This window comes from Vitis riparia, chromosome 12 (genome assembly GCF_004353265.1).
Source record: "Vitis riparia cultivar Riparia Gloire de Montpellier isolate 1030 chromosome 12, EGFV_Vit.rip_1.0, whole genome shotgun sequence".
Lineage (NCBI taxonomy): Eukaryota > Viridiplantae > Streptophyta > Magnoliopsida > Vitales > Vitaceae > Vitis > Vitis riparia.
This window is the reverse complement of record NC_048442.1, coordinates 15677425-15749104: the sequence shown is the minus strand read 5'-3', so window position 1 is coordinate 15749104 and position 71680 is coordinate 15677425. Positions and strand designations below refer to the sequence as shown.

At 30.7% G+C, this 71680-nt stretch overlaps 5 protein-coding genes and 1 pseudogene across 14 annotated transcripts; 3 read left to right on the top strand and 3 right to left on the bottom strand.

The window, feature by feature from the left end:
- The first annotated feature begins 12355 nt into the window (after positions 1-12355).
- Positions 12356-13778, top strand: LOC117927020 (transcription factor MYB15-like). The gene is made up of 3 exons (XM_034846383.1): positions 12356-12542; positions 12719-12848; positions 13117-13778. Exons 1-3 carry the CDS (start codon positions 12410-12412, stop codon positions 13610-13612), a joined length of 759 nt encoding a protein of 252 aa, XP_034702274.1. The 5' UTR covers positions 12356-12409; the 3' UTR covers positions 13613-13778.
- Positions 13779-23989: 10211 nt separating this feature from the next.
- Positions 23990-25960, bottom strand: LOC117926313 (putative cyclin-D6-1). Of its 2 annotated transcripts, none has more exons than XM_034845401.1 (6): positions 25609-25960; positions 25456-25536; positions 25129-25233; positions 24844-25045; positions 24629-24759; positions 23990-24546 (listed from the first exon to the last, which is right to left on the bottom strand). In XM_034845401.1, exons 1-6 carry the CDS (start codon positions 25783-25785, stop codon positions 24349-24351), a joined length of 894 nt encoding a protein of 297 aa, XP_034701292.1. In that variant the 5' UTR covers positions 25786-25960; the 3' UTR covers positions 23990-24348. The 2 variants fall into 2 exon arrangements, with proteins under 2 accessions (XP_034701292.1, XP_034701293.1); XM_034845402.1 differs by having other exon boundaries at positions 25129-25224.
- Positions 25961-33469: 7509 nt separating this feature from the next.
- LOC117927312 (cytochrome b6-f complex iron-sulfur subunit 2, chloroplastic-like) lies at positions 33470-36782 on the top strand. Of its 2 annotated transcripts, none has more exons than XM_034846792.1 (5): positions 33470-33574; positions 33652-33887; positions 34510-34627; positions 35712-35894; positions 36389-36782. In XM_034846792.1, the coding sequence occupies exons 1-5, from the start codon at positions 33533-33535 to the stop codon at positions 36488-36490; spliced, it is 681 nt and encodes a 226-aa protein (XP_034702683.1). In that variant the 5' UTR covers positions 33470-33532; the 3' UTR covers positions 36491-36782. The 2 variants fall into 2 exon arrangements, with proteins under 2 accessions (XP_034702683.1, XP_034702684.1); XM_034846793.1 differs by lacking the exon at positions 36389-36782 and adding an exon at positions 36270-36378.
- Positions 36783-37433: 651 nt separating this feature from the next.
- LOC117926017 lies at positions 37434-39130 on the bottom strand (annotated as a pseudogene).
- Positions 39131-63257: 24127 nt separating this feature from the next.
- Positions 63258-67814, top strand: LOC117926742 (equilibrative nucleotide transporter 3-like). 4 transcript variants are annotated; one of them, XM_034846011.1, is made up of 11 exons: positions 63265-63363; positions 63430-63516; positions 63958-64025; positions 64123-64227; positions 65238-65393; positions 65534-65677; positions 65805-65910; positions 66638-66804; positions 66893-67053; positions 67154-67412; positions 67494-67814. In XM_034846011.1, exons 3-11 carry the CDS (start codon positions 63978-63980, stop codon positions 67599-67601), a joined length of 1254 nt encoding a protein of 417 aa, XP_034701902.1. In that variant the 5' UTR covers positions 63265-63363; positions 63430-63516; positions 63958-63977; the 3' UTR covers positions 67602-67814. The 4 variants fall into 4 exon arrangements, with proteins under 4 accessions (XP_034701903.1, XP_034701902.1, XP_034701905.1 ...); XM_034846012.1 differs by having other exon boundaries at positions 63258-63516; positions 63955-64025; XM_034846014.1 differs by lacking the exons at positions 63265-63363; positions 63430-63516 and adding an exon at positions 63529-63637.
- A 1150-nt stretch (positions 67815-68964) lies between these two features.
- On the bottom strand, positions 68965-71060 carry LOC117926743 (uncharacterized GPI-anchored protein At4g28100). 5 transcript variants are annotated; one of them, XM_034846017.1, is made up of 3 exons: positions 70828-71060; positions 69920-70741; positions 68965-69509 (listed from the first exon to the last, which is right to left on the bottom strand). In XM_034846017.1, the coding sequence occupies exons 2-3, from the start codon at positions 70544-70546 to the stop codon at positions 69165-69167; spliced, it is 972 nt and encodes a 323-aa protein (XP_034701908.1). In that variant the 5' UTR covers positions 70547-70741; positions 70828-71060; the 3' UTR covers positions 68965-69164. The 5 variants fall into 5 exon arrangements, with proteins under 5 accessions (XP_034701908.1, XP_034701910.1, XP_034701909.1 ...); XM_034846019.1 differs by having other exon boundaries at positions 69920-70598; XM_034846018.1 differs by having other exon boundaries at positions 70869-71060.
- Positions 71061-71680: the final 620 nt, after the last annotated feature.

The following is a 71680-nucleotide window of genomic DNA, read 5'->3' as shown; positions in this document are numbered from 1 at the left end:
CCTTACCTTCCTCTTTGTGTGAAGCCTCTTTTATATAGTGTCAGAAAGCATGGCACCGCTTGGCTAGTGGGTCCCATTGCCATGATTGTGGCCCATAGGCAAAGCAATCATGACATTTTTGGTGTCAGAAGGCGGTTGTCAGGAAGGTATTTAGGCGGTGGACGTCGCCGCACTTTATGACTTTTTAAATATCGGGAGTATGTCAGGAAAACAGAGAAGATTTGGGAATGTCTTGTCGAATGTATCTTGCATTAATGATGAGTGATAGTTCAGTGGGCTTGGTCGTCAGTGTTGTCAGAGTTATCTTCTTGATATGCAGGCGGAAGCGGATCCGGTGATTCTGCGAATATCCAACGAGCTATGCTGGCCGGGTTGTCACAAGAGTAGCCGAACATGTCTATCCGGGGAAGTTGAATCGTCTTCCTTCTCCATCCGGTGGGAGATGCTGGATGTGATATACCTGGAGAAGGTGGAACGTTGCCCAAATCCGAATATGAGATACCCGGCTAAGGTGGAATGTCAGCCGGATATAATGGCGGCTGCGAGACATCCCGGGTGGAACGAGCGATGATTCCCCCGCCCGGGTGGAACTAGCTGTGCTACGTGTCGCAGGGGGATCGTCCGCGTGGCCAAAGGAGAGAGAGACACGTGGCACTTTTTAGTGGGGATCCCACAGTAGTCACCTAATATGCTACTCCATTTGAGATTTGAAAAATAATTTGTTACTAAAATCAATATTGGCAGCCTCCAACTCCGTCAATTGCACACCATTCAATATCGAGTACAGTTTTGTTTTGTTTTAATTATTTTAATGTTTTCTTATTTTCTTTCTGGTAAAAGAAGCTTCCTCGAGATGTAGGAAATGAGTGCATATGCACTGAATATGGCAGTGCTAGTCATAGATGGATTTTTTTTTTTTTTTTAATTTAATGTTCCATAATTCCAAAAAAAAAAAGATTTAATATTATTATTTATTTAAATAAGCCATATTTGTTTAGAAAAGAGAAAAAAAATTGAAATATATATGGCTCAAGTCGATGACTTTTAAAAAAAAATGGTTTTTTTTTTGTTCTTCTTAACTAAAAAAAACCCATATTTTATAACCATAAAATATATTTTTTTTTAGGAAAAAACATATTTTTATTTTTAAAAAATAATAATTATAAAATATGGATAATGATTGAAATAAAATACAATATATAAAAGTTATTTGTAAAGTGATGTTTGTTTTTTGATTGAATTAAAAAAATCAAATATTTTTATTTTTTCTATTGAGTTAAAAGTAATTTATTGATATTGATCAACATAATTAGAGTAAATTTGTTTTCGATAAGTTCAATTTAATTATAATGATTGATATTAATATATTATTTTTAATTTAATAAAAAAAGTAAAATATTTTACCTTTTAAAAGTTTTTTCTATTCAGTTAAAAAATAAATATCATCTAAAACATATTTAAAAATATAAAAAAAAACATCAATAACATTTTAAGTTCCTAAATATAATTTTGTTTTACAAAGAATTTGAAAAAATGTTTTTAAAAATAGTTTTATGAAGCGTTTTCAAAAACTCTTCACAATAGGACCTCACTATAACTATTTTTTTTTTTTTTAGTACATCTTAATTATCTCTTGGAGATATAAAACATGGTTAATTTTGTGAGAGAAAATAAGGTATTTGTTATTTTAGTTTATAATTGGCTACCAAACACCTTGAATATAATTATTTTTTAAAGTGGATAATAAAAATATGATCCTTATTACAAGTATTATGGAAAGTTTGAAACTAGGGAAAAAATAGAAAAAGAAAAGAAAAAAGTGGATAAAAAAATAATAGTTTTTTTTTGTTAGGTTTTATTAATTTTATTCATATTTCATATAAAAATAAAGAATTTAAAATATATAATTTATAAAAATTTTACTATATTTCATCTTTTCAAAATTCTTCGGAGGTTAATAATTTTTATGTTCAACAATCCAAATATCATATGAGTTTAATTTTATCTAAATAAAGTATCACTTCTCATTAAATATTATTTAGTATTTATAAATCTATTATATGAGGTTATTAACCAAACCACATACAAGTAGAAAATAAAGAAAAATATGAGATTTTTAATGTGATTGGACAATCAATATGATCGTAATATTCATGAAGTGTATTAACACTCAATAATTCACTAATAAAAAAAAAATGACATAATGATGAAGTTTTCGAAAAACACCTCTCAATTGAGATTGTACTTTCTTAATAAAATCTTAAAAAACATAATAGGGTTAAATATATAATGAAGATAAACTCGACCCGACATCTTTAATCATAATTATAACAAGTCCCTAAATATAAATATTATGATGAAATATATAATTGTAACTTTTTTATAATATTCTAATAACTTGATGTGAAAAAAGAAGCAATTCTTCTTACACAAAATGCATAACATTTTTTTTCCATAGTACTTTCTAGGACCAAACATAACCCAAGAAAAAAGGGTTAAAAAAAATAAGATCATAATTTGGGAACATTTAAAAAAAATCTTAAAAATTAGTTTTCATAAGAGTTTTTGAGATTTTTTTTTTTAAATAATTCTCATTTAAAAATAAATAGTTTTCAATAATAAAATTATATTTGAGACCCTAATATTAAAAAAAAAAAAAAACTTAACTTATTCTTTTTCATGTAAAAGTTATCAAAACAATATGTTTATTTTAAAATTAAAATCACTTCAAATTTATTATAAAAAATGATATATTTTCAAAACATATTCTTAAAATTTATATATATACATTTTATCAAAAGTTTGTCATAATATTATTTGAATTTTAAAAACAATCTCCAAACGAGTCCTTAATCGAACATAGAGTTTAAGGAAAAAAATAATTTGTTATCTCATATTTGGTTTTAAGAAAGAAATACTATGGAAACAAGAAAACACATTAAAAATATTAATTAATTTTATTTATTTTTTTTGTCTACTTTCTTTTTCTCAAATTTTTCAATAGCCAAACATAGTGTAGGTTAACTATTTAGGCATCTTCCCTAAACTTTCCTTTACTTTTTTCTTTTTTCTTTTAAAGTACTTTTCAAGAATCATACATAGATTTAAAAAAACTATTTTTGCCCCTACGATATTCAATTTCATGTCTGAGAAAAATAATTCTAATGTAAGAATTATAAAGTGAAAAAGATTCGAGATTATTAAACTTACATTGCAAATATCCCACAGTTTTACAACATCAAAAGCTATGGACTTTGTTTAGATTAATGTGATATTTATTTTTTTTTACTTAAAATTAAATAATATTTAATAGTGTTAAATATTAAATTATTTATTTTTATAATATTTTATTTTTATTAAGTATTAATAAATAAAGAAAAACTAACATATTACTTTTTTTATTTAGAAAAAATTAAATATTTTAACTTTTTTTATCCAATAAAAAAGTTTATAATAAGTTATAAAAAAAATATAAAAATAAATAATTTACTTAAAGTTTAAAATCAAATTGCTTTTAACAAAAAATTGAAAAAATGAGCACCCACTAAGTTTTTGTGTTTTTCTTAGGCTAGAAGTTGAAGACTTGAAATCCAAGTCTATGCTAAAAGATGGGTTTGGACATAGAAGTCATGTGTTATTAACTTCTACGATAAGTTGTTTTTCAATCTATAAATTCTTTTAATAAAATTTAGTATAGAAATTCATCCAAAAAAACCTTTAAATATTATTCTTAAGCCATCAGTTGACCAAAAGTTTAGTTTTGAAAACAAGTTTCTCTTCCTCGGTGGGAGCAAAAAAATTGTTTTCTATGTTTGATTTTTTTTTTTAAATAGTTTTTAAATTTTTTTCTTTTTTTTAAAAAAAAGAGATATTTTATAAAATAAATATGAGTTATTTTCATGTGTTTTGATTTTGTAAGATGTTTTGTGAAATAATTGAAAGTATGAAGGATACTATAAGACTATGTTTGGCTTTAAAAAAAAATTGAGGAAAAATAGAAAGAAAATAAAAAATAGATTAGAAGTCAATAAATTATTTTTATTTGTTACTTTAAACTTATTTTAATTAATTGGTATAAAGATTAAATAATTTAAAATTGTATAAGTTTCTAACTAGTTTTAATTATATTTGATATTTTTCATACTACACTCAAATATGAGAAAATCATTTTCTTAACATTTTTTTTTTCTTTTCTTAGTATTTTTCAAAAACTAAACTTAACATAAGAATTTTTATATGGTATATAACTATATTTTACATTCACAAAAAAAAAAAAAAAAAAAAAACTACTTTGTGTATTTGAGTTTTTATCAAGGTTTTGTTATTGAAAATAATTATTTTCAAACTGATATTAAAAACAATTTTAAAAACCTATGACCCTATTTGATAATTATTTTTAAAAATAATTTTATCTTCTACATAAAATAAAAATAAGAATATGCTTGACAATAATAAAAAAATATGATATTTTTTTTCAAATTATATCTTTGAGATGTTTTGAATTACTTTCATTTGTTTTTTAAAAGTTGTTTTAAAAATAATTATCAATATGAAGAATGATTAAAAATAATAGAATTATTTTTAAAATATGTTTAAAAACATAGAAAACATATGAATAATATTTCAAGTTTTGAAGTAGACTTTTGCTCTATTTTTAAAAACTCTTCTCAAAACTATTTTTGAAGACACCCCAAATAGAGCTTTTATGGTCTAAATAAGACTAAAAATTTTAGTTTGTGAGTTAATAATGGACATAATTAATTCACAACTTTCCATAAAATAAAGCCATGAATGTATGCCCAAAAACTATAGCATTTTATTATGAGCTAAAATTTAGAGAGCATGTAATTTTCAGTTGCAGCCATGCAATTAAACCAAGATTTCAATGGTCTAAAAAACAAGTTTTCTTGGTCTAAAAGGCAGAAAGTAGAACAAAGGTTTGGTTTTTTTAATGAGGCCAAGAAAGAGACTTGAAACCAGAACCCACGTTAATCTCAGCAATTGTTAAATAATAATAATAATAATAATAATAATAATAATAAGAATAAGAATAAGATGGAAGAATATAGTCAAGTGGTGATGCAATCTACGGCATCCCAATTGGGACATTTTCATTCATGGGCACGAGACTTTGAAAAGGGTGACTTGACTCTAAAGTTGGCCAAACAAGTAAATAAAGGAAAAAAAAAAGGAAAGAGAAAAAGATATTGTATGTTGAAAATATTAATAGAATATGCCATGTGTATTTTGCATGATTCCAACATGTTACCGTCTATCCTTCTCAGAACTTGCTCTAGCTCTATTTGCTTCATTTGTTCAATTTTGAAGGCTAATCGTTTATTTTACTATGGTAACATTATCTTTTAGTTTCTAATAAATTTTTTGTTTATAGGTAATTTCATCAAATATATTAAATTATTACAACTATATTTGGTTCTCGGAAAATATGAAAGGTGTGTTTGGCTCTCGAAAAATTTAAAGGAAAAAAAATAAAAACGAAAAAGTAATCAATAAATTATTTTTATATGTTTTTTCAAATTCATTTGACTTGTTTCCTTCTATTATATAAAGACTAAATAATTTTAAAATGTATAAAATTTTGATAAATTTTAATTATATTTATTTTTTTTTTGTATTTTTTTTATGATAAAACCAAATAAAAAAATTAATTTTTTAATACTTTTTTTCTTTTGCTTTCTCAAAACCAAACATAGTTTAAGAAAAAAAAATATATAAAAAAAAAATTTCTTACATTGATTTTACCATGAACAATACAAAAGAAAGTCAAATATAATTAAAATTAGTAAGGAACTTATGTATTTTTAAATTATTTAATTGTAATATAAAAGAATTAAATAAATGAATGAATTTGAAGTATGAAATGAAAATAATTGATTGGTTTAAAATTTATTTTTTATTATTTCTACTTTTTCTCTTAGGTTGATTCAATTATGGAATTTGCTTTGCAATAATATGATGTATGTTTACACTACTAGCTACCTATCTCTCTCTCTCTCTCTCTCTCTCTCTCTCTCTCTCTCTCTCTATATATATATATATATATATATATATATATATATATATAAACCTCTTCAATATTATTCATTATTTATAAATCTATTAAATAAATGCATAGTAAGGATTAAATATCACAAGGATGAACACATTTCCAATCATTGCAAGAAAAACTTAATATCATTCACTTTATTGATTTGTATTACTAACATGATAATAATATTAAGAAATTCAATATAGATTCTCAATCTTGTTTCTCGTCTTTTCAAAGTACTTATTTAATCCATTTTTAATAATAAAAATAAAATGATAATTTAGGTCATGTTTAATAATTGTTTTTTAAAACAGTTTTGAAAACGACTTTTTTATTTTTTTTATAGAACAAATATCTGTTTGAAAATATGATATGTTTTTAACATATTTTCTATATTTTTAAATATGTTTTAAAGATAACTTTTACATGAAGTGCTTTATTTTTAATTATTTTTTATATTTACATAATTATTTTTAAACAATTATCAAAAAATAATAAATAACAATAAAAAAATATTTTTTGAAAACACGTTGGTTATTGTTTTTAAAAATAGAAACTATGTATATTTTTTTTCTAATTGTTAAACCTGTTTTCCCTTTTTTTCAACTGTTTTAAAAAACAGTTGCCAAACAACCTTTTTTTTTTTCCTATAACAAATAGAACAATTTACAGTGATTATTTTAATGTTCTAATACTTTGATATCAAATAATGAGAATTAAATAGATAAAAGCAATTCGTGTTACACAAAAGGCACAGCATTCATCGAATGATATAAAGCAAAATATTTACAATAATTATTTTAATATTCTAATAATTTGATGTGAAGTAATGAGAATTATATAAATAAAAGCAATTCGTGGTACACAAAGGCACGTTTATCGAATGATACAAAGCAAAGAACATACTTATGCTTATAGTTGACTAACCTGAATAAAGGATTTATTTTGGGCAGCTTACCTAATGTTTCAATGGTAGTCACCTAATATGTTACTAAAATCAATATTGGCAGGCTTGGCAGCCTCCAACTCCGTCAATCGTACACCATTCAATATCGAGTACAGTTTTGTTTTGTTTGAATTATTTTAATGTTTTCTTATTTTCTTTCTGGTAAAAGAAGCTTCCTCGAGATGTAGGAAATGAGTGCATATGCACTGAATAGTCATAGATGGATTTTTTTTTTTTTTTTAATTTCTTTTTCTATTGTCAATCCCCTCTTAATGTTCCATAATTCCAATAAAAAAAAAAAGATTTAATATTATTATTTATTTAAATAAGCCATATTTGTTTAGAAAAGAGAAGAAAAATTGAAATATATATGGCTCAAGTCGAAGACTTTTTTTTTAAAAAAATGGTTTTTTTTGTTCTTCTTAACTAAAAAAAAACCCATATTTTATAACCATAAAATATATTTTTTTAGGAAAAAAACATATTTTTATTTGTTTTAAAAAATAATTATAAAATATGGATAATGATTGAAATAAAATACTATATATAAAAGTTATTTGTAAAATGATGTTTGTTTTTTTGAATGAATTAAAAAATCAAATATTTTTAATTTTTTATTAAATTAAAAGTAACTTATTGAGACATAATTAGAGTAAATTTGTTTTGGATAAGTTCAATTTAATTATAATGATTGATATTAATATATTACTTTTAGTTTAATGAAAAAAGTAAAATATTTTACCTCTTAAATATTTTTTCTATTCAATTAAAGAATAAACATCACCTAAAACATATTTAAAAATCTAAAAAAAAAACATTAATAACATTTTAAGTTCCTAAATATAATTTTGTTTTACAAAGAATTTGAAAAAATGTTTTTAAAAATAGTTTTATGAAGCCTTTTCAAAAACTCTTCACAATAGGACCTCACTATAACTATTTTTTTTATTTTAGTACATTTTAATTATCTCTCGAAGATATAAAAACATGGTTAATTTTGTGAGAGAAAATAAGGTATTTGTTATTTTGGTTTATAATTGGCTACCAAACACCTTGAATATAATTATTTTTTTAAGTGGATAATAAAAATATGATCCTTATTACAAGTATTATGGAAAGTTTGAAACTAGGGAAAAAATAGAAAAAGAAAAGAAAAAAGTGGATAAAAAAAATAATAGTTTTTTTTTGTTAGGTTTTATTAATTTTATTCATATTTCATATAAAAAATAAAGAATTTAAAATATAAAATTTATAAAATTTTCACTATATTTCATCTTTTCTAAATTCTTCGGAGCTTAATAATTTTTATGTTCAGTAATCCAAATATCATATGAGTTTAATTTGATGTAAAAATAAGTATCACTTCTCATTAAATATTATTTAGTATTCACAAATCTATTATATGAGGTTGTTAACCAAACCACATACAAGTAAAAAATAAAGAAAAATATGAGATTTTTAACGTGAATATGATCCTAATATTCATGAAGTGTATTAACACTCAATAATTTACTAATATAAAAAAATGACATATTGATGAAGTTTTCGAAAAACACCTCTTAATTGGGATTGTACTTTCTTAATAAAATCTTAAAAAACATAATAGGATTAAATATATAATAAAGATAAACTCAACCCAACATCTTTAATCACAATTATAACAAGTCCCTAAATATAAATATTATGATGAAATATATAATTGTAGCTTTTTTATAATATTCTAATAATTTGATGTGAAAAAAAGAAGAAGCAATTCTTCTTACACAAAAGGCACAACATGCAAGCCGAAGAACATTCTTATAGTTACAGTTAACTAACCTGAATAAAGGATTTCTTTTAGCTAGCTTACCTAATGTGTCAAGGGTAGTCACCTCCTATGTTAGTCCAATTGAAATTTGAAAAATAATTTGTACATTAAAATATAAATAAAATCAATATTGGCAGGCTCCAACTCCATCCACTGTAACTCATTCAATATCGAGTACTTTTTTTGTTTCTGAATTTTTTTTAGTAAGAGAAGCTTCCAATAGATGTAGGAAATGAGGGCATATTGTCACAGGATGCTTCAAATGACCCTCCCCATGGGCTTATATAGGAGAAGGGAAGCTTCTGGAGACTCCTGGAGCCATCTACACTAAGCCATTGGTGGGAAGAGTGTGGAAGGTTCTAGAAATGCCTAGAGATGTCCACACATCTCTACACTATGGTGGAAAGCATGAGAGAAGTCCAGGGCTTTCTAGAGAATTCTAAAGATTTCTTGTACATAAGGATGTACATAGATTAGTGTAGGGAGTTCTAGAATATTCTTGATTTGTAAGGAACCCTCCAAGGTTTTAGAGAGTTCCCTTGGTGCCTATAAATAGGTGAGGGCCTCATTTGGCCAGGGCACCACCCAAATCACTTCCTAACCAAGCAAGTGAGCATCCAAGCACTTGTAAAGGCTTCTTTGAGCAATAGAAAGTTTCCATTATTTAAGGAGTTGCCTACCAAGCTTCTTAAGCTTTTGAGTCGCGAGTGTCTTAGCCTAGCAAGCTAAGCATTGGGAGGAAGGCTGACTTAGCAAGATCAAGTGTCTTGGCTTGTCTAAGTGCCGCACGAGCTTAGTAAACGACTAAGTCCGTGACAATATGCACTGAATATGGTAGTGGCAGTTATAGTTGGATTTTTTTTTTTTAATTTCTTTTTCTTGTCAATCCCCTCTTAATGTAGCATAATTCCAAAAAAAAAAAAAAAGATTTAATATTATTATTTATTTAAATAAGTCATATTTGTTTAGAAAAGTGAAAATTTTTTGAAATAGATATGGCCTTGTCGACTCCTTTTTAAAAAACATGTTTTTACCTTTTTATTAAAAAAAAAAAAACATATTTTATAATAAAAAATATGATATTTTCAAAAAAATATTTTTTAACTGTTTTCAAAAAAAAAAAATTATTTTTTTTTAAAACATGGATAATGATTAAAATAGAGTATTATATATAAAAAATTATTTTAACCATATTTAAAAAATAAAAAAAATATGTTAATGAAATTTTTAGTTCCTAGATGGAATCTTGTGTTTCAAAAGCATTTGAAAAAATGTTTTTAAAAATTATTTTCAAAAATAGTTTTATGGAACCTTTTTGAAAACTCTTCACAATAGGATCTCACTACAAGTAATTTTTGTTTTTAGTCATTTTAATTATCTCTTGGAGATATAAAACATAGTTAATTTTGTGGGAGAAAATAAGGTATTTGTTATTTTAGTTCATAATGCGCTACCAAACACCTTGAATATAATTGTTTTTTAAGTGGATAATAAAAATATGATCCTTATTACAAGGATTATGGAAAGTTTGAGAGTAGAGAAAAAATAGAAAAACAAAAGAAAAAGTGGATAAAAAAATAAATAATAGTTTTTTCTGTTTAAGTTTCATTAATTTTATTCATATTTTATATAAAAATAAAAAAAATTATACAATATAATTTATAAATTTTTTACCATATTTCATCTTCTCTAAATTCTTAACGACTAAATAATCTCTATATTCAATAATCCAAATACCATACAAGTTTAATTTGGTGTAAGAGAAAAATACAATTTCTCATTAAATAAGTTTTACACCTTAGACAAAAATAATTCAATCAAATGTAGTTTTTTAAATAATTTTCGCTCAAATTACATATCTTATTTTACTCAAATTACGTATCTTATTTTAAATAGTTAAAAATCTATATATATATATATATATATATATATATATATATATATATATATATATATATATATATATATATATATATATTTTGTTTTGAATAGGATGACATCTGAATATGTGTGTACACAAATAAGATAAAAATATAAAAATATAAAAAATGAGACCTAAAATTATATTTACATTCACGATACATTTTGAATAGAAAACAAAAAATTACAATCCACTAATATAATCCATTATTTTTTGGTATTGTAATCAGACTCGTCATAAATCATATTATTCTTAATTATGCCTAATTTAAAGTTCTAATATAAAATTTTCGATCATCATCAAGTCACAATGCCAACTGATTTCACATCCAGCTTGAAATGAATTAAAAATAATAGTCCTACTGAACGCGTAAGTACAAAATATTAATCAATTTTACCGAGTATATCTGACCGAGTAATTCAGCGTTGACTGAATGCGCACGTGGTTCAAAAGGCTGAAAAAATCGTTGGTGTGAATCCGTTTACTTCGGGTCTTTCTTCGTCTTACTCGCTTCGATGTCTGTCACGTGCGCGACCCCACTTTTTTAATTGAATAATATCCTAGCTGTCTTTTTAATATGGAAAGTCACTGTTAAATCTTTAATTTATGATATTTACGTCATCCAGTGTGCGTCAGGGAAGAGAACGTAGTGTCTAAGCACTGTCCATGAAACGTGGCAGAAGGAGAGGGTCTCCAATTTTTTAGTAAAACTGTGAATATGATGGGAGTATTAGCGTAGTGAGGCGCGCATATGGGTAGATGTGTTCCGTCATGTCGACGGTTGTGATTGGTTTAGACGCATGGATGGCCAGCCGGTGCATTGCATCAAAGGTTGACTCCAGCTGCAGCACTTTGGTCCTTGTCGTCTTTTTGTTTTTAATTTAATACAAGTGTTTGAAAAAAATAATTTCACAAAATAGTTTTTAAATTTTATTTATTTTTTTATTTTTAAATATATGTTTTTCAATTTTTTTATTTATAATGTTTTATTTTTAATTATTTATTATATTTATTATTATATATTATTTTTAAAATAATAATCAGAAAATTTTAAAAAAATATTTTACCTGAAGTATAAACGTTGTAGGCAGTTGATTCAGCAACGCATACCACTTAATTCTCATTATGGCAGCAATCAGAGTTGAAATTTAGATTTATCAACTTTTTAAATAACAAAAATCCTTCATATTTTGTTTTATCTATTTATATAAACAAGAAAAATCAACATTCCTTGCATCTCTCCATGGTTGAATCCAATCATAAAACAACAAAAGGAAAAACAAAATTAATCTGATGAGTCAATTATGGGATGCCCAGAAAAATTGGGAACAAGAAAGGAAACAAAAGAAAAGAAAAGAAAAGAAAATGAACTTGGTGGATGAGGGCGCAACATGAGGCTTGTAGTACTGATGCACTGCATCAAGGATTATCCTCAAGTGTCTTGGTCAATTGAAAAAAAAACAACTTTTAATGAGGCTGATTATTGATTGACATTTGACTATTTTCACATTTCATGGCATCTTCTTGAAGACAGTAGGCCCATCAGTGAAGTTTTATAGTTGATATACTCAGTGTAAACTGTTTGAATACACGTTTTGATTTCAAACTCTCTGAAGTATAAATTGAACTAGGTTCGTTTCCTGGCCCTTACTTCCAGCTTGCAGATAAGATTTTCGGAGATCAGAGATGGTGAGAAACCCATGCTATGATAAGTATGGCAGAAAGAAAGGAGCATGGAGTCCTGAAGAAGATGAGAAGTTAAGAGCTTATGTTCAAAGATATGGCCATTGGAACTGGCGAGAACTTCCCAGGTTTGCAGGTAGGAAACCATTTTCTTTCCAGGAAAAATTTCCTGGGAACCAAGATCAAAAGGGTTTGAAGTTGAAGGAGAATTTTTCTTGGTTTTTCCTTTCTTTTTCACATTTTTCTTGTATTGGAACGGCCCTTTCTTGGATTCCATCAATGAATTCTAATTTTGGTTTTGGATTTCTTCAGGTCTCTCGAGATGTGGGAAGAGTTGCAGACTGCGATGGTTGAATTACCTGCGACCTAATGTTAAGCGAGGAAACTACAGCAAAGCAGAAGAAGAAACCATCAAGAAATTACACGCAGAGCTTGGGAACAAGTATGTTAAATCACAAGCTAGCTTTCGAAAATTTGAGAACTAGTAATGGTTTTAGAATCCTATATGGAGATCCCCTTAGTCTTTAGCTCTAATCTCTCACTAATATCCATTGCTATCGGGTATTCAATCCAAAGAAAATTACAGAAACATCTTTGCATAAATGATTTTTTTCTTTTTTCTTTTTTTCTCCCTAGAAAATGTTTAGTGATCAAATTTAAGAACTATACTAATGGTTCTAACTCATATATTTGTTCCCTTTCATTGATAGATGGTCTGCCATAGCGAAAAAACTACCAGGAAGAACCGACAATGAGATCAAGAACTACTGGCACACCCACCTGAAGAAAAGGGAGAGGCAAAATCCGGCCAAGTCTCAAGTGGTTCAGCAACCTCCTGGAACTTCAAAACGGGAGGGTGATGATCAGAAGAGAGAACTGGAATCAGAAAATATTCATGCAGATGCTCCGTCTCACTATATTTTAGAAAGCTTCTCAAGGTCCCCGGAATCAGAATCATCTTCCAGCGAGATCTCCACCTTGAGCTTTGATTATACGCCAGCTGTGAATGAAATGAACTGGTTTGCAGACGAGGGTATAGCTTCATCAGAGACATTTGCAGAACCCAATGAGAATTTCTGGACCGAACCCTTCTTAACAGACGATTCCTACACCCAGTATTATTATCCACCCATTAACGCCTCTCTATATGACTCATACTGCGACAATGACACAGATCTGTTCCCGGATATTTGGTCAACAAGCTAGTTTGTTTAAGCTAGAGAGTCATATATATGTAACCAGGTATGTAGTTTACCCGTTTGGGTACTTCTGATCTATGGATTTGTGAATAAAAGAATAGAGTGATTCGAGTTTTGATCATCTATGTTCAATTTTATAAGCTAAAGATGTACATACTTGTGTTTCAGATTAAGTTATGCCTAATTTTATGTGCTAATTAGTCTCCTGATCAGATTTTCGTCTTGTGTTTGATTCTGATATGCCTAATTTTGCCTTTTAAGTTCAGTTTTTTGGCCTTTCCTGGCCAATCTGGTCTTCATTATGAGGTTCTTCCATTGCTTGATCATGTGGAGGTTTCTGATTCTCAAGAACTTAATTGTATGAGAACTTTAAAGAAGCATCTCACAAAAAAAAACCTAGGGTTTCTACAAGAGAAGCCAAGGTCTAAAACACACAATGACAACATGAAATAATGAATTAATGGATCAAGAAGTAAACTGTTTCTAGCATCTATATGATGATCAAAAGAACAAAACTAGTTTGGATTACATTATAATGTTGAAATGAAGAACATGAATCCAATTAGAGTAGAAAGAAAAGTAAAGGTCTGTTTGGAGAATTGATGTTCTTAAAAAATGTCTTTTGAACTTGGAAAACATGTCTGGCAACTTTTTTTCTGAAAACAATTTTTTGTTTTTGAAATTTGTTTTGAAAGTATTTTGTAGAATATTCTAAGAAATGATTGAAAATATGGAGAATATTTTAAATACTTTTTCATTATATGCATCTTTAAACAAAAATAAACTGAGAAAACTGTTTTTCATATTTAGATTCCTAAATAGAATTTTGCCTTTAAAAACAACTAAAAGCTATTTTTAAAGACTCTCATTAAAAGCTATCGTTTTGAAAATCTTCAAAAGATCTTAAGGGTTGATTTGGAAGTTTTCAAAACAAAAAACAAAATTTTTTAGATATTTTATGGAACAAAACTATGTTTGAAATGTTCTCAACTCGTTTTATATATTTTTAATGTTTGTTAAAATTATTTTTTATTTGTGATATTTTATTTTTAATTATTTTTCATAGTAGTATAATTATATTTTAAAATAATCCTAAGAAAAGTTAAAATGAGTGAAAATAATTAAAATATGTTGTCAAAAAACACATTGTTTTTAAAAATGGTTATCAAAAATCTGTTTTGAAAATAATTGATAATCAAGAAAGGTCTTTGTGAGTCCACATCTGTTTCTGTTTCTATTCTTGTGAATGCATATTCAAACCTACTGTAGAGTGGGAACTTAGACTAGAGAAGGGTATTTTTCCAGTCAATATACTCTAGAATCTTTTAATGTGTGGAAAAGTAGCTTGGTTTACAAGTGGTCCTCCTTTTTCAAAAATGAATAGGACCCTGATCCGTTTTTAAAGTTAAAGTTAAAAGTTAAACCCACCGAACTCAAGAAATCCAACTTTTGAATTTACATCATCAACTCAGAAATTAATGATGCATTAATTCATAATTATCATAAAAGAAATTAGACCGATATATTGTATGTTGAATTATGAAGCCGTCAAAATCAATTTTATTACACTTCGCTTTGAATGCTTTTAAGATGTTACGTGTCGGGTTTTCATATTCATATATACAAAGGCTTTTGAGAGTTTTACTATTATACTTATGTTTTTTTTAATTAATGGATTATATAGTGTTGGTATACTCTTGTATTTTTCTTAATTTTCTACTAGGTCTTGGTTAAGTATATATATATAAAAAGAAAGACCCAATAAATATAAGGGAATAAAATAACAGCAAAGCTTGGAAACAGGTACTGACAGGATCATATAGTACACAAAGAAATCTCTTTGAATAAAACAACATAGTTTGAGGAGGAGAGAATCCAAGAGTACTTCCAGTCCTTTGAGTAAAATTAAGACAGTGTTATAGGAAAATCTGAGAGCTCTAGTACTTCCAAACAATGTACGTACCTACCTAGGATAATCAAAGATCAAGAACCTAATCAAGAATTGTATATAGTTCTTCATCATCGATCGAATCATTTGTTTCCGACCCAGGATTATATGTTTTTGCCTCAATCAAACCCTGCCTTATGTTTAAAAGTATATCTACCAGAAGTATTATGATCAATAAAAGTGTTACAACATGAAAGCACTTTCAGGATGATCACTTTTAAAAGGGAGGCCTTGAGGATACCACGTTGGAGAACCATTTCAAGAGAGTTGATTCCAAAAACAAATAGCTGGCAAAGGGCCTCATGGCCCATCCATGTGGGCTTTGACAAGGCCCATACTCATCGACCCCAGCATAGAAGAAATCAAGAGTAAATGCCAAAGCCATGGCCTTAGCTCCAGCGTAGAAGAAATATGAGTCCGTTTTGCAGTACTTTTAGAAGGTAATTTTAATATAATAAGTATTTGTAAAGGAAAATAAAACGCTTGACAAAAATTTAAAAATATTTTAAAAAATCATTTATAATACTTCTTAGAAAATATTTGATAAATGATTGTTTTAAAAGCATTTCTATAAAGAAATACTTCTATCAAATCCAATAATGTTTATTTTTTTACTTAATTCTAAATGAAACTTAGTTTAACTTAATTTTAAATTCAACTTAAATGTTTATTTTTTTATTATTTTCTTTATGTTAAGTATTAAGTATTAATAAAATAATAGTTTGGGTTGAGATTGCGTTTTAATTGTTTCAAAATTTATTTTTAGCATTTAGTAAAAAGTTAAATATTTTGATTTTTTTATTCAACAATTTTTTTTTTTAAATAAGTAATAAGTAGAAAAAAAAAAGTTAAATTAAAAAATCAAATACTATATAAGTGCATTTGATATTGTTTTTTTTTTCTTCAAAGTGGTTTTAGTGATTTTTGGGAAAATCACTTATAAAACGTTTCTCTAATAAGTAACATAAGTGATTTTTTAATTTTTTAAAAAATTTATCAAATATTTTATTTTTTAGAATGAAAGTGCTTTTTTAAAAGGGAGAATTGTGTTTTGGGCCCACTTGAGTCCAAAAATTAACATTTGGTCCATATATCATGCATATTTAAGCTTAAAACCCAAATAAAGTATGAAAATTAAGATGAAGTATATTGTCTTTCATTAATCCCTAAAATACCCTTAACCCTTACATAGACACAAATGAGCATGAATTTCAACTTTTTTTATGTTTTTTTTTTCTTTTCTATTTTTTATTAAGTATTACTCATTTATATATTTTTTTTCTTTTTCTTCTAATCTATATTTCTATTTTATGTCAAATAAAAAGTAATAATGTTTTTTGGTTTTTCATTTTTAAAGATATTGAATTTTTTTGCTCTTATTATAAGCAATGATAAAATTTTTGGGATTTTTCATCCAAATATTTTTTATCTTTTAGTTTAATTTTCATTTTTTATTTTAAATTTATAATACCCTTTCATTTATATTTTTCTCTTATTTTTAATTATTTTTTATATTTTCTACATTAACCATATTTAAAAAAAATTAAAAATTGACTATCACTTCACTTTATTATATATATATCCTTTTAGCTTTTTAATTTTTAATATTTTTATTTTAAAATTTTTAAAAAGATAAATTTATTGAAAAAAATAACTAAGATAGGAAGTTTTAATATTATATTAATAATTTTTCTTATCTAGATATACTAATGCAAAGTATTTTGACTCACAACAAGAAAATTGTCAATACAATTTTTTAGTTAAACTTTAGAAGTTAAATTTCAAATAAAATATATTATATAAAATTTTATTTAAAAATTATTGAAAGTGGTATTTAATTTTTTTTATTGACTTTCAAACTTATTTAATTTTTATCTTGAAAGGTAATAGAACATGTTTACAAAAAAAAAAAAAAAAAAAAAAATTATTTTTTCATTTTTTTAAATAAATGAGTATAAATATATTCAAAGAATTAAAGATAATCTTAGTAAAAAATTTGATAAATATGATTATAATTTTAAATATGATTTTTTATTTCAAACTTATATTATTTCTCATATATATTAAATAATTTTTAAATACCTCATAAAATATTAGTATTATTTATTTGTTCTAACTTGTAAATTAGATATCATCAAATATTATATTTTTTCAAATTTATAAAACATATAATAAATACTTCTTAAATACCTTATAAAATATATATATATTTTTTCTAACTTGCAAATTAGACACATGGTGTTTATTATTTTAAAAATAATATAAACACTTACATATATATATATATATATATATATATATATATATATATATATATATATATATATATATATATATATATATAATATTAATCAAGAAGACAATATTTTTAATACTAATTTGTCAACCTTCCAATAATTTTGAAAATGTAAATAGGGTAATTGGCTGAATTAAAGTCTTCAAAATATTCAAAAATTCTCCATTCCAAAATTACCTAATTGCTCTCAGTACTAATCCTATAAAGATTTAAATATTTAAAATCATTAAAAAAAATTTTCTTATTAAAGCAATTTTTTCAAAGTAATAAGGTAAAAATCATGAAATCTTCAAAACTATAATTATAACAAATATTTTTAATTTTAAAACTAATTTCATAATTTAAATTAATGATTTAAAAAAATAAAAATGTTATAAAAATAATTTTTGTTTATTTTTAATTCCATTTAAATATGATTTTTTTAATCTCTATTGATAAAATGAAATTATGTTTATAAAGGTAAAATAGTAAAAATATATATTTCATTTAGTTTACTTGTAATGAATAATTCAAACATGATTGATTTTGATTTTAATTTTATTCCCTATGTGTTAATTTTTGTAGGGAATGTCTCAATGACATAGTTTGGTAAAAAAAGAAAAAAAAATATCAATAATCGTCTTAATATCAAATTCAAATTGTTTAAAATTATATAAAACCTATTAGGAGCCTTGTACACTTAGCACATTTCCTTTGTACAGTTAGTGTAATACCCTTGTACAATGATACAAATTTCATATTTCTCATAAGTTATATGTTCATGTAGATATATTAATCATATTTTTAATGGTTTGGTTAAGAAAATGGTGGATGACTTAGGATCAATTTTTTTTCCCCAATATCATTATTAGGGAAAATATTAGAATTTCTATGTAAGAGTTAAATAAAATACATGACATAGGCGTACAACCCTGGGGTGACAAGGAAAATAAAAAAAGTGGTTTAGAATTGATTAAAATAATTTACAATGGGTAATCTTGTACACCTTTTTACAATTAATACATTTCCCTTGTAGAGTTAGTGTAATATCTTTCTACAATGACACAAATTTCATATCCCTCTTAAGTTATGTGTCCATGTCCACGTATGAGTGTTTGACCATATTTCTAATGGTTTAATTGAGAAGATGGTGGATGACTTAATGTCAAATTTTTCCCCCAAATATAATTATTGGAATTTGTATGCGGGAATTAAATAAAGTGCATGACATATATGCACAATTCGTGAGTGACAAGAAAAATAAAGGAATGACTCATAATCTATTATAATATTTCACAAATGGTAGCCTTGTACGCCTTTGTATACTTAATACATTTTCCTTATATAGTTAATGTAATACAATTGTAATAAATAATTTTTTTTTTCATATAAAAAAAAGTATTAAACAAGGTTTTCAATTTTCATTTTTAAAAATAGTTTTCATTTTTTAATTAAATGTATTTTCAAAAAGAGACAATATAGAAAATAAAAATTATTTTTTAAAAAAAAGCTAAAAAAATATTTTAAAACCAAACTCAGATATAATCTATATAATTTTTAGTTACTTGTTTTCATCTAAAATAAGTAAATATACCTTTCAACCCTTTTATATAAGAAAAATTCAATTTCTACTATATATTAATATAATCCACTTCTAAAATTAGGTAATATGAAAACATTTTAATTGAGTACTTAAAATAAAAACTCTTCATCCATCCTCTTTATTTCTTTTTCTTTTTCTTATTTTAATTTTTCAATTAATTCAAATCATTAAAAAAAAATCCTTAATAAACAAATTTGTAACATTTCATATAACTTATTACTAAAAGTCATATTAAAAAAGTTATTAAAATAAGGAAGGAAGAAAATTTTAAAAAATTTAACTTTTTATTTTATAATAGTAAAAAAAAATACTTTTTAGTATAAAAAAAATTAAAATAGTGAATATATTTATTTTAAATGACATTTTAATCATTAAATTATTTACTTCTAAATGTAAAAGATAAAAATAAATGTAAAAAATAATTTTTATTTATTTAAATTAATATTTTTTTTAGAAAGTATTTTTCAAAATAGTCTTTGAATCATTAATATAATTTTTGTTTATTTATAATTTAAAAATAAAAAATAATGTTAATTTTTCAATTATTTATAAAAGGGTTTAAAAAAATAATGAAAAATCAAAAAATGGTTAAATAAGAAAAAATAGTGGCAAGTAGTAGAATAAAGATAAAAATGAGTTAAGTGAGTATTTTTGTCGATTACTATCTCATATCCTTATCATCAATTATATGTGATTTGAGGATCTTATCTTAATTATGAATCTATATGAGTTGAAAACATAATTATCCCTTTTAAAAACATTGCTAAATACACTTTTCAAATAAAACATTATCAAACACATAGTAGAAAGTGTATATCTCTTAAAAACACTTTCAAAATAAACACCTCCGTTAGAAACATTTCAATTGAAAACCCCTTCGACTAAAAACACTCCAAACACATTACATTGAAGAAAGAGCCGAGACGAGGAAGCTGCAGCCAAATCCCCACCCCTGCATTGATGAATTTTGGAAACTTATCATTGAGAACTACTCACTGCTTTTCTCTCTCGGATTTCATGTGACCTCTGCAGTGCAACCACCACTTAATGGCTCTCTGAACACCCTCAGCACTGCCCCTGAAATCAAGATTCTTCTCCACCCCAGCACAGCACTCGCGTTCAATTTATTATTTCATATGGGCTTCTGCCCTCTTGTTGCAGATAGGAAAAAAAAAACCCATCATTTTTGTCTAAAATCAGATAATTTTGAGACCCCATAAACATGTCCAATAGCAATTCAGAAACAGTCTTAAAAAAAGTTTCCAAAGATGGATTAGGTCTGTTTGACAAAATTTAGGCTTTGTTTGGTCACTATTTTTGAAAAATAGTTTTTAAACAAAAATTTATTTGGAACTTAAAATGTTTTTAATAATTTTAAAAATAATTTTTACATTAAATACTTTATTTTTAATCATTATATATATTTATATAATTATTTTATAAATTAGCATTAGAAAGCAAGTAAAAATGATATAAAATATTTTCTAAAAACATTATATTTTGTGTTTTTAAATAAAAAACAAAAAACAGATTTTTACTACTTAGACCCTTAAGATTTTATAAATTTTTTTTAAAAAATCATTTATAGTATATGATGAAGAAATAGAATGATATTTTAACAAACATTTCTAGATTAAGAAAACATTTTAACTAAAAATGCTTTAAAAAGAAAACATATCAAACACTCTCTACTCTAACAATCTTGAAAGCTTCAATAATAATTAAATGTTTGGTAGTAGGTAGAAGCGCTTCTCAGCTAATTGTTTATTGTGTTTTGGAAGAAATGAACAATGAATGCTTGTTCATTGCACCAAGGCATAGACACCATGTCAGAACATATGTAAAATTGAGACAATGTTTGTCGCAAAATCAGAGGTGAGCGGAGCCCAAAGAATGTCTCTTTTTATATTCGTAGCTTCCGAGTCTGCCAGTCGCTCTTCAATGTAAACTTCTACCAGTTGTCCAGATGTTCATGGTTCCAAGAAGTGGTAGATACTCTTCATTTATTGAAAGCTCTTCAAATAACACCTCCTCTCGATCTCAACTTCTGTTTTCTGGCAACAATTTTTCAAACCAAAATGCAAAAACATTAGTGTATAACAGCCAATAAATCCCCCAGAATGATTATATTATTCATATTAATAACAAAAAAAATTCTATTTAATAACGGACCGACCGAACACAAAATTCTACGCACATTATTGAACTCGAAAAATCATTCCGGGATGACCGGTGTGAGCTAATCATCAACTACTACCAATTAGAGTAGAAAAGAGATAGATTCCAATGTTTTTATCTACAACCCTAATATGTAAAGTACCCACTTCTCTTCTAAGTCAAAGAGCCTTTTCTCTGAGGAATTTTATAATGCCATTAGAGTTGTTTTTTGGTAGAGAAATGGTGGCCAAGGGTGAAGTTTTCAAACCATAGTCCTTGAATTTCGAAGGACGATAGGTCAGACATGTAACAACTGTGTTCATAAATGTCAGAATTCAGTACCAACTTTTTTTTTTTTTATCTTCATTTCCAGTCATACCAGCTACCTGGCTCTGCTACAGCTTTCACCTACGCCATTCTAGATGCTACGTGTAGAAAAATGTGTGACAGCAGAATATAAAATTAAAACAAAAGAATAATGCCTGGCCTGATGGCCGTTGGAAGAGAAAAATCCCTATGGATCATGTTGCCATGGAAAATGGTCCCTTGTTGATTGATTTTTCATTGGCTCCCCCTCCTCGAACTTGGTCATTGTCCTTTAGACGAAACTTTGGACCTTCTTTGAAAATTAATTGATATATAATAAGTGAAATATATTAGAGTTATAATTAGGTTAGTCAATATAATTATTAAAACACAAGCTCATAATATGGTGTCTTCTAGCTCATAATTATCAATCATAAAAAAAAACTCCAAATTAATATCTGAAATGGACCACTTCTTCACTAGCACAAGTCCGCTGATATAAAAGAAGAAAAAGGAAAAGAGAGAGAGAAGAGTAGATTATAATCATATTAAAACTAGAAAGATTATGAATGGGATTGTCTCATTCTCTGAATATTTAGGGGGAGAAATGAACAGGGGGAGTTCAGTGGTAGGGATAGGGAGATGGAGAGTGAAGAGTTATAGATGAACAGGAGTTTCGTGAGGAGCTTTAAGCTTTGTATTTAGTGCAAGGGGAATGGAAATTAATGGAGAAGTGGTCCTCAGCCCTTGTGCTGTTACTTTCTCTACTCTGAGCAGAGAGATTAGAGATATGAAAAGAGGGTCTAAATTTATGGGATAGAGAGATGTCATTGGGAGGCATTCAACATCTCTGCATTGAGCTCATTAAAACCTTGATAACCAAGTGTATGTAGATACCTTTTGCTCACAAGTTTATTTATTGTTTACTCACCCTTTTGCCTTTTTGATCTTTTAGCTTATGCTTGGTTTCGGAAATTATAAGGAAAAACATAAAGAAAATAAAATCATATTAATTATTTTTATATGTTATTTCAAATATATTTAACTTATTATAATTATGTGATATAAAGATTAAATAATTAAAAAATACTTTCGTTTCTAATTAATTTTAATTATATTTAATTATTTTTGGTATTTTTATTACGCGATCAAATATGAAAAGAATATTTTTCTTAACATTTTTTTTTTCATTTTCTTAATATTTTTTCGAAATCAAACATAACCTTATGTAAAAAAAAAAAAATTGTTTTCTCATATTTGATTTTAATGTAAAAAATATGAATTTTTTTAAATAAAATTAAAATTAATTGAAAATTCATACATTTTCATATTATATACTCTTTATATATCATTGTAAAACGAGTTTAAAAAGTAGAATATAAAAATAATTTATTAATTTTAAATTTAATTTTCCTTCACATTTTACTTCAATTTTTCTTGAAACCAAAATATAACTATAAAGTTTTGTGAAAAGTAGGGAAGAAGAAATTAAAGATATTGAATTGGAGGAATAAAAATGTTAAATTTTGTGAAGAATTTTTATTATAATTAATTAAAAGCAAGGATTTTTTTATTTTCTTTGTCTAGTAATTTTCTATGATGCAAAGAGGCTCTTCATCATGCTTCAAGCTAGAAACATTTTTCAATTTGAACCTTTGAAACCTTTAAGATGGATAATATTTTTGAAAATAGTTTTAAAAAAATCAATTTTTAAGAATGATTTTGTAAATAATTCTACTATGTTTTATAAAATAAAAATTTATTTGAAAACTTAACATTGTCAATCCATTTTCTAGGGAGTAAGTTCACAAAAATTTATTTTTTTATTAAAATTACTAAAAGTGTTTTGGGGCCAAAATTTTCTATTTCTAATAAAAATAGAAACCTAAAAATATTTTTGGATTTTCTAGGTAATAAGAAATAATATTTATATCATTAAAACACAATATCTAAATAGTGAATGATAATAATTTTGATAGAAAAATCTTAATTATTTTAAATTTTTTAGATAAATATATTAGATTTAGATTTCACAAGTTCGTGTTCAAGCTAAGTATATATATATATATATATATATATATATTTGGAAAAATCATTTTGCAAAAAGGAAATTATTTTATTATCAAAACTATTATTTCCCCACTAAAATAAGAGATACAACAAAAAGAACCTCACTGGTAGGCATCGTCCTTGTTTGATTCCTAAGAAAACAAAAGAAATAAACTCTATTTTCCCTCTCTCTCCTCTCTCTCCTCGCTTTTTCCCTTCTGGCAGGAGAGTAAAGAAGCCGTACTGAGAGATCATGCAACAGTGATTTGGTCTAATGACATTTCCATTTCTCTCTCTTTCCCTCTTCTTCTCTTTGCTTTTCGTTCTTTGAACCCTCCAAACGAGGTCGTTGTCCAGTGGACCAACGATTAGCTGTTGATTCAGGAGGCCTCAGCGCTGTTATCCTTACAGAAATACACTGATTTTGCGTCTCTTCACGTCGCTCTCTGCTCCCATTGAGTGGCTCTTCTCACTCTCCGAGCTCAGGCAGTGCCGGTCCAGCACATTCACCGGCGAGCTCGAGCTCGAAACCACGCCGTATAAGCTGTCGAACTCCTTTATCTCCATCTCCCTCACTGCACTGTAGCAACACAGCATGTTTTCCTGGAAAAAAAAAATCAGGACAATACAGTGAATAATTTGGGAAAAAGAGGAAAATGGGAGCAGGGGAGAGGGGCCTGATTACTTTATTTACATATGGACAATTGGAAATTGCGGTCATGAAGCACGGGAATTGGAGTGGGAAGAGCTCGTGGCAGGCGTAGAGGAGGGTCGATGAGGCGATGATGGATGGCTTGAACTGCAAAAGCTTGATTTCTGCAACAAAAATGGAGATTTTTTGTTAATGGGGTTTTGGATGTTTGTGTTTTTGGGTTGTGAATGGGGTTTTTCGTATGATACCCTTTTGGGATTTGAGGATGATCTCTGTGACTCGAGCTTTGAGAGCTTCCAGCAATGGCGGGTCTTTGAGTTTGAATAAGGAGATGAAGAAGGAGATGAAGGAGAAGGGAGTGACTGAGCGCATTCGCCATTTCAAGGATCCGAGAACGAGAATCTCCATCCGCATTATCGTCTCTGAATCGAAGATGAAGCCTCCTTCGCCCTATTCAGAAACACCCAAAACGGTGACGTTGAGTGATCATCGGAGAGAAGGAGATGAAAAATGAGATTGAACTGCGATTTTACCTGGAAATCTGCGAGGGAAAACTCTGTTTTCTTCATCTTTGCAGCCAGAGAAACGCAAGAGACAGCAAGAAGCCTAAGGATCCATGGCTTTTCACTCTGCAAAATCTATCAAAATCTATTAGATCTTGTAACGATCCAAACCATTGCTGGGTAAGGATCAACCAAAGTAATTTTCTTTCTTTTAAGGCAAAAATATTGCATTCGTTTTAGCGCTGGAAAACCAAAAAAGCACTGCCTCAAAAGCCGAACATGTCATGAAAACACAGTTCCCAAACATTTTCTCGCACAAGAACAGAAAAGAAAACGATAGAAAATACGCATCTTTACCGGCATTTCGCTCCTGGATAAGAACCGATCGAGGTAATTAATGGCGAGATACGAGAGAAACGGGTCAAAGCTGCTAGACATCTGAAACCCACAATCTAAATCAGTATCAAACACCACCAAACAATCCAAATCTTTGAAAGAAATACCACTTACCTGCAAAATGGAAGAGATGGCCTGTCTTCTAAACGAAACATCACAATCTACAGAGTCTAGACTTCCACAGTAGTCAATGGAGGGCATGTGATGATTTTCTGCTTGAAAAAGCGAAGCAACTGCATGAGAGTGGAGGTCTTGGGACGATGTTAATGGGTTCTCCAGATCAAACTCCATTGCATGCACTTGGGTATCTGAATATCTCTTCCTCAGTCTCTCTCTCACTCTCAGTAATGCTGAAGAAGAGAGAGCTTGAAAGCCATTACAGAAAGAAGGAGAAGAAAAATAAGAAGAAGAAGAAGAAAAAGGTGACAGTTCGCTGTCTTCTCAAAAGAAGCTGAGGAGACTTGAACTTCACTACTCACCCTTTGCAGCTCTATACTTCTATGTATATATATATATATAATTTCACCGTATATTTTGATTTATTTTATTTTATTTTATTTTTGGCTTTTGGGAATGTGTTATCTCTCATTGGGAAGGAAAATTTATGAGCTTGGGGTCGTTGAAGACCTCATGAGATGAAGTCTGCGTGGGTAGTTGTGGAGTTGTCACAAAATGATTGGTTGCTAACTAGAAGCTTAGATTTATTTACTTCCTTTTATATTTTTTAAGTTTTTCCTCTAAGATGTCTTGACTTTATTTATTTACTTTCGATCCAATTATTCTTCACTAATGTATAGGAATAGATTTTAGGATTATTTATGTCTCTTGTTGGCAGCTCAAATAAATTTCATTATATTTTTGGTTTTATTATTTAATTTTTTCAATTTTTTAATTTAATTACTAATTTAAGATAATATCATAACCTTCATTTTAATTTAAGCTTTTAAATTAATACTTATCATGTCAATTGTGGAAGTATTTAAATGATTTTTATTACAAGCCTTGAGGGTATGTTGAACAATATTTTTTTAAATAATTAATTTTTTAGAATAGTTTTTTATTATTAATTTTAAGAATTAAATTTGTTTGAAAAATTAATTTTTTTTAGAGTATGACAACATAAAAAAAGAATAACTAAAATTTGTAGTCAGAATGACTTTATTACACGTATTTTGTTGGTTCTTGTAATAGTAAAAAAAATGAAAATAACTTAAATTTGTTTTAAAAATTTATTCCTTTTTAAGAATAAATACTCTAAAATATAATTTTTAGTAAAAAGTTTTTCAAATATATTTTTAAAATTGAAAAAAAAATTATTTTTAAAACAAATTGATAGACAAACCATAAACTTATATTTTTTTTTGTTGTTGGTGGTGGTCTACCTAATTAAGTTATCTTATCTTTCAATTTTCACAATTAAAGTACGCGGGATATATTTCAAAATATTTGCATTAAATGTCTTATACAATGTTAGACTATTCATATGATTGATAAGATGATTGATGTCAGACATTGAATGCATTCTTTATGATGTTAGTTACGAAAGAAATAAAAATTTTCACTCTTTTACCGTCAAAAAGGTGTAAGGATAATTTTTTTTTCTTTATAGAGTTCAATTATATAAGATAAAAAAGCTTTAATGAGTTAAAAAAACTATTCATAACCAACTTTATTCAATATGGTCGATGATAATATTTATTTCATTCACATTAGTTAGGTTTAGGATTATGATAGCTAACTTTCAAAAATAAATTTTGATAGTACTCAACCAACCACGATAAAAAAAATATTATCGAGTTTTGAGATATCTTACCATCTTATGTTTATGCAAATTTAGAAATTGAATTTAAAATTTCTTTTGTATATATGTAAAAGAATATTAAACTATGTAAATTTGTCATATTATGCCATAATTGTTATTATAATTTAATGCAAAACATGGAAAATGTGGAAGCTCCATTCAAAAGGCCAAAACATACCTTAAAGAAGTTGAAAAGAGAGCCCTTTTGCCTAGACCATGGTAGACATAGTCTCTTACCACTAATTGAATGTTCACCCACCCCTAAGTCTAAGGGATATAAACAATCATGTGGGCTTTAAACACACCTCACCCACCATATATATCACTCAGACAAATACAAAGACAACGACAAGTTTGAAATCTTGCCCCTTCACACCAAACAATGTAACCACTCGTAGGGAAAGTCTCTTGAAAATCCACTCCCATATTCTTAATTTGAAAAACCTCCAAACATTACACTAGTCTTTTATGCCATGTTGGGTTTGACAGCTTGAGTTCACATATGTATTTGTCTTTGTTGTCACTGAGGGGGACTCTCTTCTTACAAGGAGAAAGGATCATCAATAGGACAAAACATTAACTACATGCATCGTTTGGCTTCAGAGTGTAGACAAGTATATTTATTGTTTTTAGGTCCAATAAAAATGAAAGTCAATCAGGTCATGAATATGTTCCACATTAGTTTATATAAGATAAGATGGGAATTTCTTAGATAATCTTATGCAGATGAGCACTTTTTTTCATAAATTTTTTAATAAGACATAGCAAGTAAATACTTTTTTTGGTCATTTTAGTTATAAGTTGAAGTCAAATTTAAAATCATGATTTTATTTAAAAAAATTAATATTAAAATTATAAAAAAATTAAATAATTAAAAATGACTTTCTACCTAACTTGAAGTAGAACTTCTAGGATAAGCAATATTTTTAAAACTTGCATGCATGTAAAAAATTCTTTTAAGTCGTTGGTATGTGTGTAAATGCAAATGGAGTACTAAAAGAGTTTTCAATCCAAACCTCCAATACAAGTCCACAACTAGATTAGTTGTCTCGGATTTCCCAGGTCTCTGCATATGAAGTTATGGATTCAATCAATGCCCACATTGGGATATTATTTTTCTAGTATTAATTTCTCATAAAATATATATATATATATACCCATGATGAGATCCATGCAGAAATACCTAGTTGGTATTTAATAAGACATAGCAAATAAATACTTTTTCAAATTTAAAATCATAATTTTATTTAAAAAAATTAATATTAAAATTATAAAAAAAAATTAAATAATTAAAAATGACTTTCTACCTGACTTGAAGTAGAACTTCTAGGATAAGCAATATTTTTAAAACTTGCATGCATGTTAAAAATTCTTTTAAGTCGTTGGTATATGTATATGTAAATGCAAATGGAGTACTAAAAGAGTTTTCAATCCAAACCTCCAATACAAGTCCACAACTAGATTAGTTTTGTCTCGGATTTCCCAGGTCTCTGCATATGAAGTTATGGATTCAATCAATGCCCACATTGGGATATTATTTTTCTAGTATTAATTTCTCATAAAATATATATATATATATATATATATACCCATGATGAGATCCATGCAGAAATACCTAGTTGAATCACCCTTCTTTTTGGTGCATCCTGTGATTAAAACCCTTGAGGCATGATACAGACTAGACATACAAACTAGACTCAGATTAGGGCGGCAATACAAAGGATAAATTGCTGTTAAGAGGACAGACACAAAAGACCCTCTCGAATCTTTTCTATATACAAAAGCCCACATTTTCTCTCCTTTGTCCCTGATTAGGACCCAAAGATCTTGGTCCCCTAGCTTTTTTCATTGATCTTCACTGTTTCAATGTCTATGAAGCTCGGGCTAGGTAATGGGAAAACAAGCAAGAAGCCACCCATTTCTGAGGCCAAGCAATCATTTGTTTGGTCATTTTTAAGTCAGGGAGTCCCCCACATGGCACTCAACTGCACCAACTTTTGAAATTATTCACCAATTCGCCTCTTACTTTGACTCCTATGCCTTTAGTGCCTGAACCTCACATGGAGCTAGCTACTTGCGTCTATCGACTTTATAAGGAGTGGGGTGTGGTGGGGCAATGGAGGAAAAAAAAACCAATAAATGCTACTTCTTTACTTTCTTAGAAAGCTTGCATACAACTTTGATAATATACAAAACCTGAAAATGAAAGTGATATGCATAACCCCATTTCCTTGTATTTTAAACTTTTAGGCTATAATCGATTCTCACAAAGTATTAAAGAAATAAAAAATATATTAAAGAATTTTTTTTTATATTTGATTATATTATAAAAAATATGAAAAAAAAATCAAATATAATTAAAATAAAAAAATTATATATTTTTAAATTATTTAATCCTTATATTGATGAATTAAATAAGTGAAATGAATTTAAAGTATTATATAAAAATAATTTATTGATTTTAAGTCTATTTTTAATTTTTCTTTTACTTTTTCTCACTATTTTCTTTTTCTTACCTTTTCCTTAAAGTTTTCTAGAATCAAACATAACTTTACAAAATTAAATGTGTTAGGGTTATAATTGAAAATGACTCCGATATATATATTGTAGACTAGTGATATAACATATAAACTTTTAAATCAAATTGATAGCTTGAAATTGTTACATTAAGGCAGTGAAGTGTTAAGGTTGTCACATTATTTAATATCTTAAGCTTTTAAGTGAAATTATACTCTAATATTTGTTGTTGAGTACTCTATCCCAAATTGTGTTTCTAATTATTGGGTCCTTTTATGTTGAAAAAAATGCTTAGTTGTCCTATATAATAAACAAATATAAACGGAGCGAGATTTGATCCCTTGGCTTCATAGGATTCTACCTCTAAGTGAGTGCAATCTCTAGAGTCTCAAACCAAAAAAAATATAATCATATAGGATAATAAATATAAGATAGTTAAACATTATCTATGTTATCTCAAATGGGAGACATAAAAAGAGTAGAGACATGAGAAGAATCCGCCCACAGCTTGAAAAAGCCTTTGAACAACCTTTCTCCTCTATAAGGTAGCTTGAAGCTTGCTCTATCCCATATACCTCTCTCTTTCATCCAATGTTTTCTTCTTTTTTTTTTTTTTTCCCTTCTTTACCTTTTTCGGTTTGGGTATCTTCTCCTTTAACCCAACAAATGGATTCTCTTTCTCTGCATTGGTGCAAGAGAAAGCCTAAAGAAACGAAAGAACCCCATTTTTACTCATTGGTAGACGAATTCTCCCTTTTGCTTTTCTTTTTCTCCTCTCTCTCTCTCTCTGTCTCTCTCATTTGTTAATGGGTCTTTGGTTGTTTATTTGGAAATTGATCTGAGAGTGACTCTGAGTGAGAGCTTGCACGCTTGCGGTGGCTCATGATGAGTGCATGTTTGAAGGCATTGTCCCCATGCAAATAATAATATTACTGCAGAGAGACAAACTCAGTGGGCCTCCTTATTTGGGACAAAATAAAAAACCTAGTTCCCATTATTTATTTTCCTTGGAACGAATGCTCTTGGCTTCATTCATCAATGCCTTTTTCTTTTTTCTTGTTTTTCTCCTTATTAAAAAAATCATTGCTTCTTGTTAATATATGTAGCTGCTAAGCCAGCCTATCCTAGACAATGTGCCCAAAATTTTCTTTCTTTAATGATAAACTTATCTAGATGATATTAAATTGAATACCTAAATGTCTTAAATTTTGTCCAAAGCTAATATAAAAATTGTTTTGAAATTTTTTCTATTTTTCATATTCTTTACGTCTAAAAATTGTTTTATTCTTACCACTCAAATTTTATTTTACCATTTTGCTATTGACATTTCTATTTTTTTAATCAAGAAATGGGTTGGATGTGGGCCTAGTGCTTATTTGAAGTCGGATTGGTATTCAAGTTGGGCCAACCTAGTCTCCAAGCCCAAGCCCAAGTCGAAGACTCTAAGGAGGGCAAAGACCAAAATAATTGAAGTCTAGTCTTCTTGTTGTTATTCTTGTATAAATGAAGCTAGCTTTGGTGTTTTATATAGAGACCTAAGGCTAAGTCCTATTAGTTGGTTAAGCTCAACCAATAGGAGGACCTCCATAGATTTGTATCAACCAGTCCTCAAATCAGCATTTCTATACTCATGATGACACATGACTTTGGATGGTGTGAGTTTTGCGCTAACTCCATCCTCTAAACCATTTACTCCAACTTGTCCTAAGAATCAATGATGAAAGGGCAAAACCTACCTTTGAGGTCCACCAAGAGCCTTATTCTCAAGTCCGACAAGTGTAATAGTATCAAAGCACCATGATTTAAATAGGATGTCTTTGAAGAAGTGTAGAGACTAAGTGAAGAAATTATATTATGATGCAGATTTAGGGAAACACTCATCTTATGGAATAAGAATGGTGTATGTTAATACTAGTTTTGAGAACAATCAATTCAACACAACCTCATTTGGGTGTCCTTGCAACAAGGTTTTAGTGTTCTCTCTGTATTATAAGAGAAGAACTAATGTCTTTATAATATGATTTATGGTTATATGGATGGAGGCTCATATCATGGGGTATACGTTACAATAAAAAAAAATATATATATATATATATATATATAAATTAATTAGACATGAACAAGTAAATTGATTGAGAGGATCATATATACTAGTTGTCAAATCTTGATAAATCTTTCAATGGTACCTCTAATCATGTGATTCAACTTAAAGATAAAAATATCTGTAATCACGGATATATCGGAGATATATCAACTGATATTTTGATACAAAATATTGATTAACCTAAAATTGATCAAAACTTATGAAAATATAAAACAAAACTCTTATAAATGAAATTAGAAATATAATAAACATTTTAAAGTTATTTTGTTGAAGAAATTAATATATATAAGTGTACATTGATTATTAAATTACATAAAATATTATTCAATAATAATATTGTGATATTTGATTATAATATGTTTAATATTAAAATATATTTAATATTAAAATTATGATATATTTAATTTAATTATATTAAATGATAATAAATGTATAATTTTTAATATTTAATTAATATATTAATGATATTAAAAACTTTTTGCTACTTAATTAAATGTAAATTTTTACAACAACCTAATTTTGGGGTTTGACTCGATCAACGCTTTGCATTGACTGCCGACCACCGATATTTAGGTTTAAAATATTACACCGATATTTTAATTAATGGTTCAACTTGCTTTTATTCGTTTAGTTGCTTCCTTAGTCATATCTCATAATTAACAAATTCATTAACCAAAACATCAACACCACATTTCTTTAAAAAAATCTTTTTGATAATGTTTTCATGGCTCAACCATCCGATGTCATGGACTCTCAATTTCCTTCTCATGTATAGAAGTTTAAGAAGACAATATATGGCTTAGGACAAGCATCCAAAACATAGTTCTAAAAATTAAACACCTTTCTTCTTCAATCTGGTTTTATTTAATCAAAGTTCAATATCTTCTTACTTATTTAGTCTTATAACAACATTATCGTTCATGTTATAGTCTCTCATTGAATTCATTACAACTTTTATGTTTCACCTTTTTGCAAAAGATCTCGTGGACTTACATTACTTATTTGGTATGGAGGTTGTCTCAACCAATGACCAGCTATTTCTTTCTCAACACATGTATACATGGAACATGTTGGAGCATACTAAAATGTCCAATGCCAAGGTGACTTCCACTCCTCTATCCACTGCAATTCCTGTGCAACTTAATGATGGTACATTTGCTGATCCTGTTGTCTAATGAAGTGATACATCCGTTCCATGAAGTGGACAACATCCATTCTCATTATCTAAAACATTATTTTAAACCATACATAGAATTATATCATATTTAATAAAATTTATATAAATTTGAAATTATTTTTAAAATTATAAATTTAGCTCCAATTTTTGTTTTTAGTTCAAATAAAAAGTAACAAGTCATCCCACATATGCCTCTAACATGAAATCAACTGTACATTTATATCTTGCAAGGTAAGGAGAGGTGGGGAAGAAAACAAAAAAAAAAACAAAAAACAGAGAACAAAAAGCAAAAAAAAAAACAAAAACAAAACCGGACCCGGTTCTCTTTCCACCTGGACAGAGACATGATCCAAAAACATGTGGCTCTCCAGCGAGATCCTCTCAGCCTTATCCTCTTTCGCATTCAAACCTCTGAGAACCTCTCTGAGAAGTCTCCACCATGGCTTCTTTCTCAACTCTCTCTCACACATGTCATTCTCAGGTAAGCAATCCAACGCCTACTGCTCCAGCACATAAACCATTTTCCTCCAATTCCAACGACGTCCTCTCATTTTGCAGCTATGCTTCACCAAGAACGGCGTGGTCTCAAAATCTCTTGCAAATCCCACAAGGACCCATTTGTTGAAGAAGGGCAATTACTTGAGAATCAGGTTCCAGGCCACTAGCTTTCCGGCCGATGATCGGGTGCCGGACATGGGCAAGAGGCAGCTCATGAATCTGCTTCTTCTAGGTGCGGTTTCGCTTCCCACTGCAATCATGTTGATTCCTTATGCTTCCTTCTTTGTCCCACCTGGGTGAGTGTTCATTCTATTTTCCTTCTTTTCCTTTTGTCTTAATTTTGTTTTGTTGTTGACAAAATTTTGTATTTTTGTGCTGGTAAATTCACTGTTTTTAAGCTAATTTGTGATGGGTTTATGCAAAAAACACCAAACTTGGTGAAGAAATTTGGAAAGCAGAAAATCATAACTCTTGAGTACACTTGGTAAATCAACTTCAATGATTGTAGTAAAGTTTTATTCTGAATTAAATTCACTGTAATGGAGCCAGTCTGTAATGGGTCTTTGCCGAGAAGATCATATTTGTAGAAAAATTAATGGGAAAGGGAAAATTGTAACCATGAATTCACTTTCTCAGATCATTAGTTTCAATTGTTTGTGTTTGTGCTGCTAAATTCGCTGTTAGGAAGCTAAGTTGTAATGGGTTTGTGCCAAAAACATCATATTCACTTCATTAACTGATCATCAAATTCAATTGTTTGTGGTCAAGAAGCGAACTTGTGGAAAATCTGTTACTGCATTACTCCATTCTTTTTTCAGTATACTCATTGTTGGGCATTAGCTTTTGATCAGTAGGATAATGTTTTGGACTTCAGCATTTTGAAATTCCTTTCCGAATTAATTGGAAACCCTAGAACAGGTCAGGAAGTGCTGGTGGTGGTACTATTGCCAAGGATGCCTTAGGAAACGATGTTATTGCAGAGGAGTGGCTTAAGAACCATGGACCTGGGGACCGGACCCTCACACAAGGATTAAAGGTGATCATTTTTCTCTTTCAATCTCTCAGTAAATAAATTGTAGAAGGAATTGGATTTTGGATCATGAAGGGCGTGTTTGAGCACCCAATATCTCCTCCATTGTTTTATGGAAATTTTGTTCTGATGGAAACTTTTGAATCTTTGGACTGAACTTTGGTATATTGAATAGAGTTATTGTTGTATGGAAACAAGTCAGTAATAAACAAGAAAACAAAACATGAAGATAAAACAATTCACATATATATCAAGGCACACATGGTTTTAACGTGATATGAACAATTTGCTTACATTTATGGATGAAAAAAAAATCATTTTATTATATACCATAAAGAATATACAACATACAGTGAAAACATATACAACTATTAAGTCCTAAAATATCTCATGTTTCACACCTCCGTATATCTACAACTTGGATCTTGAATATGCGTCCTTCTTTCAAGTGTCTAGCACGCTTACATCTCTGTCCATCATGTATAATCTTCATGAACTATCTCCATTTCATAACTTTTATTTTTCTCATGATCTAAGATATTTATACACTGAGCAATTTCTCCACTTTGATAGTAAGGTATTAGGTACTCCTATGATACCCTACCATCAACTGAGCACCATGAGCTCTAGTGTGCCACAGTCCCCTTTGTGCTTGTTAGTCTAGTCATGTACCACAAACACTCTTTGATATGATATTAGTAGATCTTTACGGATTCAAACTGTTTAACCACTTAATTGATTACCTATAAAGATTCATCATTTTAGTGAAAATCTCTTCTTACATTTTTTCTAATTTCATAGGATTATTCTATATAAAGATAAATCCATATCTATAATAAAATTTCATCACTAGACACTTTCTTTGTAATAATAGGAAAACATCAAAACTTCAAAATAGGACAAATGAAAATTTGAGAGGCTCTTCAACAATTATTATGATCAAGATGCAATTATGACCGAAACTGATAATAGTAATCAGAATTCATCCTGTGTTGGAATCTCAACATGATTATTCATGCTATGAAAAGTGATATGATGCAGCTGTACTGTATGATCATGAAAACTGTTTCAATTCATCGGCCAATTTCAGGGAGATCCCACCTACTTAGTCGTGGAGAAAGACAGAACTCTTGCACCATATGGAATCAATGCTGTCTGCACTCACCTCGGGTGTGTTGTGCCATGGAATGCTGCTGAGAACAAGTTCATCTGCCCTTGCCATGGATCCCAGTACAACAACCAAGGGAAAGTTGTAAGAGGACCTGCACCTCTGGTGAGTAAAACTAGAATTCACCCTTTTCTTTTTGAGTATGATCTGACTAAGAATGCATTCATAGGCCCTGGAATGAACTCAGCATTAGAAGTTGTTCCAGAAGAAAAATAAAGGAACATCTGTGGTGTCTAAAAAAACTCTAGTTCCGTATTCGGTTACTCATATAGTTTTTTGTTATATGCCATGTGTAATGTTTCTGACTGGAATCGATGACAGAAAAATATTCTCACGTTTTTCATAGACTGGATTTCGTATTAGCTTGTAGACAAGATTCATCTGGGTTTTGTAATTGCTTGTATACGAGATTCGTCTTTAAAAGATATCTACACTCATGTCTCCAAGAAACTAATTCAATATCCACTACTTTCTTTACAGAAACTAAGGACCTGTTTTGGGGTGTTGAAAGAGCGGCATATCATAGAAGTTACATGTAGGCTATAAAAAAATCTTGCCAATCCTCCTGTGTTTTAATTTTTTGCTATTTGGCAATGCAGTCCTTGGCATTGGTTCATGCTGATGTTGATGATGGGAAGGTAGTATTCGTTCCATGGGTCAAAACCGATTTCAGAACTGGTGAAGCTCCATGGTGGGCTTAAATCTCCTCTCAGAACTCATCCCTTCCCTCCCATGCATTGAAGTTAAGGGTGATCGGTTGCACCAGCAGGGCAAACACATCCTGTTTCCGGGATTCGTCGGCTTTTGTAGAATGAAAGCTGATGTTTATAAGATCCAAGGTGAGCATGTTTTGTATTTGAATGCAGCTTTTGCAATTATGCCAAGAGCATAGGTCAGAGACCTTATGCATTCAAACCAAGTCATAAAGACTGAAGATTTTTGTAAGCCCATGAAGATCCACAAATAAAGAAAGTAGTGTGTTTTTCTCTACCAGATTAGGAAGGACCAAAATAATCCCCATTATTGACAAATCACAGCCTTTTTTTTCGAAATTTGTAAACGTCTTTGTCTTGAAGTAGACAGCTTTTGATGGAGAATATTTTCATCCAAAAAATAGGCCGAAAAGATGAAGGTAGTGTTTTTCTCTTTCAATGTGGGATTATTTTGGTCTCGTTTGGTAAAGGTTTTTTTTTTTTTTTTAATTATGTTTTTGACCGAAAATTTTGATTTTATTCAATTTAAAATTTTTATTTTTTAAAGTGACTAACATAAAAAATTTATAAAAATGGAAAAAAAAAAAAAGGATGAAAATCTATTTCCCTCAGACCTTTGTTAAACCCATGATAAGAAATACGAGAAAGACATTGTTCATACTTCTTACTCTATTTGATATTATTTCGATGTTTTTATTGTGGGATGTTCAAGATAGACAAATAATTAAGAAGAAAAATAACATTTTCATTACCACAACTGTCACATGACAAATGACAAATTGCTCGCGAGTCTCGACCTCAACAAATCATTCAACAACAACACTCTACTCTTTCCTTCGGAACTCCAAAGGATCGACACTCATGGTAAATCACACGATACATCATCACGTGATTTGATCTCTGCCTCACACCAACTTCCAATCCTAACGCTTCACACGCCTGACTCCACTCTCTTCGTCAAGGCATCGGCTTCCTCCTTTATCAATTGCCAAGCGGCCACAACGTGGAGCTCCTCCGTGAGTGTGGACCCCACTGCACACCTCAGCATATAAACCCCATCCACTATCGTATGGGTCATGTAGGCGCGACCTGTTGAGTTGACTCGGTCCAGTAGCATCCGGTTGAGCCCCTCCACTGTGCCCGTGGCGGACAGAGGGCACGGGTTGAGCCGCATACCAACGAAAACAACCTTGGAATTACGATATCGAATCTCGGGTCGGATCTTACCATGGATTCGAATAATTTTGCCATTTGGATATCGGATCGAATGTGGGACTAAAGATTAGCCACGCCGTAGCTTCGGATCACGAGCCACAGCCGGAGGGCTTTGAATCTTCGACTGTTCCAATTTGCCAGTCTTTGAATTCTACCACGGAGTCTGATTCGCTGGCTTTGTTGTTCAAATATTCAGGGTTGGTGCTGAGTGAACGGGTTATTTCACTCGGTTGTTTGACCCATAGGCAGCAGCAGTCGAGATAGCTGAGTAGCCACTTGTGTGGACTGAGACTCAGTGAGTTGACCCGGTCGATTCCGTCTAGGTGGTGGCGAAACTCCGGGCAGATGCATGCGCTTCCAGTGTATGCGGCGTCCACGTGGACCCACACGCCGTAGTCGTTAGCCACATTAGCAAGGGGCCCGATGGGATCGACGGCTGTGGTTGAGGTTGTCCCAAGGGTTGCGCAGAGGTGGATGGGGACCAGCCCGGTTCCCACGTCAGCTTCGATTACTGTGCGCAGGAGCGCAGGGGATAGAGAGAAGTTTGAGGCTTGTGTCGTGGGGAGTAATCGTATGTTGCATTGGAGTACGCCAGCCAACTTGCATGCCTTTTTGTACGTGGAGTGGGTATAAAGGTTTGAGAAACCGTGTAAAATATGGCTGAAATCCTCGAGGTAATTGTTTCTCATTATATAGAGTGTATATACAATTGAGAGATCCTACAAACTAGGAAAAGATAAATATACATAATAAAAAATAATCTAAGATAAGGAAAGAATCAATCAGGAGAGGATTCTGCCTTATCAGTGGGCCTGATCAGAAGTGTAAACGACTAGTTTGGCTATGTTTTGGACGCCTATGATCTCGAGTGCACGGTCTTTGGCCGCAATGAGGGTGCAGAGGATTGCTTCGCTGGAGGTCGCTTGCATTATACCACCACCGGTGCCGGAGAACATGAAGGACTTGGGCAGCTTGATCATGTTGGCGAGCCAGTCCATGACGACCATTTCGAGCTCCGTAGCCGCCGGACACGCTAGCCAGTTGAACCCAACTGAGTTAAAGGCGGTGCAGAGCATCTCTCCCGCGAAAGCCGCGGAGCTCATCGTCGCTGGGAAGAATGCGAAGAAGTTGGGGCTCAGCCAATGCGTCATCCCGGGGATTATATCCTTTTCCACGTCTCTTACAATGTCGTCAAATGATTCTGGCAGATACGGCGGCGTTTCAGAGAGGCGGGAGCGAAGATAACCCGAACTCGGCTTGGCTGAGAACCGGATAGTTTTCAATGTTGTGGTAGTAATCAGCTATGAAATCAACCATTTGATGGGCTTGTTTTCGAAACTCTTCAGAGTTTAAGGGCTTAAACTCTCCATCAGGTGAGGGAGAGCCAACAGAGTTTGAATCAAGAATACTCATTATTCTTGTTTAAATTATTTTTTAATATTTTACAAAAATAAGGAGGTTTGGCAACTTGTTTTTTAAAAACAAAAAATAAAAAACTCGTTTTGATTAGTTATTTTTAAAAATAATGTTTTTGTTTTGATTTTGTAAAAATATTACAAATTCAATTTATATAATATAAATTAAATTAAATTCAAGTCTTATTTAAAATGATAATAGTTTTGTAATTATAAATAAATAAAAAAATGAATAGTTTTTATTAAAACATGAATAACAATATTGTAATAAAATTATAAATTATATTTTTTTATTATAAAAAAATAGGGAAAAGTGTGAAATATATGAAAAAACCATAAAATAGAAACTTAAGTTTATAGAATACAAATTTTAAACGGTTATTTAAAAATAATTAGCATTTCATGTAATTTTTTTTTATCAAATGTAGCATATTTGACCATTCAGATATTACAATATTTTAATGATATAAATATTATATTTGACCATCTTAGATGCTACGTTTAACAAGTGAGTGGTGAATGCATGGAACTTGAATTATTTGTAGAGAATTTATATTTTTTTTTAATTATTTTTATATGAATGTGTGGAAACGTCATTTTTTCCTTGATGTACTATTTTAGTAAATGTAAGAAACATAGCGATATTGTAATTTTTTTGGTTTAAAAATGAATAATAATAATTTTTACAATATTTTATTTAAAATGAATAATAAATCAAGTTTAATTTTTAATATATAAATGATTCATGTTTGTTATTTCATGTACATACTTAGTATTGAATTATGAACATATTGTTGTAGAGTGTTTTTTAATTTATAAATAATTAGATCGGTTTTTTTAATTCAAAATTATTCTTAAAAATTTTTAAAATCATTAAAGAATTAAAATTATTAATTATGTCTTATTTAATTTATTTACCTAAATTAAAAAAAATATGGTTGTGTATATAGAAGAAACAATAAAATTATGATTCATAATATATCAATTTTGATTTATTATTTTTTAATGATGAGGTATATTTTTTCATTTTTAAAAATCATTAAACTTATTAATAAATTCAATACAAAATGTTACTTGATTTGAAGTTCATTTTTATAATTGAAAAAATTTATAAAAATATAATTATGTGCAGAAAAAAATAATAGAGTCATTATGAATGAATTTTTATTCATAAATTTTCGGTATTAATAAGTTTATTGTTTGAATTTCAAATTATTTTTAAAAATTACTAAACTTGTTAATGAATGTAATAATTCCAAATGTTTGATATAAAAGTAATCAATAATTGACAACATATTAATCATAAGACCTATCTCAAATGGTAATTAAGCTAATCAAAAGTTTCCCTGTTAAATATATATATATTTTTAAATTTTATATACGTGTTTTAAAGTAATGATAACTTATTAAAGTCAATGGGAACAATATCCACATAATTCAGAAAATGTGATTATAAATAGTATACATTAAGTCTTTTTTAATTTGAACCTAATGAAAAAAAATTGGAAAATAATGTGTCTATATAAAATAGAAACAATAGTTACTCTAGACCAATTTTGATTCATAAATTTTAGTATTGATTTGATTATCATTTTAATTTTAAGTTATTTTTAAAATTTACTAAACTTGTTAATGAATCTAATGCATTAAGTCTTATTTAATTTGACATTCATTTGCCTAGTGGAAAAAATAAAAAAATAATGATTTTATATAGAAGAAAAACATTAATAAAGTTGTTCTGCACCAATTTTAATTTGTCCATAAATTTTTGGTATTAATTGGTTTATTATTTGAGTTTTAAAATACTTTTAAAAATTACAAAACTTATTAATAAATCTAACACATTAAGTTTTGTTGAATTTAAAGTTCATTTGTCTAATGAAAAAAATTGAAAAATAATAATTCTATGTATAAGAGAAACAATAAATTTATTCTACACTAATTTTTCTCCATAAATTTTTTATATTAATTGATTCACTGTTTGAGTTTTAAGTTATTTCTAAAAATTACTAAATTCGTTAATGAATCTAATACGTTAAGTCTTGCACAATTTGGAATTTATTTGCCTAATAAAAAAATTTGTAAAAATAGAAAGAGAAAACTAACTCATATATTTAAAATAAATTATGGTGTATAATTTTATAATGTTATTAAGTTTCATGACTTTTTAATATCAATTAAATTAGTTTTTGAATTTCAAATTATTTTTTGAAAATTAATAAATTTTATATATCAAGTACAATTTGATTTGCAAGTAGGTATAATTTAAAAGAAGATTATATTTAAAGATTTTCAATATTAGTATTAAATTATAGAAAGAGAAAAGAAATTATATAATGTCCAATTTTATTTGTTTTTTTTTATGATTTTTTTAATTTTATATGTTTTCCTTTTTATTTTTAAAAACCGGTCAAAACAATTTCTATTTATTCTTTAAAAAATTGTTATTTATTTCACTTTGTTTTCAAAAATGGTTTTCAGATAACAATAGTCAAACAATGTTAAAAAAATTTTAAAACAATTTTTTGCTTCTAAAAATAGAAGATTATTTTTAAATCACATGACTAAACAAATTCTTAATTTCCAAGAGAAAACAAACCAAAACCTTATGCAGAAAGCTAATTTGAGTTTCACTAATTAAATTTTCAAAATACTTAAATTAATTTTATTTTAATCATGGTATGAAAATAACTTGTCACAAAAAAATAAAATTTTAATTTTAATTTTTTTATTAAATTTGAATGTGTAGACCCCTGTTAGGGTGAGGACTCGGGGAGAGTGGAGATAGCTTCTTTTTATTATTTTTCATTGCATTCCCTTTGAAGTGTGGGGGGGAACCCCCTCTTTAGGCATGAATCCCGGCTGCATGGGACGTGTAGCAGCAGGGGGGATGGCTAGCCATGCTTGTTGAGAGGATGAATAGGAAAGCGGGTTATGGCTTGCAAAAGAAGATAGAAACAGCAAGAGAAAAAAGAAAAAAGAAAAAGATAAAAAGGGGGTGGCAGAGAGCATGAGGTGAGGAGAAGGGTATTGGATAGCAGGAGAGAAATGAGGTGAAGAGGGGGGCTTATTCTCAACTACTCCTGGTTATTACTTCCTGGATTGGTATGTGGATAGCTAGTCACTTATACGTTTTTTTTTTGCTAAAAACTAAGTTGTTGGTGAACTCGGGTATTGATGTTTCTTGCTTTGTTTATGCTATCATGCTTACGTGTTGCTCTGTTTCGGTGAGATTTTTTTGTCGAAAATCTTGACATTGTTAACATTGCCTTTAAAATCTATTTTGGTGTCTCACGTGGCTTGCAAGCTTAATGTTGTTTGTTTAAATCACTTGCTTTTTTTGTCTTTGTTTGTTTTTCTTTGCTTTTGTTGTGACCTCCCCTGTTCTGGCCTCTTTTCTCCCACCCCTTGGAGCTGGTTGCAACTGACGAACCCCTAAAGAGGAGCACTGAATCAGTGCCAATCCAAAACGTTTCTTATGCTATGAAACCGAAAGACCAATCCCCACCTAGCCCGGAGAATCTTCAACCCCAAGCATCGTCGCCACAGTCGCCGCTCCCATGGCGGTCGAGGCAGCCCGAGTCCGGCTGGGACAGCGTGGAGAGTCGCTCGATGTGGACTCGAGAAGGCATGCAGTACGTGAAAGACGCGCCTTCGATCTCGTTCGTGTTGTATCCGACCCGGGTGGCGTCGCTGTCGAAGGACCGAGTCACCGTGGAGACGGAGGCAGAGGCGGAGGAGGCAGTGGGAAAGAAGGAGTACGTGGATGCGCCAAGAAGGCGACGCGCATTGGCTACCGTTCTCTAACAATTATTCCGACGTGGTGGCGTCGCCGCTGCCGCCGCGGGGAGGTGGCAAAGGTGTTGAAGCCAGGCAAGGGGGGGAGGGGGGAGAAGCTGTGAAGAAGATGAAGTTTGGGCTTGAGCTTGAGTTGGGGCACTAGGCCCAATTTTGTGATGGAGATAGGTTTTGGGCTTACCTATGTTGATTTTTGGTTTTGGGCTTGCCTATGATGGCTTTGCTGATGGAAGGCCCCATTGCTCCTTATGCTAGCCACTCTCATGGCCCAAGTCCATGATGAGTGAGCCCATTTAGCTACTTCATGTCTAAACAAGTTTTAAATCTCTAATCTTAGTAAATTATTAACTTATTCATGCATTTTCATTTCTTTTTTTTTTTATCTTATTTTATCTTCACTAATTTAGTTAACTCAAACTTAAAGACAATTAAAAGACAAATTATTATTGTTAATTATATTGTTATCTCGAAATCTATACTATTCAATTTCACTAGCTTGAACATTATGATTGTTAAATATTATTATGATTTCGTATGTATCTATTTATCATATTTTAAAATCTCATTTGTTAAAGCCTAATTCTAATTCTTCAAAAATCCAACATCCCAAATTTAATTTTTGATCTCGAAATTTATACTATTCAATCTTGTTTGTTTAAATATAATGTTTGTCAATTATTATTATTTCGCATGTATCTATTTATCATCTTTTAAAAATCTCATTCATTAAAGTTAAATTCTAATCCTTCAAAAATCCCATATCCTAATTCAATCTTTCAATAATCCGTTTAAATCTTATTTTCATCAGTTAGAATTATTATCTCATACTTACCTAGTTATTTAAAGTCTAATCCTTCAAAAATCCCCTATCTTAATTAAAATTTTCAAATATTCGTTTAAACCTTATTTTCATTAAATAGAATCATTATCCCATATTTATCTAGTCTAGTCCTTCGAAAATCCCATGTCTTAATTTAATTCTTCAAATATTCGTTTAAACCTTATTTTCATTAAATAGAATCATTATCCCATATTTATCTAGTCTAGTCCTTCAAAAATCCCATGTCTTAATTTAATTCTTCAAATATTCGTTTAAACCTTATTTTCATTAAATAGAATCATTATCCCATATTTATCTAGTCTAATCCTTCAAAAATCCCTTGTCTTAATTCAATATTTCAATAATTCGTTTAAACCTTATTTTCATTAAATAGAATCATTATCCCATATTTATCTAGTCTAGTTCTTCGAAAATCCCACGTCTTAATTTAATTCTTCAAATATTCGTTTAAACCTTATTTTCATTAAATAGAATCATTATCCCATATTTATCTAGTCTAGTCCTTCAAAAATCCCATGTCTTAATTTAATTCTTCAAATATTCGTTTAAACCTTATTTTCATTAAATAGAATCATTATCCCATATTTATCTTGTCTAATCCTTCAAAAATCTCATGTCTTGATTTAATTATTCAAATATTCGTTTAAATCTTATTTTCATTAAATAGAATCATTATCCCATACTTATCTAGTCTAATCCTTCAAAAACCCCATGTCTTAATTTAATTCTTTAAATATCCGTTTAAATCTTATTTTCACTTCTCAATATTCCAAGTATCGTATTTATCAGGTTACTCACTTATTGTTATCACTATTATTGTTACCATTTTATTCATTCGTTTCTAAAGGTTCGCCTCCAAATGATTTTCAAGATTTCCAATTTTTATAAATCAACTTTCATAATTTCTACTTCTCAAATAACTTACAACTCTGATCCCTTTCAAAATCAACTCCCAAAGTCCCAATTTTCGTAAACTCAATTCTTCTTAAAAATCCCGAACTCTTAAATAATTCCTCAAAATCCCAATTTTCTTTCAAATTTAATTTCTAAAATTCTCATTCTTACATTTAATTCCTAAGAATCCAATTTTCAAATAATCTCAAAAACTCCAATTTTCAAATAATCGCTAAGATTCCGATTCTCAAATGAATTTCAAAAATCTAGTTTTCCTTCGAACAATTTTAATTCCTGCTTAGTGATGCATGTGATATATGTCGTACTCTATATTGTGCACGAACTCCATTTCTATGATAGCGCATTGTTCGTTTGTGGCTCAGGTACGCATCCACTCCTATTCTGGTCATTCTCTATTGCATGTTTCGATTCCCATATGCGCCTAATCAATTTGAGTATCCATTGATTGTCATGTCAGCTTTATTTTATTAGTAGAGACCCAACTTTAGGGGTTTAGAGGAGTGTTACGGTCTTTACCGTACCTTCCCGATAAACAACCTGACCCCCGAGCCCGATCCAGTTTTTCGTAGATCACCTTTTCCAAAATAAGGAGTCACACTTAGAGTTTTCTTTCTTATTTTGTTACCCTTTAAAAATAAAACAAAAATAAGTGGCGACTCCAATTCAATTTTTCCTTAATCAATAAAATCATTTTTCAAAATCAAAATCAAGCTCGCCTTCGAGCGGAAAATGCATGAGCCGAAATGCGGGGTCCACAAAATGTGTTTAGTATGTTTGATATAATATGAAATAGGATATATCTAAATTTAAGATCTTTTATATTTATTTTCACAAAGTAGAAGTTTTATAAAGACAAAAAAAAAGTTAAATATTTGTATATATTTATAAAATTAAAAGTATTGATACAAAAAACAATTGTACTCTCATTGAAGATTTAGAATATATTTAATAATGTTCTTTAAAAATACTTCTAACTCGAAAAGTAATTTTAAAGAAAAAGTTGACATTTGACAAAATTTTAAAATTATTTTAAAAAAAAAATTACGTACAATGCTTCATAAAAACATTTGATAGATGATTCTCTAATTTATAGAAAAACACATTCACTAGAAGCACTTTGAAAATAAATAATTCCAAACATACTCAAACATCAATCTATGAATTGTTATTTAATCCTTAATTAAATTGTTGGTACCAACCATGATGTAGACGTGGACTTTACTTTTGTTTCCTACCAGTCTACCACCGTATCAATCTCTCATTTTTGCTTCCATCCGACCTTTCCAAAAGCCATTCTCTCTTTTTATACTTGTACATGAAGCATCCGCAACACACTTTCGTCGCATCTTTTCCCCCATTAGTGCATTATTTCCCTCGTTTCGACCATTATCTCTAGCTTTAGTACAATGATATATACTTATGTAATTTTTTCGAGAAAATTTCCAAGTCTTCCTCATGAACTCAAAATCAATTATCTATAGAAGGCGAAAGTTTTATAATGTACCAATTAAATAAAATTAGAAATGTTGTGTTGAGTTCATTTCAATGTTTTTAGAATTGGGCTAGTAATTAGATCGAAAAAATTATTGATTTATGTTTCAATGATTGGACTAATAATTAAATCTATAATTTGTGTTGGAAATCAAGCCCACGTCGCCTTCCATCCTGTGCGTTCCTTCCCATATTTAGCATCCTCTGTTTACTTCCCTAAATTAGTGTAATATACAACCTTTATTATAATTGATTTAGGAGTAATTCTAGCAAGGTAGTTTATTCACTTTCCATGTAAGAGTTTATTCTCTTTCCATGTAATAGTTTATTCACTTTCCATGTAAGAGTTTATTTTCTTTCCATGTAAGGGAAATTCCGTCCGGTGATAGTGTACCAGTCCGGAATTGTCTCATATCTGTAGGCTATTTATTTATGCTTTCTTTCATTGTAAACAGAGTATCATAGAATGAATTGAGTCTATGTTCCTCCATAGTTAGTCTTCAAATTCTTCATGGTATCAGAGCAGGTTTAATCCTGTCTCATCGTCTTCATCTTTAGTCAGTTTTTTTTTCTACTCAATTCTATTCTTCTAGGTTATGCCTAAATACGGTCCAGCCTTTGGAATGGCTACCAACTCATCATCCTCTACTTCTGATATCATCATCTCATCGTCTTCATCCTCTCATCAGATGGAAACCTCTCATCTGCCAATCACAGCCCATAAACTGAATGGGCAAAATTATTTGCAATGGTCTCAATCCATATTAATGTTTATACGGGGAAAGGAGAAAGATGACTACATCACCGGAGCTTCGGCGGCACCAGAAACCACAACATCAACCTACAAGAAGTGGATAGCAGAAAATAATATGGTCATGTCCTGGCTAGTCAACTCTATGACCCCTGACATTGGTGAAAATTTTCTGTCATTTGATACTGCCAAAGAAATCTGGGACATTGCAAAAGAAACTTTCTCAGACAAGGAAAACACTTCTGAAATCATCCAGATTGAAGGCATCCTCCACGATTTGCGTCAAGGAAACCTTACGGTAACTAAATATTTCAATACTCTTACTCGTCTATGGCGTCAACTTGATACGTTTGAGGTTCATAACTGGAATTGTGTTACAGATGGTTTGTTGTATAAAAAGATTGTCGAAGGGAAACGTGTGTTTAAATTTTTGTTAGGTTTGAACAAAAATCTTGATGAAATCAGAGGAAGAATCATGGGAGTAAAACCTCTACCTAGCCTCAGAGAGGCATTCTCTGAAGTGCGTCGCGAAGAAAGTCGGAAAAATCTCATGATGGGATCCCATCAACAACTGAATATGGCAGAAAGCTCGGCTCTTAAGACTCAATTCGCTCCTTTTGACAACCGTCAAAAAATTAAAGGAGGTAGACCTTGGTGTGATCATTGCAGAAAGCCGGGACACTCAAGAGAAACTTGCTGGAAGATTCATGGAAAGCCAGTAGATTGGAAGCCACGTCAACCACTTGAGAAAGAAGGACGAGGCAATCATGTGGCTACCGATGAACAATCGCCACAACCTGAAGCTAGCCCTTTTAATAAGGAGCAAATGGAGATGCTTCAGAAACTACTGTCTCCTCTTTTGTCAATACAGTCACAAATTGGCTCATCTTCCAACCAGCTCATTGGTTCTGGAACCTTGGCTCACAAAGGTAATTTTTTGAGTGCCTTTACTGTTGGTAAGAAACGTAAAAAACCTTGGATCGTGGACTCAGGAGCATCTGATCATATGACGGGAGATGCGACAATTTTTGATACATATAGCTCATGTCCAAATAATTTAACAGTCCGAATAGCAGATGGTTCACTATCAAAGGTTGCTGGAACAGGTTCAGTTGTGCTATCAAGGGATCTTACTCTCAACTCTGTTCTCCTTGTTCCTAACTTGGACTGTAATCTATTGTCAATTAGTAAACTCACTAAGGAAAAGAGGTGTATTACTAATTTTTCCTCCACTCACTGTGAATTTCAGGATTTGGATTCGGGGAAGACGATTGGCAATGCTGAGGAATGCTCTGGACTCTACATCCTTAAGGAGCTCCATGATCCACAAGAATAACCTCAAATGGCAGTTGGTAGTAATTCTTTTTCGGTTTCATGTCAAAATAACGATAGTGCAATTATGTTGTGGCACTATCGCTTAGGTCATCCAAATGTTATGTATCTCAAGCATTTATTTCCTTCATTATTTCATAAAAATCCAAAATCCTTTGAGTGCGAAATCTGTCAATTATCAAAGCAAGTCCGGTCTCATTTTCCCATTCAACCCTATAAAGAGTCTAGTCCATTCTCAATGATTCATAGCGATATCTGGGGTCCGTCAAGAATAAAAGATGTAACTGGTACTAGGTGGTTTGTCTCATTCATAGATGATCACACTAGATTAACTTGGGTATTCCTCATGAAAGAAAAATCTGAAACGAGTCAAATTTTCAAAAATTTTAAAAATATGATTCAGACCCAATTCCAGTCAAAAATACAAATTCTAAAGTCTGATAATGCTAGGGATTATTTCAACTCCATTCTAGGAGAATTTCTAGCACAAGAAGGGATAGTTCACTTAAGTTCATGTGTTGATACCCCACAACAAAACGGAATCGCTGAAAGGAAAAATAGGCATTTGTTAGAGGTGGCTAGATCACTAATGTTCTCCATGAATGTTCCAAAATTATTCTGGGGGCAAGCTGTCCTTACGGCAACCTACCTCATCAATAGGATGCTGTCTAGGGTACTAAAATTCCAAACACCTTGTCAAACACTCCTAAAATCCTTTCCGACTACTCGTCTCATCTCCACCGTCCCACCCAAAATTTTCGGGTGCTCTGTTTTTGTTCATATCAATCAACAACATCGAAGTAAACTTGATCCTAGGTCACTCAAGTGCATCTTTCTTGGGTATTCTTCAAATCAAAAAGGGTATAAGTGTTACTCTCCGGTCACAAGAAAATTCTACAATTCAATGGATGTCACATTTTTTGAAACCCAGCCTTACTATCCCAAAAACGATATTCAGGGGGAGAATTCAACTCAGGAATATCAATTTTGGGATCTTGAGTCATTCAGTGAGTCACCCATCATCACTGAAAATCACATTCCTCCAGAGTCATTTAATCAGCCCGAGTCCATTGTTGACTTGTGGGATAAAGAGCACATCCAAGAGGAAACGGAGGAAGGAGCACTTTCTCAACAAACCCATGAGGCTGAACCGGGTCCTAATCCAAGCAAACTTCCAGGTAACAACGCTCCTGATGGTACTGTTGATTCCGAGTTAGAAAATGATATTCTTAATATGCCCATAGCTTGGAGGAAAGGAATTCGATCATGCACTCAGCATCCCATTGGAAATTTTATTTCTTATGATAAGCTATCACCTACGTTTCGTGCATTCACTTCTAGCATCACAGAGATACAAGTTCCTCGGAATATTCAGGAAGCTTTCAAGTATCCTAAGTGGAAGGTAGCCGTCGATGAGGAAGTTCGGGCGCTGGAAAAGAATGGTACGTGGGAAATTACTGACCTCCCAAGAGGTAAGAAACCAGTTGGGTGTAAGTGGATTTTCACAGTAAAGTACAAGGCAGATGGTAATGTGGACAGGTATAAGGCTCGGTTGGTTGCCAAAGGATTCACCCAATCCTATGGCATTGACTATCAAGAAACTTTTGCTCCAATTGCCAAGCTCAATACTGTTCGTGTACTTTTATCCTTGGCAGTTAATCTCGATTGGTCGCTTCACCAACTTGATGTGAAGAATGCCTTCCTCAATGGTGACTTAGAGGAAGAAGTTTACATGGACATTCCTGCTGGACTTGAGACGACATCAAACTTCAACAAGGTTTGCAGACTCCGAAAATCCTTGTATGGTCTCAAATAATCTCCCAGGGCCTGGTTTGAACGGTTCACTAAGGTAGTGAAAGGGTACGGATTCATTCAATGTCAATCCGATCACACATTATTTGTGAAACACTTCCCAGAAGGGAAGCTGGCAATTATCATTGTATATGTGGACGACATAATTTTGACAGGTGATCATGAAGAGAAAATTGACTTACTTAAAAAATTACTGACAAAGGAATTTGAGATCAAGGATCTTGGAAACCTCAAGTACTTTCTCGGAATGGAGATTGCTAGGTCAAAGAAAGGTATAGCAGTCTCACAACGCAAATACGTTCTGGACTTATTGAATGAAACAGGAATGCTAGGATGCAAGCCGGCAGAAACACCTATGGATACAACTGTCAAACTGGAAGAAAGTGATGGAAGTACGCCAGTTGATAAAGGAAGATATCAACGTCTTGTGGGGAAACTCATCTATCTTTCTCATACAAGGCCAGACATCGGCTTCTCCGTTAGTGTGGTAAGTCAATTCATGAATAATCCAACCGAAAAACACATGACTGTTGTGATAAGAATATTGAGGTACCTCAAGATGACACCAGGAAAGGGTCTCTTCTTTCAAAGAACAACAAAGAAAGAGATTGAGATTTTTTCAGATGCAGATTGGGCAGGTTCAGTGATTGATCGGAGATCAACTTCAGGCTATTGTTCATTTGTCTGGGGGAACTTGGTTACATGGCGAAGCAAGAAACAGTCAGTGGTAGCCCGTAGCAGTGCTGAGGCAGAATTTCGTGCTATGGCACAAGGTATCTGCGAGGGAATCTGGTTGAACAGGCTGTTAGAAGAATTATGGGTTCCATTGAAGCATCCCATGATGTTATACTGCGACAATCAAGCTGCCATCAGTATCGCTAAGAATCCGGTTCATCATGATCAAACTAAACACGTGGAGATAGATCGACACTTTATCAAGGAAAAGATTGAAGAAGGAGTTTTCAAAGTCAGCTACACTCCGACAAACTGTCAAACGGCTGACATTCTCACAAAAGCTCTTGCTCGAGTTAACTTCGAAGATCTGACAGGAAAACTTGGAATGATCAACATCTACAACGCGGCTTGAGGGGAGTGTTGGAAATCAAGCCCACGTCGCCTTCCATCCTGTGTGTTCCTTCCCATATTTAGCATCCTCTGTTTACTTCCCTAAATTAGTGTAATATACAACCTTTATTATAATTGATTTAGGAGTAATTCTAGCAAGGTAGTTTATTCACTTTCCATGTAAGAGTTTATTCTCTTTCCATGTAATAGTTTATTCACTTTCCATGTAAGAGTTTATTCTCTTTCCATGTAAGGGAAATTCCGTCCGGTGATAGTGTACCAGTCCGGAATTGTCTCATATCTGTAGGCTATTTATTTATGCTTTCTTTCATTGTAAACAGAGTATCATAGAATGAATTGAGTCTATGTTCCTCCATAGTTAGTCTTCAAATTCTTCAATTTGTATATTATTAAAATTAAAAATAATTATAAACATTTAAAATATGTCAAGAAATTAAAAAATAATAATATTTATTTTCATTTTTAATATTATCAAATTAAATCATGAATAAATATTAATGTTTGAATATTTTAAATTGTATTAAATGAAATATGTTTAGTATTTAAATTTAAAACGAAAGAGAATTCTTCAAAGGTATACATCCTATTATTTTCTAATTTAAAAAAAATTATTTTATTTTATTTATATTTTTTACATATTATTTTATTTTTAATTTGCAACTTTCAAGTTGCAAGCATGAGTTACGCATTGGTCACAACCCCATCCCTTGTACTCAAGCTCTATGGTTCAATTCATTCATATTAGATGGATTTTAAAAAAAGAAAAAAAAACTCAGTAGTCCCACATCAGAGGAGATGAGGACCCCAAGAGCTTTTTAGTGTTCGACTTTTCATTTAATATCAAAAACCACTAACTGCAACGGGCCCAAAGTAGGGCTAGTTTAATGCACCTACAAAGTGGATTGGGAAAACTCAATAGTCCCACATCGTAGGAGATGAGGACCGGAAGAGCTTTATAGTGTTCAGCTTTTCATTTCATGTCAAAAACCATTAACTGCAACGGGCCCAAAGCAGGGCTAGTGGGTTGGGAAAACTCAATGATCGCAAGAGCTTTATATTGTTCGGCTTTTCACTTAGGTTATGTTTGGTTCCCGGAAAATACTAAGGAAAGAAAAAAAATGTAAAGAAAAATAATTTTTTTATGTTTAGTTGTCTTATGAAAAATATCAAAGAAAAACAAATATGATTAAAACTAATTAAAAACTTATGTATTTTTAAATTATTTAATCTTTATATTGATGAGTTAAAATAAATAAAATGAGTTTGAAGTAACAAAAAAAATAATTTATCAACTTTTAATCAATTTTTTTTATTTTTCTTCACTTTTTCTTTCCCTCTACTTTTCCTTTGTATTTTCTTTCCCTTGCATTTTCCTTCAAATTTTCTGGAAACCAAACATAGCCTTAATGTTCTGACGTGGGAAAACCAAAAAATTAAATTGCACAAAACACTAGACCAATGATCAAACCTAAGAGCTTCAGCATGAGCCTGATTTGTTAATAAACCACACCAACATCTTATTTGTACTATGCTTTCACATGCAAATTAATAAATATTATATAAATCAATTTTAATTATTTTATCGTATATTTAATATAATAATTAAATACAAACACAAATATAAATTTATAAATAAAATTATCAATATTTTTAAATAAAAAACTTATTTCACACTAAATATATTATAATCTTAAATTTAATGCATTGTTAAATTCTATATATTATTACAAAAAGTCACAAAATATATTTGTAAACTCCAAAATTTATCCCAATTTTATTTTTGCATTAATTTTAAGTTCAATTTTGTTCTTAGATTTTAAATTTCAATTACATATGATATTTTTGGCCTACTTACCCTTTAATTTTTAGTTTTTATTATTTTGTAAATTGTTTTATTTTTATTTGTTATTATTTTTATTATTATTATTATATATATTTATTTATTTTTTTCTTTTTATTCTTTCTCTCATCTCTCCTCCCTCCTCCACCTACCCCGATACCTTTACCCATACCCTTCACGTCCAAGGCTCTCCCATTTCCTTTCTTCCTTTTTTTTCCCCTCATTCTCAAGGTGGTTGGGCTCCCCATCTCATCTCTTTTTATTTATTTATTTATTTATTTTTTCTTTTCCCCTCATTCCCAAGGTGGTCGGGCTTCCCATCTCATCTTCTTTTTTTTTCTTTTCCTCTCATTCCCAAGGTGGTTGGGCTCCCCCATCTTCTCTTTTCCTTTTTTTTCTTCTCCCCACATTCACAAGGTGGTCGGCTCCCTCATCTCTTTTTTTCCTTTTTTCTTTTTTTTCTTCCCCCCAACTCTCACATACGAAAGCCCCCAATTTCTCTTCCATTTTTTTTCTCCTCCCCATAGCCTTTCCCTATATTGTGCAAAACCAACTGGAGTCAGATTCGTCAAACTCAATGGGGGTTGGACAACCTTCTTCCCTTCATGTGGAGGGTTTTTATAGTGCTGAAAAGAATGTCACTATAGTGCTGACTAAGCACTTTAACCTTCTCTATAATGATGATTGTCTTATAAGTGGTAGGACAATCATTACAGTTTTAGGCAATTGGTAAGTGTCGTCAGATGATGTGTCATGACTTTTGATCGTGCAGTCGCTTGTCCCTTCAACCTGTTGGTGGTATGGGGTTGTGTATAGTAATTAATTGACATGAACTTGATGGTTAGAAAAAATCCCTTCAGCCACTCCTATGCCAAACGTGAATGTTACACATGCTAGTAGGTCTTGAAGTCTTGATCGGGCGATACTGTTAGTTTGGGGAGTTCGGTTTCCTTATGTTGCCTAACCTTGTAGGACAAAGGCTTCTTTTAAAGAGAATGAGACTTGAAAAGTCGTAGGAAGACATTGAACTTGTTGCAAGCTTATTTGAGTATACGTTTTATTTCTCACTACTATTTGATTTTATTTTTATTGGTTTCTATAAATATTTGTTTGTATATATTTATTGAGTGTGTATAAAATTGAATATTGAACAAACCAAAAATTTTGTTTAAATAAGAGGAATAATTTGGTAAATATGTTTTAATAAAATAATAATTTTAAAATATTCTTCTTAATAAAAGAATTTTTTTTATTAATTAGAATTCAGAAAAATGCTTTTAGAAAAAAAAAAAAAAATTGTTTTTAATAGAATTTGATTTTTTTTAAATAATAATTGTCCAAAAATTGTTTCGTAAATAAAGTTGTCCTAAAAATTAATTTTTAACTAAATATTATTTTCCGAATAAAGTTATATTTTTTTTAATAATTTGTATAAGTCATTTTTCTTAAATTCATTATTTTCTAATAAAAGCAAGTAAAAATAATTTTTGTGTCCAAATTGAAATTTTGTAATAAATTCTTTTGAAATAATAAGTGTAAATAACTTTTTTGAAAATTGAATACAAATGAAATTGACACTTTTTTGTAAATAAATAAATAAATTGAAATCATTAATTCAAAATCTTTTTTAATAAAGTCCTTTGAAATTTCTTGAAAACTCTTTGTTTTTAATATTTTTTATTTTGTTTAATAAATCATTTTGTGTAATTCTCTTATTATTTATTTTGTGTATTCTGGTAATTAGATTTCATAATTATTTTTGTGTATATTGATTTTCACCGTGACTTGTAAATTGATTATTTTTCTTGGTATCCATAATTAATTAATTAATTGACACAATTCTCTTAATTCGTTTAATAAAGGTCGTACGTATACGGGCTTAGAGGGGTATTACAACTCACCATCATACATTTCCAATAGGTACGGGCTTAGAGGGGTGTTACGGCTCACCACCATACCTTCCCAATAGGTAACCTAACTCCTGAACTTAATTTTGGTTTTTCACAAACTGTTTTTTCCAAATAAAGAGTTACACTTATGGTATTTTTTCTTATTTTGTTTTCCTTTTAAAAAAAAATAAAACAAAAATAAGTAGTGACTCTAAGTCTTCTTCAAAAAATCAAATTTTAACCAAATAAAAAATTGAATCTCACCATCGAGTGGAGACGCACTTGAAAAAACGCAAGTTCACAATATTATACATATATTTAAAAAAAAAAACATTTGAATATGCATATTATTTCTTATTTATCATATTTTAGAGTTTTTTTTTTCAACATTTCTATAAATTTTGATTAATTTTTTCTCAATCGATATTTTATGTTAAAATATTTTTTGATATTTCCTTATGTATTTCGATATATCCATCAAATCAAATTACCAATATATCAATCAAAATCGATATTTTCATCCTCAATGATAACTAAGTTTTTTATATATTAATTAAATATTATTTTGGGATTTATTGGAGTTATTTTGTACAAAATATGAGTATTGTAAGTGGTATATAATGTTTTAACTTATAATTATTAATTTATGCATAATTTTCACAACTTAAGGCCTATGATTTTCTTTTTTATATCAAATAAATTAACAACATGTCTTTTCAATTTTCGTTTATTTTCAGTTTTCCATCCTAATGATCATTTTTTATGCCTTAGTTTTTCAAACTTTCCTTTAAGAAAAAAGCCCCAAAAAAATTAATTCTCTTTTAAACAAAACTAATTAATATATTAAAAAAACTATCTTTTAAAAATAATTTTATATAAAATATTTTTATTATTTATAATATATTTAATAAGATACCTATGGACCCCATTTTTTTTTATACAAACCAAGTGTCTTTAGTTTTTTTTTATTTATTATTTATTTATTTTATGTGCTTTCATTAAGGAGTCGGGGGAGCGTTTCAGTGGAGGTGGAGGACATCTCCCGGGAGACTCCATGCATGAACGCGTGGTGAATGTCGGCAGACCGCCCATGATGGTGGTTGGAAAGGGTGACGCATTGGCTGAAGGGTGCATAGTGGAGCTAGTGTGGCTTATGAGGGAAGACAAAAACAGGGGTTTTGAGAAATATGGAGGGGGGGGGGGGGGGGGGGGGAGGGGGGGAGGAGGATTCGTCAAGCTGTAGGAGAGAGGCTGGAGGTTTTTCAGAGATATTTCAGGAGGGCATGAGGGAGTTTTGAACAGAGGAAAAAAGGGTCTTTACAGAGGAAACGAAGAGCAGAGGAAATGGGGGTGTGGATCATCAAGTAATACCACCTTGAGCTTGAATGCTTTCGTTTCTGAATGTTCTACTTCACTCTTTGTTGATTTCTGAGCTTTGTTTGTTGTTTGTTTGGTTGAACATGTTAATTTATATATGTTGCTCTGTTTAAGTCCTCATTGATACTTTCGTTTTTCTCTTCTAAATGGTTGGATTCCTTTTTTTTCTTTGGTTTTTGGTTTTGGGTTTGATGTTTAATGGGTATATTGAGACCTTTCAGTTTTGTCCCACCTTTGTATGGCCACACTAACCTCCACTGCCCATCCCATCGACCCCATGCTCATATTCAACCTCGCCATCCACCCTTGCTCCACCACTCCTCTTTCACACTCGTCAACCTTACCACCTTTTCATACCTATTACCAATAAAACCCATTTTATAATACCCATCCAGTCCGTTTCTCTCATCAACTCTTGTGCGCGTGGTCCCCCCTCACCTTTCTGCTTCTCTCATGCTCATCAACCCCCAATTTATCCCATATGAGCTCACCAACTTCACGTATCCATTTCCCACTCATGCATGCAAGGATTATGTGCCCATAGCTGCTACCCATACCCATTTCCATGCCCATTCTTCAACCTCCTCATGCCCACTACCCTTTCATACCCATGCATTTTGCTACTTGATTTCCACACATTCCATACACACCACATGCATGCATGAACTCATCCCCTTTACTACTCACTTCCTATTTCATCTCTCTACACCACATACCATCCTCCAACTACCCATCATAAAACCCATGTTTTCCCACCTATTGCTTGCATTCTCATCAACGTCTATTTATTGGCGAATCTTGGACCTACTGCATGAACCCAAGTTTCTATATGGCTGATGGTAGAGACGCTCGTTTATTGATTCTATGGGCAAAGACACAACTCATTGCATGATGCAATTTATGCACCAATAGTTCGACCACTCGCGGGCAGAACTTCATGCTCACGATGGAGGAGTGGTTGGAGTTGCTGGTGATTCAAATAAATGCCTCAATGATGAGTGCAGGTTATCATGGGGGTATAAAGGTTTGGCGGTAAGGCCAATGGAAAATGGGTTTGATGTCTCCATGCATGGCTCTTGATGGTTATAGTGGTGGTAGTGGAAAAGAATATATAAAATGGGTTTATAGCCACTATACTGGAGACGTGCACATGAAGATCACCACAATCCATATTTCTTTTTATTATTTCTTCATATTTTGATATCAAAACAAAATTTTCAAGATTTGACTTTTCGAAATTCCATTCTCAAAATGATTTTTTTTAGATTCCAATTTCTGAAATTTATTCCATCCTTAAAATTAATTTTTCGGGTTTCCAGTTTTCAAATTTTAATTTTCCAACATTCCATCCTCAAAATAATTTTTTGAGTTTCCAGTTTTCGAAATTTAATTTTTTGACATTCCATTCTTAAAATAATTTTTCGGGTTTCCAGTTTTCAAAATTTAATTTTCCGACATTCCATCTTTAAAATTAATTTTTCGGGTTTCCAGTTTTCGAAATTTAATTTTCCGACATTCCATCTTTAAAATTAATTTTTCGGGTTTCCAGTTTTCGAAATTTAATTTTCCAACATTCCATCCTTAAAATAATTTTTCAGGTTTCCAGTTTTTGAAATTTAATTTTCTGACATTCCATCCTTAAAATAATTTTTCGGGTTTCTAGCTTTCGAAATTTAATTTTCCAACATTCCATCTCTAAATAATTCTTCAATTTTCCAATTTCTAAATTCACTTTCCAATTTTCACAATTATTTATCTAATCATTATTATTCTCATTATTACTATTATTCCATTTATTTATTTATTTTAAAATTTCCATCTTCCAATTTTAATTTATAATTTCAAAAATTTCACTATTCACGTTCATTCGTTTAAATATTACTTTCGTTGTTATTATTATTATTCCATTTATTTATTTATTATTTCTTTTAAAAATTCCAATCATTAAAGTTCAATTTTTCAAAATTCCGTTTTCCAAATTTAATTTTCAATCTCAAAAATTCCACTATTCACATTAAGTTGTTTGATGATTATTTTCATTATTATTATTATCTCATTCATTTATTCATATATTTAAAATTTCATCTCTAAATAATTTCTCAAATTTTCAATCTCTAAATTCAGTCTCTAATATCTAAAATTCTATTTTTCACAATTATTTATCTAACCTTTATTATTTCGTCATTATTATTATTCCATTCATTTATTTATTCACTTATTCATTTATTTAAAATTTCATCTCTAAATAATCCTACGAATTTTCAATCTCTAAATTCAATTTCCAATTGCTAAAATTCTATTTTTCGCACTTATTTATCCAATCTTTATTATTTTCGTTATTCCATTTATTTACTTATTCACTTATCTATTTATTTAAAATCCCCTCTCTAAATAATTCTTCAAATTTCCAATCTCTAAATTCAATTTCCAATTTCCAAAATTTTCATCTTCGTAATTATTTATCTAATCATTATTATTTTCGTTATTCTATTCATTTATTTATTCACTTGTTCATTTATTTAAAATTTCATCCCTAAATAATTCTTTAAATTTCCAATCCCTAAGTTCAATTTCCAATTTCTGAAATCCTAACTTCCGCAATTATTTATCCAATCATTATTATTTTGTCATTATTATTACTCCATTCATTTATTTATTCACTTATTTATTTATTTAAAATTCCGTCTTTAAATAATTCTTCAAATTTTCGATTTCCAAATTTAGGTATCTGAAATTTCAATTTTCCAATTTCCGAACTTAATTTTCAATTTCCAATATTTCAATTCTCGCATTTATTCCGTTATTTATTTATCATTATCATTATTATTATTATCATTTTATTCATTTATTTCTAAAAATTCTGACTTCGAATGATTTCCAAGATTTCCAATTTTTATAATTCAATTTTCATAGTTTCTACTTCTCAAATAATTTTCAATTCTGATTTCTTTCAAAATTTAATTTCCAAAGTCCCAATTTTCATAATTTATTTTTTTTAAATCTCAAACTCTCAAATAATTTTCAAAATTCCAATTTCTTTCAAATTTAATTTCTAAAATTCTCATTCTTACATTTAATTTCTAAAAATCCAATTTTCAAATAATCTCTAAAACTTCAATTTTCAAATAATCTCTAAGACTCCAATTTTCAAATAAATTTCAAGAATCTAGTTTTCCCTCGAACACTTTTAATTTCTGTTTGGTGATGCATGTGATATGTTTTGTACTCTTTATTGTACACTGACCCCATTTTTATGATAGCGCATTGCTCATTTGTGGCCCAAGTATGCATTCACTCCCATTCTGGTTATTCTGTATACATGTTTTGATTCCCATATGTGCATGATCGATTTGAGTATCCATTGATTTTCTTATTGATTGTCACGTCAGCTTCATTTTATTAGTAGAGACCCGACTTTAGGGACTTAGAGGGGTGCTACGGTATTTACCGTACCTTCCTGAGAAGTAACCTGACCCTCGAGTCCGATTCGGTTTTTCACAGACTATCTTTTCCAAAATAAGGAGTCACACTTAGGGTTTTTTTTTCTTATTTTGTTTACCCTTTTAAAAATAAAATAAAATAAGTGGCGACTCCAAGTAATTTTTTAATAAATAAAATCATTTTCAAATAAAAATCAAACTCGTCATCGAGTGGAAGCGCATGAACCAAAATACGGGATCCACAATACCTTTTCAGATGAAAGATGTCTTTTTCATATTGAAAATGTCGTTTCAGTTTTGTAACAAATATAACGATTAGCTTTTGGTTCTCCCACCACAATGACTGTTACTATTTGACATTTGTATATCTCTCTTTTTGTGTAAAAGTAGATCCACTTGTAGGATCAAGCGGTAGCAATCTTCTTCATCCAAACCCCTACTTTATCTTTATTCCAACTTCACCAATGGTGAGAATTCATACCCTCTAGGGTTTTTGTTTTTTAATTTAATTTTTTAAATTATTTTGGGAACAAAAGAATTCAAGGTTTTAATTGGTTTTATTATTTTTTGATAGTTTCTCGAGAGCCAAACAAGAAGTTTCAATGTTAATGAATCTTTTGATTGTTCTTATTTTTGCTTGTCATTGAGTATTTTCATTTGATTACTCTTATTTTTATCTCTTTTCTCAAAATCTTGTGCAAATTTTGTTATTGAATGACAAAAGTCAGTTTGTTTTCTTAGGTGGTGATTCTATTTTACCTAATGAACTTGGTGCCACTTATCTTATCTCAATATTGTGTTTATCTTTCAACTTTTTAGTGCTTCAACAATTATGTGTTCATCAAAGCTCAAAAGACCAAGACTTACTTAAAAGGTACCAAATTAAATTTGAGTGAAGGATACAAATTGTGTTTGATTTCCAATGTTCATTCTTATGGTTCTTAGCTTTTCATTTGTTTGCTTCTTATGAATTTAATTCCTAAAGTCTACATATGGAAAGAGGAAATAGAATTAAAATATTATTTTCTAATATTCAAATATTAAACAATCATCTCGAAAAAACATTTCTAATTGATTTAATATAAATTCTTTTTGTTTAAATTATTTTGTATTATATTTTATAAAATATTAAAAAAATTATAATTTACCACCTCACTTACATTGCAAGCGTTTTTTAATTAGTATAATACAAATTTGATAAAAAATATTAATATTTTTTTTCACTTACGGTAATATTTTTAATCAAAGGAACTATCTTAACCATGACATTGTAAAATTATCTAGAATAGACATAATATCCATGGCTTTCCCAAATCTAAAATTTCACTCAAAAATCAAACTTAAAAAGATTTTCTTTCAATGAAGAACAATAGAAGATTGTATATACCTATTATATCAAATTATGCATCAATTTCGTTCTAAAATTCTTAAAGGTGATTAATATGTTCCTAGGGATAGCGGTTTAAAGAATCATATTTCAACTAATTACGTAATTAAAATATCATTTATAACATTTATGAAAACAATAACATACCAAGTAATCAACACTATTCATCAAACCATAAGTATGAAATATGATAGACATGAAATTCTTTGAAATATCAGGAACAAACTTAGTCCCTCTAATTGTTATACTTTCTTCATAGATCTTTGACCAAGACAGTAACACACTAATGATGAAATCGTAAAAATAAAATATAATAAGAGTGAACATAAGAACTCTTAAGCTCACCATACCACTAGAGATAAAGATAAGATATGAAGTTGAGACCCTAGGCTATGGAACAAGACATACTAAGTGGAAGAGGAAGCTCTTAAAAATTCCTAGAATGTGAAATCGTAAGAGAATCTAAAAAAGTGGAAAAAGAGTAAACTAGTTCTTCACATTGAAGTTCAACAAGGTCATATTTTCTAATCCCAATTTGTCCAATCTTAGGGACACTAAAAGATGAATTTAAAATACCAATATGAAAATCATGAATATCTGTCATAAATTTAAGTTGATTAAGAGCTTTAGAAACCCATAGAGGCTTTTTTTTCCCAAGCAAATAGAATTTTGTTTCTTAATGTTTTAGACTCATTCATAAATTTGCTTGTTTTCTTCTTGCTTTGGCTCACATAGAGAATACCTCCTTATTACTACTCCTGCAACTCATACAAGTTGGATTCTAGAGTACTAATCCCTTGTGTCAATTCTTCCAACCCCCACAATTAGTTGTATTGATACTGTGAATGTTTTAGTATTAGTTGAGCCAATGCTTCTATCCCTTTCCTCCCATATGGATATTGGACCAGATGCTAGAGGTTGATTAAAACAGGAACTGGTGAGGCATGAAAGACACTAGAGGAATATTCCAACCATAATCGTTTTCTTAATGATTCTATGTCATCGTTTAGGATAGCTTCTTGTTTTCTGCTTTCCCCGAAGTTGAAGATGAAGCTAAATCACAATTTTTAAATGACAATATATTGATATTAAACACACAAAAAAAAAAAAAAAAAAAAAAATTATTGTATATACCAAAATATATCTTTTACAAAAATGTACATTTTCCTAATTTTCACATTAAGTTCTTTTCTAAGTCATAAACTTTTTAATCAAGAAGGAGATTCTTCAACGAGGAAAAAGATCTAATGATTTCAAAGGAATTGATCGAAGAACTATATGAAGTGAAAATCTCATATATTAAGATAGTAATAAAAGTGACTTATCTCTTAACTTTTTCATTATCACCCCCAAAAACCAAACCCCGCCTTATATAAAATTGTGAGAGTACGATTAACCTATAGATTTGAAATCACTGTTTATATATTGTATTAATCATAATCAATAAGAACAATTCGTAGTCTTAATAAGAGGGGAAATGGTCAAGGATTAATCCGTCCTGAGATATCAAAAAATAACTAAATAGGTATAAAAGTTTTTATTGAGTTTAAAATATAATTTTTAACTTCTTTGAAACCAATCCAAATAGAGACATAATTTTGAAATTCCAAAATTCACATGAATCGTGTCGAATACGAAAGTTTGGCGCCGTGACGGCTGAGGAGAGAGTTGAAAAATTGGAAATGACAAGCGAAGTGTGAACAGAAACAACCTCTGTTTTTGAGGGCAACCCCTCAACTCCAAATCCATATATGGCAACTATTTTAATAAATTATTTCAGTCCAATTGAAGAATCCTATGTAAGTAAAGGTTTGTTTGGCTGATTCTAATTCCATTATTAGGTTCCGTTAAATTTTCGTTTAAATTTTATAGGGAAGTTAGAATTCTTAATCGACCAAATTTGAATATACTTCAATGGCATGGGGAGTTTTTTCAAATTTTTTATTTTTATTTTATAAATGGAAAAAAAAAAATTGAAAACAAAACCAATGGAAATTTGAGCAACTTTTAAGGTACTGAATGCTCATTATTCAATATTATAGATCATTTAAAATGTAGGACTAAAAGATTCAAATAAGGACTTATCAAGTCGTTGACTGGCTGGATAGTGGGCTGTTTGGTCAACATATCCCTTTTAAAAAGATTGGAAATTGTGGATTTTCCTTCAAAATTCAAACATGGAGATTCCATGTGCGTATGAAAGGAAAATATTTTCCAAGAAAATGGTTGAGGAGAGTTTTATTTTCACATTCCATACAAGGGAAGGTTGAGGGTGGACTTCGTTTTCATACTGAAGGGTTTTTATTGTTATTATTGTTTCCTTACAGCTGTATTACAGGTGGGCACACAGAGTGAGATTCTCATAAAGGCCGAAGAATCTGAATCTGAATCTCTTCTGGTTCCACCCTCCTTTGGAGACAAACAGGTAAGTTCATCTCTGGCTCTGGCTCTGGCTCTGGCTATGGTTCTTGTTCGATTTTGATTGTATTCTCATGCTTTTGGGTCTATTGGAATGATGTCTTCGGCCCAAAAACTGGATAATTTCTGTAAGTTTTATCAATGGATTCTTGCAAAATAGAGGGAAAAAAATGGGGGTTTGGCGTCTGGGTTATTTTATTGTTTTGCAGATCTGCAATACCCACTTGTATTTTGTATTGAAGAGTTTTTACATGATTAATGATAGTTGTATTACTACTGTAATTGCTGCTCTGCAAAAGAAAATTGATTGTCTTATCATTATAAGTCAATCTATCTAATAAGAATGATGGTCCCCGCTACTGAATTATTCAACTTGATCTGACATGTTGGTATGTATATATATATTTCAGTTCAATTTTCTCTAATTTTGGGTTTTCCTTTTTATAAGAGCTCCTGGAAGGAATAATCATGTCTGTGCACAATGAAAATGGGAATGGGGCTCCAACTAAAGTTGAGGTTTGGGATTGATGCCATTCAAAATGGAATTTCATTGGTTTTTTTTTTTTTTCTCTGAAAGAGGATCTTTCTAATGTATGATTATTGGCTTTATCAGGGAAAGTATGCTGCAATCATTGTGTGTTGGCTTCTGGGAAATGGATGCCTTTTTTCATGGAACAGCATGCTTACAATAGGAGATTATTATGCTTATTTGTTTCCGGTAATCTGTCATTTTCTTTTTTTCTTTTTCTTTTTTAACAATTGTTTTTTTAGATATATTCATGCAATGGGGTTTCTCGAATGGTATTGGATTCATTTTTATGTATGTTTGATAAGCTATCAAATTTTTTTGTGACAATTTCATGCATTTGGGCATGATTTTTATGCCTCATCTTCACCATATGAAAGCTGTTTTTTCACTTAAATCTTAATTCCCTTTCAAGTTAACCACATCATTCTCCAACACCCTTATTAAAACCAGGTGAGGAAGAGAGCATACTTGAGTTTGAGAACACCCTTATAGAAGTGGAAGAAGGAAGTGACAGAGGGAGAGCATACTTAAGATTGAAATGCTACTGCAAAGGATCCTTTATAACCAAAAAGGCCACCTCTATTTATGGGCATTATAAAATCGCTTACTCTAGAACCTTTCAAATCTTCTAAAATGATTACGGACATTTTTATTCTCTTAGGATTCTAAATTTTTCTGGGTTCAGCACTCTCCCATACGTCCATTCTGAAAAATTTGATGGGGGCATGACAGCAGGCTTTAAACAGAGTTTGGACTTGGTGTATGACAATGATTGCCATAAAAAAAAAATTTCTATCTTCAATGATATTACTGGAAACACTCAATCTCCACTAGAAACTCGCCAATTTATTGCTGACTGGTATTTCTTGTGTTTTTTTACCATCCTGGGGAGTATCTATGATGAAGAGTCTTCTTTCTATTCCTGCTGTCTAATGGTGGTTTAGCTTTACTAGTACATAGAGTTAAGGCAGTGGAATGTGATGCTTTCTCAAAAACTACCAAATTCTTCATGATTTTCCTGAAAATATTTATTAACTCTCAAATTCTTTTGTGTATGAAAGTGTCCCTGTAACTTTTCTATAATTTTTGAATCCTGAGATAACCTAACTATGATTTATATAGGTGTATTGAATAGTTGTTATTGGTATACTGCAGAATTACATAAGTGATTGATTGTATAATTTTTCTTCCTTGTGCAGGACTACCATCCTTCAAGGGTCCTTACCCTAGTATATCAACCATTTGCACTTGTAACAATTGCAATATTGACATACAAAGAAGCAAAAATCAATACTAGACTACGAAACTTATTTGGATATACACTTTTCTTCATAAGTACCCTTTTAGTCTTAGTTGTAAGTATCGTTGTCTTTTCAATTACTGTATTTTCCTAAACTGTAGTTGATCTTTTGGCTAAAATACCTTCTTAGTTTCAATTACGAAATTGATCTTTTGAGCCCGTGACGGAGCCACCTTTCCTCTGTTTTTGTCATAGTTGGACTTAGCTACATCTGGGAAAGGAGGACTTGGGACTTTCATTGGAATTTGTGTCCTTAGTGCTGCTTTTGGATTAGCAGATGCTCATGTTCAGGGTGGGATGGTTGGAGACCTCTCTTTCATGCTTCCTGAATTCATGCAAGTCAGTATCTGTGATTAGCCTTTTCATACTCTTCACTAATATTTGTTTTCTTCTTTTTCTTTTTTCTTTTTCATATTTATCTGATATGTTTATTTATTTTTGAATCTTGTGGTTTCAAAATCTTCAGTCTTTCCTTGCTGGTTTGGCTGCATCAGGGGCTATAACCTCTGGTTTGAGGTTGATTACAAAAGCAGCATTTGAGAATTCAAGGGATGGCTTTCGGAAAGGAGCCAGTATGTTCAAATTCCCATATTTTTTTAACTGTTTACTTCTCATAATCACATTATACTATACTTATTATATGTACAAAATGAAGAATTCCTGCAAGTGTTTTTATACTGGATTTCTATCAATAATGTAAATGAGAATTAGATCAGAAATGAGTCGACGATTCTCTTTAAACAATTTAATAACATGATTTCATGGGTTGGCCCCCTTTTAATTTCATTTGCCTTGCTTTGAGGAATGCCAAAGTCTAAGATAGAACATTGTGCAGTCATGATTAAATTTCCCAATGTGGTATCAAGTTCTGGTTCCAACAAGGAGCATTATGCAGTTGTAATCCTTTATTTGATTGTAATTTTATTGTGTTTACCTGAAATCAGGATTTCTAATTTTCTTGCTAATATTCTGATTATATAGAGATTAGGTCCTTTAGGCTTCATACAACTAGTATTCTCTTTTCTTTTTATTTTTCCTTTTTTGATAGGTAAATTTATACAACTAGTATCTCTTGTTCAACACTTTCAGGTTTAAGAGTTGTAATCATCTGTACATGTTTTTCCTTTGAATTATCTTATACCATCAACATATAATTCAATTTTGTAGAACTGCTCTGAGAGATTTTTGTTAATCCAAGCAATTTACGGTTTCATCTCTTTCATTTAACAGTAAAACCGGTCTTGAGCTTTCTAGTCTTTTATCTATAGAACACTTATTTCGTTGTTTCTTTTGTGGCAGTATTGTTCCTTTCCATATCGACATTCTTTGAGCTGTTTTGTGTTATTCTCTATGCATTTGTCTTTCCAAAGCTACCAATAGTGAAGTACTTCCGTGCAAAGGCAGCCTCTGAAGGATCCAAAACTGTTTCAGCTGATCTTGCAGCTGGTGGCATCCAAACAACTGGGGTATAGATATTTCTTTAGATATGGAACAAGATATATCAAGTAATCAATTATTTCGGTCTTTGGTCTCATCTTGGAACTATTTTTGCAGGCTGAAAAAGACCCAGAACAACCCGAGCGCCTAAGCAACAAACAGTTGTTACTTCAGAACATAGACTATGCGATCGATCTATTTTTGATATACATTTTGACATTGTCTATTTTCCCTGGATTCTTGTCTGAAGATACTGGATCACACAGCTTGGGTTCATGGTGAATAATAATTGAAATCATTTCAAATGATAGTCCATGGAACTTGTTTCTACTTAGTGATTTTTAAGCTCTTATTTTTCAATATTGGTTGGTATTTCAGGTATTCCCTTGTTCTAATTGCCATGTACAATGGATGGGATCTAATTGGGAGATACATTCCGCTCATTAAATGCATAAAGTTGAAGTCGCGAAAAGGACTCATGATAGGAATTCTCACCCGTTTCTTGCTCATACCAGCATTCTATTTCACTGCCAAATACGGAGACCAGGGCTGGATGATAATGCTGACATCCTTCTTGGGATTAACCAATGGTTATTTCACAGTCTGTGTTCTTACAGAAGCACCAAAAGGGTATAAGGTAAGTTGATTCAGGCAATTCTTGGTTGAGTTTTTATTCAAATCTGGGATCGATCTTCCTTATGGGATTTTGGTTATGTAGGGACCCGAACAAAACGCATTGGGAAATATCCTCGTGTTTTTTCTCCTTGGAGGACTGTTTGCAGGGGTAACAGCTGACTGGTTGTGGCTCATAGGCAAAGGATGGTGACCGTTGATTACTGTTCAACACGGGACAACGGTAAAGATTTATACTTATATTTTATAGATCAGTGATGAATAAATGGATGGCAAAGTAGTCAATTCTTTATTTGAAGTCTGGATTGGTATGTACATTGTTCTGTTTTCAGAGTTGTAAACAATCAACTGGTTTACAGGTTTATATCTAATCGGCACAGTGGTATATTTCATCTGTTTGCTCTCAGATTTTTTCCTTGATTTGTTTCCTTCTTTCACGCTAAAATGGAAAACAAAGTGCAGGAAAATCTCCTCAATGACTGGTTTCTCTTGTTCCTTGGAGTGGGTTCGGGTTTACCGTGTTGGAACATTGGATCATAATTATGATTTTCACTTTAACTTCTACCTTCGGTAAAAAATTATCATAAAGAGGATATGGAATTCATCAATAATTAAGATTTTGACAAAAGGTTATCATGATGTGACGGGGTTTATTAAACCTAGTGCTTTGGGCGTGAGGGCATGAAAATGAAATCGTGGAATATCATTCTCTTTCCTTTTTGTTCATTTATTTACTTTAACAAAAGATGAAAAGAAAAATGAAAACGATGGCATTTTCATTAAAATATGTGCAATTTAGGGATGTAGATATAAAAAAGGTATGATTATTTCACCTATATCTATCATATCAACATCATGACACATTCTTTTATTATCTGTTGCCATATTGAATTTTCACTTAGGTTCTTCTAAAGCATTCTTTAGTTTTTATCTTTCATAATGAGTTCACGTGTTATTTCCCCAATGATAAAGATTACAATCATTCTTAACAGAAAATATTATTTGAATTTTCGTAACCGTATTTACATGAATATAGTTTTCTTTTCTGACCTTATTCTTATGGGCGCTATTCATGGTTCGTGTTCATAAGAATGCAAACTTCCATTTATAACGTCCGCTTCAAATCCTATATCATACTTATATTTGGAATTTTTTTCTTTTGGATTTATGGATTTGCTCTACATTTTACTCTCAAACCCACTCTCTCTCTCACTGCATTGAGACATATATTTAACCGCAATTCTCTCTTGAGCATGTGAAACCATGTTTAAAAACAGAGACCGCCATGTGAAGTGAGCTGTTAAAACACACTCCCCTTTGTTTCTTTCTGGGTTTTGTTTTCTTTTGTCTTGTCGATGCTTTAGGACCAACATACTCAGTAGTCCTAGGGACCTGCTAACCTAAAAGCTCACATCTTAGTAATAGTATTAATAATGTACGCTATAACCATATTATTATAATCTGCACCGCACCATAATCTAAGCTGATCCCTTCTATCATCTCTTGCATTGAAAAGTGAATCACGATGCAAATATGAAAAAAAATTGAGGTAAAAGTGAGAAAAATGAAAATATAGAATTGGAAATGGTAAAACCGTAAATGTGTAAAAGACCGAGGTGTGAAAACTGATTCTGAACCGAGGCGAAATTTACAGTGAGGCAAGGAAAAAGACAAAAACGACCCCGCTTGCCCGTTTGTCTAGTAGCTTCACGTGACCCGACAGCATATGCGAGGCCACGGGAGAAAGAAGCCAGACTCAACAAGACATAAAAAGGAGCATGATTAGGGGCAAAATCGGAAATGAAAAAATGGGCAACGACGAGAACGGTGAAATCGTTGTGGATGACGACGACGACGACTTTTCGAATTGCAAAGAATCGACGGCCAACGGCATGTTCTCCTGGTCTGGGCTGCACTTGGACTCGTGTGGGGGGTGCGCACTGTACATGATGGCGCGCAATACAGCTGACACTGTGGGAATGTACGCTGTTTTGTTCCTTGCTAGCAGCCAAGTAAGCCCCATGAGCTGGCAGTCCCTGCTGAACATTTTGCTCGCCCTATCGCCGCCTTCTTCCGTTCCGTTTTTGCCATCGCCTTTTAGCTGCAACGGAAATCATCACAAGGGCATTTCAGACCTTTTGTGGTAATTGTCAAATTGAAGAAAAATGCTAAATTGCACGGGTGGGGAAGTGCAAGTTAGTGGGTGGTGGAGTGAACAGGCAATGATGCGCCTGATAGAGAGTCATTTTCCAGTCTCCACCAGAATGACTTTGGTTCGTTTCGCAAAATGGCAAATGAGACCTGAAGCTACAAAAATGACTTCATTTTGATCCATGTGATAGTATCACTACCCGATATTATTCAAAATTGTGGTATTTTTAAAAATAAATGGTATGATTTTATTTTGAAGTTAATTGAGATTGTAGAGTAAACGAATGATGAAGACATTTTTGTTAGGTTAAGAGAAATTGGATTAGGTTGATTCGAGACTGGAGTCATCGGAGGACTGACCTTCTGGAGGGCACCGAGACACTTGGTGCAGCCGGAGTAGGAAGAATTCCGGCAATTTCGCTCTAGATTCTTGACGGCGGCGGTAGGAGTGGCGTTCCGGTAGGATGAAATGTTGAACGCTGCGGGGCAACTGAGGGAGGTAATCTGGTGGAGGCGAATACCGCAGAAGCAGAGGATCGCATCGCAGGTGGCGTTGGGCTGAGGAATGTGGATGTTGCGACTCTGGAGCGAGCTCTGAAGCGAGTTAACACACTTCTGCGAGTCGTCAGGCATCATTGGGAGATCGGAAGACGCCGGCGCCGGAGCAGCGACCTGGAGCGCCGACCGAGCGTGAGCAGCGAAGAGCCAGGCGGCGAGCACTGGACAGCACCGGCTCCGATCAAGGTTTCTGCCACAGGCGTCATTCACGCCACCGAAAAGCTCCGCGGAGAGGTCCAGCCGACACGTTTGCGTTTCCGTCTGAACCGGAAATGCCGGAACTGTGTTTGGCGTGGAGTAATCCCCCGGTTTCATTGGTTGCTGGTGAGAATCCGCCGGCTCAGCCAGCAGTCCAGCCAAAGATGGCTCAAACAGACATAACACAAACACCAAACACACGAAACTAACCGCACACGACGAAATCTCCATTCCACTTCTCCAAAGCACACCACTACTTTCACACAAACCGAGTTACATCAACCTGAGAGATTCGCGACCGTTTGGTTTGTCAACCTCCGTTACAAAAAGAAACGAAAATCACCTGGAACTCGAAACAAACCAAATGGGACGCCTTTGAATCAACTTTCCGAGAAAGCACTTGATTTTCTCGGAAAAAATGGACGTCTAAAGAAAACGACAACGGATTCAGGAGATATTCAACAAAACGATTTGCAGGAAAAGCAGCAGAGGACACAAATGAAGAAACTTACACAAAACAATTCTGAATGATGAATAGAAAAAAGCTTCTCACCGTCCCTCTCTCCCTACTTTCTTTTCGTATGTTTAGCCTCCCATAGGAAAATGATGAGTTTAGAGGCAACACAAAACGCTCCGAGTTCACGAAAGAGGCGAAAGGACAATAATTTATATTATAATTGTGGAGAGAGTGAAAAAGGAGAGCAGAAGAGGGAGAGAGAAAGGGAAAGAGATTCGTTTGGTGGAGACCTGGAAGGAGAGAGATGGGCTTTTGATTGGAAAAAGGGTGTCTGAGGATTTGGCAGCTTGTGGCGTCTCTTTCTTTTTCATTCTCTGTCCTTCTGCTCTCTTCCTCTTTGTGCTTATTCCACTCGCTTGTATGCCATTGTCGTCATACTCGCTTGTTCCCTACCCCATGTGAAAATAACAGTAGGTGTCTTTAACCCTTATTTTATTATTATTATTTTTATTTTTATTTTCCTTCTCCTTTTCTTTTCTTTTTTGGCCATTATAAGATGGTTTTTTGTCATTCTAAGATGGATTATACTATTAATTGATGTAAATGTTTTGTCACGGGCTTGTTGATAAATTAAGCTTTAAGTATTTTTTGAAAACTATTTTTAAAAATATTTTCAATTAAAACATAATTATGTTTATATTCTTACCCATGCATAACGCTCTTGTACATCTATGGATTTTAGACTACTAAAAAAAACAGAATAATTAACAATATGTTTGGTCTTTGAAAAAAATATATATAAAAAATTATATACTATTTTAAATTCATTTAACATATTCTAATCAATATAAAGATTAAAAAATTTTGAAAATATATAAATTTTTATTTAAGTTTAATTGTATTTTATT

Coding starts and splice junctions, on each gene's coding strand:
- LOC117926313 (XM_034845401.1), bottom strand. CDS start 25,785: ATGGAGTTTGATCTGGAGAACCCATTAACATCGTCCCAAGACCTCCAC. Junction 25,537..25,608: donor CCATCTCTTCCATTTTGCAG/GTAAGTGGTATT, acceptor TGTGGGTTTCAG/ATGTCTAGCAGCTTTGACCC. Junction 24,547..24,628: donor ATTGTCCATATGTAAATAAA/GTAATCAGGCCC, acceptor TTTTTTTTCCAG/GAAAACATGCTGTGTTGCTA.
- LOC117927020 (XM_034846383.1), top strand. CDS start 12,410: ATGGTGAGAAACCCATGCTATGATAAGTATGGCAGAAAGAAAGGAGCA. Junction 12,543..12,718: donor AGAACTTCCCAGGTTTGCAG/GTAGGAAACCAT, acceptor GGATTTCTTCAG/GTCTCTCGAGATGTGGGAAG. Junction 12,849..13,116: donor CACGCAGAGCTTGGGAACAA/GTATGTTAAATC, acceptor TTTCATTGATAG/ATGGTCTGCCATAGCGAAAA.
- LOC117926742 (XM_034846012.1), top strand. CDS start 63,978: ATGTCTGTGCACAATGAAAATGGGAATGGGGCTCCAACTAAAGTTGAG. Junction 64,026..64,122: donor GGGCTCCAACTAAAGTTGAG/GTTTGGGATTGA, acceptor TGGCTTTATCAG/GGAAAGTATGCTGCAATCAT. Junction 67,413..67,493: donor AAGCACCAAAAGGGTATAAG/GTAAGTTGATTC, acceptor TTGGTTATGTAG/GGACCCGAACAAAACGCATT.
- LOC117926743 (XM_034846016.1), bottom strand. CDS start 70,546: ATGGAGATTTCGTCGTGTGCGGTTAGTTTCGTGTGTTTGGTGTTTGTG. Junction 69,510..69,919: donor GTCTCGGTGCCCTCCAGAAG/GTCAGTCCTCCG, acceptor TTTCCGTTGCAG/CTAAAAGGCGATGGCAAAAA.
- LOC117927312 (XM_034846792.1), top strand. CDS start 33,533: ATGGCTTCTTTCTCAACTCTCTCTCACACATGTCATTCTCAG. Junction 34,628..35,711: donor CCCTCACACAAGGATTAAAG/GTGATCATTTTT, acceptor GGCCAATTTCAG/GGAGATCCCACCTACTTAGT. Junction 35,895..36,388: donor TAAGAGGACCTGCACCTCTG/GTGAGTAAAACT, acceptor TTGGCAATGCAG/TCCTTGGCATTGGTTCATGC.